Here is a 60948-nt window from a genome sequence, read left to right as displayed (position 1 = left end):
TTACTTTGGACAAACCGTTAAACATCTCTGGGCCCTTTCCCTTGTTACACACAACTGGACAAAGGACACCCTAAATGTGTTCATTAAGCAAAGCTTATAACACTGTGTCCCCTTCTGCTCAGAGGAAATCACACGAATTAATTCATGCAGATATTCAGTTCTCGTTTTCTAAATTTCCACATAGCACCTTCCTTACATTAGCCTAATTAACTTCCTGTAGACAAATGTTTCACTCGCTCAGTTGACAGTTGATTAGCAAGTTATTGGATTGGGCAAAACCACCTTTTAAAAACTAAGAAATATGAGGGCCTGGGTCTGAGACTCTAAACATGGCAGATTGAATGCTACCATTTTTAAGGCAAGCGACAGCTCTTTTCTCATCTGTAGGATAGGGAGAACACCTTATTGAGTAAACCTCTACAAACAGAAAGGACTTCCACCGAATGGAGAAATACCGTTGTGCTGACCCCAGAATGGAATATTAGCATCCTCGTCTTTTAGTTTTTAATAAAACTCCAATTAGGGGAGAAGCCGGCTCCTTTTCTTCGAGATGATCACGCAAACTCTAGATGTCTGGGTTTCCCGACCTATAAAGGGGATGGTTCATGTCGTTCACCCGTTTAAATTAAAGAAGAGACACTTCCACCTGCCGGGAGCCTTTCAAACCCTCCGCTTCTCAGGTCGCTAACGATCCTCGCTTTAGTTCTGGCTCCAGGCGCCGCCTGGCGGCTGTTGCCGGAAGTCGCCTCTGCGCTTCGGGGTCCTGGCCGCGGCCAAGCCTGCCCAAGGATTTGCCTAATTCTAGAGATCCTGCCTCCGCCCCTTCCCACCACCCGAGGAGGATTTTAAGACGACCATGAAGGGGCTGGAGTTAAGGCGAAGGGGACGTCCGGCGGCCTCTCTACTCCCTTTAGGATGGCGGAGTCAGGCGGTCCTCGGGCAGCTCGCGACCCGGAAGTGGCCGCCGGCGCGAGGCCCCCGTTGCCGAGCGCGGGCGCGAGGGGCGGAGCTTGGCGGAGCAGGGGAAGGGGTCGCCGCGGCTCCCGCTCTTCGAGTTGGCGGCTCCCTCGGGCGCTGCTAGGCGGACGTCGGGTCCGCAGGGCGGGTGGCCGCGGTCGCCCGGCGGCACGCTCAGCTGCGGTCAGGGGCGACATGAGTGCGGCGGGGCTGTTGGCTCCGGCCCCGGCCCCGGCCGGAGCGCCGCCGGCCGCGGAGTACTACCCTGAGGAGGACGAGGAGCTGGAGAGCGCCGAGGAGGACGAGCGCAGCTGCCGGGGCCGCGAGTCCGACGAAGGTGCGTCGTTGGCCCGCTGGGCAGCCGAGGCGGGGGTGGGACCGCTCTGGGAGAGGGTGGGGCTGCATGGGAGAGGGGCGGGGCGACCTCTGGGGTTTGGGGTCGGTGGAGGGGCAGCTGCGAGGAGCGCGGCTCCAGGAAGTAAGGAGAAGCCGTGGGTACGTTGTCCCCCACAGTTATGGGGAGAAGGGACTTAGCTGTTCTCAGAGCTGCAGGTCCCTTTAAGATCTTGCCTCGCTCCCCCCAACAGTCTGGTGGAACCTCAGGTGTTCACTGGGTGGAATGAGAAAGCCGTCCACTGAGTGCACTGAGTACTCCTTCTCTTTAGTTCCTGAGAGGCTCAGAGCAAATCCCAGTTTGGCTTCCTGGTTCCCAAGTTGCTCCCTCCCACCCCGGGGAAATGCTTCAGCCAGCCTTGCTTTGGGCAGTGCGGCGCAGGATTGAGGGTGCACGTTGGTTAAAAGAATGGGGCCTGGAATCAGCCGGATCAAATTCGGTCTAAATTTGGCTCACTTAACCCAGCCTTGTGACGTTAGACAAGTTAAGCTCCCGAGCCTCAGTTTCCCCAACTGTAATGGAGCCGTTGGTAGTACCTCCTTCCTAGGTAGGTCTAAGGAGTAAATGAGATGAGCATAAGTACTTGGCCTGGTACCCAGTAAATACTCAGTAGATGTTTTCACGTTGAGGAAACAGGTTTAGGAGATAGGGATTTGCTTAATGATGCCCAGGTGTTGTGTTTTCAGTTCGGTGCTCTTAATATTATGTTACTGCCTCGCAGAGCCTGGCTTTGCCGGCTGGGCTTTACAGTTTGGAAAGTGTGAGGGACGCTCTTTTTGAGGGATTGAGGAAGGAGCTGTCTGCAGGCCGAGAAAGGTGAAGAAACAGAAAAGGACGAGAGAAAAAAGAAGAGACGAAAGAGAGGCCAATATATGGATGGAATATTCTGGCCCCAAATAGGGCTGTGGAGCGGAAGCTGGACCAGCTGCCTGGAATGAGGAGTATGTTTCATTCATCCCGGTTCCTCGAGTGCCGGGTACTGTGACTGGCTGGCATATGACAGGAACTCAATGAAGGTTTCTTCCCTGAAGGAGAGAAGAAGGGTTTGTGGAGAATTGGGATCTGCAGCAGCCTTTAGAAAGACAGCTGCAAATGCAGACGTAAAGTTGAAAGGAACTGATTGCATTTGGTTAAACAACGTTTGAAAACAAGGTTTAACCAAAGATTTTCAATAGGAATCACTTGCGCTGCTTTTACTGCCCACAAGGGGGAGCGGTGAAGCCAAAGTTGATTTTTTCCCCTCAAGTAGGGCTGTTGAAATTATGTAGACACACTGGCCATTTGCCTATTCTGAGAATAGTGTTTAAAATGTTCTGAAACAGTTTCTGTTTGTTCTTCTTGTCTCCTGCCTTCTCCCTTCAGTTGTAACTTTGGAAATGTTTCGGTTATCAGAGTTCAGTTAGTTGGTTTGGCTTCTCCTTTGTATATATGTGATGTAAAATCTGTTAAGGGAGTCAAACTGGGCAGCTGCCAGGAGGGAATGTACATATCAGATTTTTTTTGAGTAGTGAGCAAGGCTTGGCTGCCTGTAGTTTTCCAGTCTTAACACCCACATCTCCTGTCCCTGAACTGCCAGCGTTGGTTCTGCAGAAGTAGCAGCCTTGACCATGACTGCCTCTGTCTGATACACACTGTTCTATGGCTGCACTTCAGAAAATGGCAAGCTGTTTGCATAAATCTGGCTGTGTGTAAGTTGGAAATGGAATTTTCTTTTCTAACGTAACCGTATGTCATATTTTTGGTTGATGGTTTCACACAGGCCGGCAGTGAGTAGAAGTTCAGTTTACAGAAGTAAGTGTCATTGTGTCAGATGATACCACCTCTGAATTATGATTTTAACAAGCTTTTCTTCCCCAATTTTACTTAGACACTGAGGATGCTAGTGAAACTGACCTGGCAAAGCATGACGAGGAAGACTATGTAGAAATGAAGGAACAGTGAGTAGGATTTTCATATTTCTTTTTTGGAATACAGAATTGACAAGGAAATCTTTATAGTGACCTTGCGTGCGTGGTTTTGACCTTAGTGCTTCCAAAGACCATGGATGTTTGTGCGATTACCCCTTTAGATTTGTCACATTTAATCAGTCTTCCTGTTACAAGAATCTTTTGAGGGTAGGCTAGTAAGAACCTCGAGGGAAAGGATGCCGGGGAATAAGCCCATATTATAGGAGAGAACTGTTTTCCATTTCTTCATTTTTTTTTTTTTAGATGTGAAAACCATTGTTCAGAGAGGGTAACTGGTGTCTCACAGCTGCTGGGTTCTCAGATGGGCTTGACCCCACCAACCACGACTGCCTGCTAGAAGGTGTGCTGGGTGTCAGAGAGCTCAGGGAGGCCAGGGCCGGAGAGCAGGGCTCCTGACTCCTGCTCCGGTGTCCTTGCTGCTTACCCCACATCCACACCCAAGCCTTCCCGTTGTCTTCAACAGAGTCGCAACGAAATATGCCCAGGGAAATTAAAACCATTCACTTTTATTGTAAACACAGATGCAGGACAGTATAAAATATATCCAGTAAGTGTTTATTGAATGTATTTTGAGGATCTTGATTTGATTTTTCAGATTCTTTGTCTTTAAACTAGAAGATCCACATTCCTTTCTTTATAGATATTTGCAAATGTTTTGTGACCATCCTCTGGATTCTGTCATCCTTTTCAAGCTTTGGAACCCAAAGGGATAATTCAGCTAAGTCTGATCAGTGCTGAATAAAGAAGGATTACTTTAATAATTCATGTGGTTTTTCTCACAGCCTCATCCCTGAAACTGCTTGCTTTTTATTTTACTTTTATTCTCTTCAGGCTTTTTACCCATTGACCTTAACCCATTTGAGATGTATTTTCACATACCTATTCTTTTACCCTGTATGTGATCTCAAAGAATCTGAATTTTTGTTTGTTTCCTTCTTCAATCTGTTAATATTTCATTTTGAAGACAGACTGAATTCAAAGGTGTTGTCTGGCACACTCACTGTGGTGGGAAATTTAACACACTGTGTTCCAAATACTTCTTGTGAGCAGTTTACACATCTGTTCCCTTTCCTGTACTTGATATGTTTAAGCATTTTTTTTTTTTTTTGCTGAGGAAGAGTCACCCTGAGCTAACATCTGTTGCCAATGTTCCTCTTTTTGCTTGAGGAAGATTTACCCTGACTAACGTCTGTGCTAGTCTTCCTCTTTTTGCTTGAAGAAGATTCACCCTGAGCTAACATCTATGCCAGTCTTCCTCTGTTTTGTATGTGGGTCACCACCACAGCATGGCTACCAACAAGTGGTGTAGGTCTGCACTGGCAAACTGAAGCCAGGCTGCCACAGTGGAGCTTGCTGAACTTAACCACTAGGCGACGGGGCTGGCCCCATGGTTAAGCATTCTTTTAAGACAATCTTTTAATTGAATGTGCCTCCTTAATATTTGATAGTATAGAAAATAATTTTTATTAAAATTGAATGCCTTGTGTAATTCAAAGTGAGCATAGAGAGCGCATCAGAATTCTCCCTAAAAGACCATCTGGGTAATTCTCAGATTCCACCTCCTCTTTCCTCAACCTGTAGATAGGTGGGGTGTATTTGAGGCCCTTACTTGAGCAATCCAAAGGCTATTGTGTCTGTTCTCTGTTGGATGGTGTTCTTGCACATTCCAAATCTTGTTTCTGTCACTGTGAGATTGGGGGTGTTTTTCAGGTAGAAGCAAAAATACTACTGAAATGTGATTTATGTGTGGAATCCACCGTTCAGACAGACTTGGCAGAGTGTATAATTGCCTATGATCCATTTCGTGTCGGGGGAAAAGAACAACATGCCAGATCCTTTGGCTTTGTGTGTGCTGTGTGTTCTTATCCAGCTGGGACTGCAAATAAATCCTGCATTTTAACTTTCACTGAATTATTGTCATTTCTCTGATCCTGAAAGAATAGTGCTTTTAAAACTGACATGAAGGTTTATTAACTTGGTGCTTACACAGCTATGCTATCTATATAAAAATCGTGCTGAAGGCGTAATCTTAGGGCTTTGGAACTTATAATCTAATTGTAGAGTTGATGTAAGAGCTGTGTTTAATGCCTTTCTACGTTTTCTTGTATATGTTACTTATGCTTCTAAATCTGGAAGGAAATGGCATCACACTTTCAATTTTTCTTTGTGTTCTTTGCCTAATTCTGTTTATTACTGTCACTTATTAAAATATGCGTATCTTCATATTTGTAGATTTCAGACTGATTCTCTAAAGGTCGAGTAACACAGGAGAATCTACAAAATTAGAATATGATTTGAAAACACAAAATTCTTGTCCATTTCTGATCCCTTTAGCTGCTCGTCCATTTTAAACCCGCCGGCGGACTTTGATTTTCTCACTCCATGAAGAACGTCAGTGACATTCCCATAACAACCCAGGTAGTTCCTGTGTGTGGGTTCTTTTGGAATTATTAAGGTTATTTCTTTGAGTGTGGCTTTCCCTTTTTTACAGGATGTATCAGGATAAACTGGCTTCTCTCAAGAGACAGTTGCAGCAACTTCAGGAAGGTTGGTGTGTGATTTAATTATTTCTAAAGACTTCTTCATGTTGCAAACCTTTGAAATCTGTGTATTTCACTTCTCTGTGGGAGTGTCTTAAAATTTGGTCTGGATGATTTTAGCTGTCCAGTACACATTTTGCTATCTTCTGTCAGTAAAGGGGCGATTTTCAAACTTTTTTGAAATCTCACTTAGGGCCTCTGTAGAGCATGAACTGAAGACTGCTGTGCCTAATGCTAGCCATTTTTAGGAGAGATGTTGTTACCAGAGAATAAATAAGATGGTACTGTTCTTTCCAAACTAAATGGTAGTGACCTGTGGGTTTTCTTCACTATCTTCTTTTTCGCTTAGGTAAACTAAAAGTGGATTGTGTCTTGTCACATGTTTCCCACTAAAGGTAGTTCAGCGTGGAGGTGAAGAGCATGGGCTCTCCAGTCCCATCACTGGTTTGAATCCCAACTTCACTACTTTCTAGAAATTGGACGTTGGGCACACCTCTTTCTCTTGCTTAATTTGTTTTCTCATCTTTGAAATGAAGAAAATGAAAGGTGAGGTTATGCATGAGGAGTGACTAGCACTGTCAGGCACACTATGAGAACTCAGGGACCGTTAGCTGCTGCCATTAGCTCTTGGGTTTCATTTTCTGGAGTCCCCTTCTCAGTGAAACTGCTTTTCCACTAGGTACTTTTATTGCTTGGACTAGCCCATCTTAATATTGATTTCTGCTTAATAGTGGAAAATGTTCCCATGAGTTGCCATCACATACCTTTGTTTGAGTTTTATTTTTTCTTTCCATGATAATGAAAGTGTTGCCAGAGGAAGAAATATATTCCACTCTAGCAAGTCTTTAAGGCATGCCTGGCAAGGCTGGGTGAGGGATTTTGAAAAAGATACCATTAATATATCCTATTAAAGCATTATGATCAAGAAATGCTTCTTCTAGTGGGACCTTCATAATTAGCTGCTTTGGGGAGGAGCAGTGAAATGAGTAGAGATTTGGTAAGAATCTGTAACTGAGCTGTTGAGTATTGTCACTAGCCATGTGCGGCTATTTAAATTTAATTAAATTAATAACTTAGGTCCTCAGTTGCACTAGCCGCATTTCACCTGCTCAATAGCCACATGGGACTAGTGGCTACCATATTAGACAGTGCAATGTAGAACGTTTCCACCGTTACAGAGAAAGTTCTGCTAGATGGCGTTCATCTGGACGTTACTGAAGGAGAAGGAGCTTTTTCCTGGAAAGGGAAGCCCGTTGACTCAAACTGTAGCAGCAAGGAGTCAGACTCCCTTGGGGATGCCTGCGCCTTTCTCCCCTTCACTTGCTGGAGAGTTTAGTCCACGTGGGGTGATGTCTGCTGAGTGCCTTGGTTGAGAACCAGAGTCCAGCTGGCTCTGTGTATGCCTTTCCTTGGTTTGTGTTTTACTGTCATGTTACTAAAACAGTCATTGGTGGTGCTAGGAAATAATTTTGGGAACCAAAATGTGGAGCAGATTGGTCTTCACAGTAACTTTTTATTTTGTAAATCTCAATATCAGGTACATTACAGGAATATCAGAAAAGGATGAAAAAACTAGATCAACAGTACAGAGAGAGAATACGAAATGCAGGTAAGCCTCTAGGTTAAATGGAAAAAAATCACCTTCACACTTTCCTCCTTTTGCTGATCATTGATGTAATGTGGCCATAAGAGCTGTTCTCCAAAATGTATCTCGGCTATCCCATTGCGGGGAAAGTTTTGGGGAAGAGAGCTGCAGTTATGTCAGACTAGTTCATGTGTTTTCCAGTGGCCAGTGAGGGGCCTGTAGTTGAGGTTATTAGTGGTGCCTCCTGGCAGTCGGGTTGTGCTCCCTGGTGCCCCAAGAGAGGTCTTGCACATCTTTATGATGTCTGCATGGCTGGCTTAGTGGGCCATCAGAGGAGGCGACGTGGAAAAGGATTGTAGGTTGTTTCACGCCTATTTTTTAAGTTTGCTTCTTCTGGTATTTTGTGCTCTGGGAGGAAAGGGTGTCCTCATGTTTTTTCCCTCAAATATTGTATTATAAGCACTTAAAGAATAAGAGGATGCTTTTGGTCTGTTGTACACAGTAAATGTATTCGTTCAGCAAAGATTTGTTGAGCATCTGCTACATGTAAACTCTGTGAGTGATATAAAGTGTGTAACACATTGTCCTTGACTTTAGGAAACTCACTGTTCCATTGACAAAAGATATCTAAATGTGTAAAATTAAGGAACATTGTGAGTTAAATAAAGAATCCTGCAGAAAGTAAGATGTCATGACAGTTGAAAGTGTATAAACACAGATTAAACACAGATTCCTGTGCTTACAGGAAATCTGTTGTGTTAAATTTTGAAGCTCTTCATCAGCCAGCATTTTGAGTGCCAGCGTGGTGCATGTTCCTGCTGTGGCAGAAGTAATGTTGGCTTTTAAAATGGGGTTGGAGGCTGCTGTCATCTTGCTTTCTGGTCCAGTGACTCCAACTTTCTGTCGATGCAACCCTTCCTTCTCTTCCCCACTGAGTAGATGTCCAGTTACTCCAGTAGATAGAAAAGGAGCTGAAAGGTGTGGCGGGCGCTAGGAAAATGGAGATACAGCCGTCAGCCTTCTGCCTTCTGCCCATCCACGTCCCGCCTGCCCCTGTGGTGACCCCCCACTCAGCTCTGAGTTCCTGAGGCATCTCCTTGGGACATCTGGGAAATCCTCACCCATCTTCCTGGAGTGTCCTTTTAGTAGGGAAAGGAGGTGGCGCCATGAAGGGTGCGGTCCTAGGGTTAGGTCTTCCTCCCATCACTTTAGGTCTCGTGCTTTTAAGCAAGTTACATGCTCTTGGAGCCTCAGTTTCCCCATCTGTAGAGGGGAATACTGATACCTCATGAAACTGGTTTAAGATGTAAGTAAGGAAAGAAAATTGATGTGAACCATTTTTCTTAAGCTAGAACTGCAGGTGAGTATTGACTTGCTTTTCTTTTTTTTTTTGGAAGATTAGCCCTGAGCTACCTACTGGCAGTCCTCCTCTTTTTGCTGAGGAACCCTGGCCCTGAGCCAGCATCCGTGCCCATCTTCCTCTGCTTTATATGTGGGACGCCTACTACAGCATGGTGTGCCAAACGGTGCCGTGTCTGCACCCGGGATCCGAACTGGCGAACCCTGGGCCACCGAGAAGCAGAACGTGCGCACTTAACCGCTGTGCCACGGGTCCAGTCCCTGACTTGTTTTTCTTAATTCCACTCTCAGCTCTGTTCTCCTGTGTTCATCCATAAACATTTCTCCCTCTCCCTGGTAAAAATGCAGATGCGGTCCTAAATCAGTCATGTCTTGAGCTTTAAAAAGCACATTCTGTGCAGAAATAGCTCACCTGCCTTAGTCGTGTCTGGTGTCTTGCTGCTTTAACAAAAACAACCTCCACCAACTCGAAGGGTTAGTTGTCGGTTTCACTTGTTGGTGCAGGTGTGATTTCTCAGAGTGGCGCAAACTTCAGATGTCCAGCCCATTCGTGCGTGGTACAAGTCTGAAGCAAGCATAAGAGTGAGCATGTTGGGCTAGTGTGCTTGGGCTCGTGTGCCCAGTTATTCCCAGTGCCAGAATGATCAGGGCTTCTGTGGGCTTAGAAAATAGAGTGGCTTGTCCCTTTTCTCAATTAATTTTCCCGTTGAACTGTTAATTGACACTTGGATTCTTAATCTGGAGTCCCTGACACTCTTAGAATTTTATGAAGTGTGTGTGAATGTGCATATGTGCTTTTTGATGGGGAATGGATCCATAGGATTTATCAGATTTGCAAAGGAGACCATGGTAAAATGTGAACAGTGAAGTTAGTGGTCCACCAACAATCTTTGTGGACTGTGTGCAGCAGCCCTGCTGTCACCTAGGAAAGATTAGAAACCACAGCCCGGTTTTGTTACAAGTACCGGGTTTGTAGAAGGGCCATAATCAAGTGGTGGAGGGAGCTGCTGGGTAAGCGGGTGCTCATCGCCTGGCGCATGGTGGGTGCCGAAGCATCTGTTGAGTACTGGAGGGTGGATGCTTTCAGGTGTCTGCATGGGGGTTGGTGAGTGAAGGGTCTTCCGGGAAGGCCTCATGGAGGAGGCTGCATTAGATCTGAAGTGCAGTGAGAGAGACCAGAGAGTGTTGCTGGTGGAGGCATGGGCACGAGGAGAAGCTTGGTGGCCTGAGAGGAAAGCCTAGGAGGGCTCGGGACCTCTGTCCCCTGAATTCTCAGGAGGTGTCCTTCCTTACCACACGGGCCTTCACTCAGTGCTTTAAAAACGTCAGTGTTGACTCTCCTTCTGGAGTAATTGCATTGTTTCTTCGTGACCCATCCTGCCCTGTAGGACCATTGGACAGTATGTACTGACTGAAAGAAGGGATAACTTTTGTTTTTATTTTGCCGAGGTAGTGCGGTTCCTGCTGATTGTTTTTGCCCTTGGGCAGAACTGCCAGAGACGATTCTGTTCAGGGCCAAATTTGAACTAGACACTAGAACTTCCTGCATCCTTCCCCTTCATGTATATCAACACTTTACTGATGAAAGCATTTGCTCTGTGTAACCGTGCTTTCAGAAAGCAATCACTACTTCTAAATGAGTCCTAACATCACTGTCTAGAAAGGTGACAGAGCCTAGCGAGTCTAATTGCACATTTTATCTCTTTCAGAACTCTTCCTGCAGCTGGAAGTAAGTACCATGGATCTTCTGGGTTTGCGGGCTCTTTCTGGGACTGGAGTCTTTCTCTCCCAATCCGGTGGCCCTTCCTCCTATCTCCACATAGATAGTTGGGAAGCCCCCAGCTGGAAGCCTTCGTCACTGTTCTCTTTGACCAAAGGACTTTTGGTCTCAATTCAGAACTTCTGTCTGTTCATTTGTTGGTTGGGCAGCCTCTGCTTGTTGCAGGGGATTAAGGGATACTCACCCCTCACTGCTTTCTTGTTGACTTTTGTCTCATGTTAAAGCCATTTGGGAGTATGTCTGAATTATAAAGCCCTAATAATTTCTTACATTGGTCCTTAAAGCAGCCCAGTCTCTGAATTGGCTCAGCCGTTCAGTTTGACAGCTAAAGCTCTCTGGGTCACTAGGAGAGATGGATTTAAAATTTTTCCTTTCATTCAAACGTCTAAGAGCTGGTTCTGTGTGAGGCACAGTGCTTTGGTAGAGAGATAAGGGCCTGAATCGTGAATGATGTACTGCTCCTGGGTGGCTGGTGTCGGGGTGTGTGTAGGGGGTCATGAGTTTAGCTGAGCTGTGCATGAGTGTGAGACAGTCATGGTTTATCAGAGCCACATTATTGGAAACCATTTTATTAGTGAAGTCAGTGCAATGTACATAGTCACAGGCTGAAGGATCACGTGCACAGCCATAGACACTGTAAGCCCCCTTGTTCTTCACTTAATGCACTGGTGAGATTTAGAAAATGGAAGCTTACACATTTCTTTAGTATAATTTCAATGTTTGAGTCCTTTGGGGTTCAGGCACCTAATAAATGGTCTTCTACTCTAGTTGATCTAGTTGTAAGTATCGAAAAATAAGGTAACTCATGCTATCTTGACTCAGTATTCTGTAATTAATTTTGAATATAGATATTTCATCTGGAATGTACTATCTTCCTTCTACATTGTGTCCTTAAAAGGGTTTATTTACTATCTTTGAGACATTTATGTTCTATTTTAACATACAAGCCATAAAATATAAGATGTGGAAGAAAGGAAATACCTGAATAGCAAGTGAAGCACGCTCATAGAAACGAGCGGAAGGGGTGTGGTTCGATTTTATGCCTTCCTTGGGAAACTTGTTCCCTGCCACCCTCTTTCTGCAGGTGTGTGTGTGAGTGCAGCTGTTTCTCATATTTCTAGTAAAGGTATTTTCTTTGCTCTTGAGTGTGGAGCCAGACCTCGAGTTGGAGCCCTGACTTCCAGGGCCAGGTACTCTAGCCTCTATTTCTCTTTCTCTCAGACTGAACAAGTGGAAAGAAATTACATTAAAGAAAAGAAGGCAGCAGTGAAAGAATTTGAAGACAAGAAGGTTGAGCTGAAAGAGAACCTGATTGCTGAGCTAGAAGAAAAGAAGAAAATGATTGAAAATGAAAAGCTCACAATGGAACTGACTGGAGGTATGTAAGCACCAGGAGCAGGATCCTGGGGGCCCTGGAGGGGCATTCCAGTTACTCCTGTCTCATCAGAGCAGAGCAAGCTGAAGGGATAGTGGGCTTTCATATGACAGGTCAGAGTTCTAGCTCCATCTTGCATTGGCTGTGTGACTTTAGTGAAGCTGCTAAACCGTTCTGAACCTGTTTCCCTGTCTGTAAAATGGGGCTGGTCGTACCCTGTTTCACAGGATTGTGGTTAGAAATATGAGTGCCTAGTGTAGTGCTCAAACAACAGGTATTCAATAAATGGTAGACCTTTAATGGTAACTGCAGCCTTTGGCTTATGCTGTAATTCCTGGGTCAGCTGCCATTCGTGTCTTGGTTTACATTCACAAATTACCCAGGTCCCTCTGTGGTGCTGGGAGTCCCTCTGCTTTGCTTTTTTTAGTCTGCCTTAATTACAGAAAAGACATTGTCTTCCTTTGACCTAGATGTGAGAACAAAGGCTTTTAGCCGTGTCATCTGCTCTGTTAGATCCTTTCTCCCAACCGTTACTGGGAACATTTCAGAAAGAGTGGATACAGTTTCAGCAGGGGTAGCTGAACTGAACTCTTCCTGTAAAGGTAGTAAAGTTACATTAGACTCAGAGCCAATCCCTCCCTTGGCCTTCTAGGATTTAGTAACGCGCATATGGGAACTCAGTGGGTTGTAGGGAGAAGCAGTATGGGCCGTCTGTTGCCATATGTAGACTGATGAATCCTAGAAGGATACAGGGCGGGAATTGGCTTGAACTAGCTATTTTGGTGCTTGGTAAAATTTCCATCAGCAAATACAGCAAGGAAAGTCAGTGGTGAGTTTGTCACTTGGCTGTGTAAGTGGCGTGCTTTCTGCACACCCCAAAATTTAACTTTTGTAATCGTATTCTGAAGGTGCTGGGGCTCTGGTGTGTCTGACTTAGCAGGCGTCCGTAGGAAACGCATTGTTTTCATGTAAGTCCTTGGGGTTGACTTTGAAACTGAAAGTAGCAGTTAAGAACTGTGTTTCTGGTGCTGTGAACCAATGTGGCTCTCCAGTTCACACACACTTCTGGCCCCGATCCCCATGATACACCAGTGAGAATGTGCTTATGTCTAAAGTGAGAGTCTGACTCTTGAAAAATCTCTCCTCTGTTAGCTTCCTCATTGAAAGACTTGGCAAAATGAGTTAATTCCTTGAAGGCCTCTGAAAGAGGCTAAGAAACGTTTTTTGGGTGAGAATGCATGCTAAGATAGCATCTTCGGACAGCACCATCTTCTTCTTGTTGAAATCCTTTTTTAATTAGACTGTGAGTGCTGTGGTACCTTGTCCGGTACCAGTCTGCCTGCCTGTTTTCTGAGCTGCACACCGTTTTCTTTGACAGTGGCTGTGGCTGGCATTGATGCCTCATCGCTCTCTGCTAGAGCCACCAGATGTTGAGGAGCCTTCATTAGGCTGGGGGAAATATTGTCAGTTGATGACTGCTCCCTTTCCATCTGCAGGGAAGTATAGCATCCCCTTACCTGTGGTTTGGCATCCTAGTTGTTGACAAGTGATAGACATTGTTTGGCCAGGCAGTTTTAACTGGGGCAGGAGGCATCCCTGGTGATTTGAGGCTGAGCGTGCCAGTGTAGAAAAGACAAATAAACGTGGGGAAGTCATTTGTAATGCAGTAAAATAGATTACAAAGTGCTTAGAGCTAGCCATGGGCATTAAAGGTACCGATGTCCTTCCTCAAGCCGTTTGGTACCCTTGGTATGGAAAGCGCTGCCAGGGTAATGATAGAGTGTGGGAAGAAAAGGCACTGGAGCTCGAAGGGTAATTAGCATTTCCACAGATGGCGCTGCTATGGTGCTGGATTTAAGGCCTGTTTTCATTCCTCTCTCTGAGTGACTTATTTCACCTTTGTGGATTGATGCCCAATGTCATGCTGCCTACCTCTGCCCAGAAAAGATATTTCTTAAACTCTCCTTTTCTGGTTCAATATGAAGATCTGTTGAAAACCAAGGTGGAATGAGAGGCTGATGAGCAGCTTAGAGCAAATAACCTATTGGAAACAGGTGTAACCAGTGATCTGCTCTGTCTGAACAGGACTGAAAGCATTTACAGACCTCCATGGGAATTAGTGGGTGTTCTCTCTACCCCCCTGACCTCTGGTGGAGAACTTAGGACAACTGGGTTTTGTAGGCAGAAAGATGTGGTACTGTCGCTGAAGAACCTAGGATAAGTGTAGGTCAGTGCTTCTCCAACTTGAATGTGTGTATGAGACTCTTGATAAAATGCAGATTCTGGTTTGTGGGTCTGGAGTGGAGACCAAGAGCCTGTATTTCTGACCACCTCCCAGAGGCTGCCGGTGCTGCCAGTCAGACCACACTTTGAGTAGTGAGGTTATAGGTAGAATTATCTGAGTGTCCTCTGGAGTTGAGGCCAAGCTTATAAGTAACTCAGTAATCAGTGAGAACTTAATGAGCTTTAAAATGTGGAGAGCTTTATCATTTTTAATTTGTTTGTCCTCTTCCTATCTTTCGGACAGCTGCCTTTTCTCCGTTCTTCCAACAGCCCACTAATTGCCACTTCATTTTCTTTTGTAAGTTCTTGCCTCAGTAGGGGTATCTTCCAACCCTCAGGCCCCTATGGAAGTTACTCATGACCTCAGTAAAGCCTGTGAGTTTCCATTAGAAGATACTAGATTCATAACTGGAGCCATGAGTCATTACACTATCAGAATAGAAGCTCTGTTTCCTGAGTACTTATACGTTGAGCCAGGTATTGTATAAAAATATTAAAGCTGCCTCTACAGGCTGACACTTGTAGATGAATCCTAGCCCTGTCATGAACTTAGTTCTGTGGTGGGGTTTTCTCATTTGGCCAGGAGATGATAGAACCTGCTGTGCAGAGTTGGTGTAAAGATCAGCTGAGATAACGTCTATAAGATGCTTTGAAGAGTGCCTGGCATGCAGAGTAACAGTTAGGGATTGAGAAGTTGTAACCTCATTCGGTTCCTGCAATTCCCTTTGACTTGGCTTGGCAAAGCAGGCTGAGAGGAACGGAGCTGTGTGCTCAGAGTGCCCCAGTGAGATTGTAGTTAAGCCCGAATTGATTCCAAGCGTGTTCTTTTAACTACCACGTTATACAGACTCTCTGCATATACAGTGGATTCATGTGGTTCTAAGTAGTTCACCAAATGAGGCTAATAGGTGAGGTCTATCCCCAAGGGCCTTGTGTTCTATTACAAGACTGACACAGCTTCCATGTCTTCCTCAACGTGAGGTGGTGTCGAGAGTTAGGGCTCCTAAATGAAGGTAAAGATTTGTAAGGCTCGTTTTTACTGATTATGAAACCTTTAAAATGTGTATGTGGTTGTCCTGATGTAGCAGTGGTTTCACACAATATGTAACATGTCAATGAGCAGGGAACTGTGTAAGTCAAGAATAGGAGGAGCAGTCCCGCACAAATATCTGGAGGGGGACAATGGAAGCCTTGACTTGGTTTTTGGTTGGAGCAGGCTTGTCCCCAATACTGCCATTGCAGGATCCAGGCTATGTAAGTGGTTGAGGGTGCAGAGGAGGGCTCCATCAAGTCACTCTTTAAATGCCGCGCATGCCTTATGGGCAGCTTGGGCCTAATGGAGATTTCTCCCTTCATGCCTGCTCTGGTTTGGCCACTGAAGACCTGAGGTGACCTCGATTCTTATATTGCCCTCCCTCCCACCTCCTACAGGCAGGCATTTATGGTTGCCACTGCAGCATTGGTTTGTGATGTTGAGGAGCCTGTCGCCCATTAGAGAGGGGCTCGGGGTGTGCTGGGGTTTGCTCCGGGCCTCTAGTCTAGCCCCGTATTGTACTGACCCTGGTTTGGGGGTAAGTGCCAATCTGCCACAATGTTTGTGGGGGCTTTTCTTTCTTCTACTTACATTCTTGTTCTTAAGGATGCTCCTTTGAGTCACTGCAACTGATGTTTTTCAATAGCTAAACAGGTATGAGTTTGTCTTAATGGTTAAAGTATCTTAAAATGAAGCTTGTATTGCACTTGCACACTGGAGGCCGGTGAGCTGTTGGAGTGAAAGTCTAGGGCTAGAGAAGTGCAGAACAAAAGGCCAGCCAGTAAATGGTAATTGTGTGTTAATTGCGGGTAATTAATATTATCAGGAATGTCGCTCTGTGCGGTGCTGTAATGACTGCCTAGCACTCGTTAGGCCTGCGCCCCCATTTCATAGCCGGCATACCCAGTGCTACCGGGAGAGTGCCTATATTGGTCAGGTTTGGCCCTTCACGCTCGCCTTCTGGTGAGCGCAGCAATAGGGTTTACACTATTAAGGGTCCTCTGTACGAGATGGTTCACAGAGGAGTTGTGTATCTAGTCTCGCGGCCTCTTCTGTGCTTTTTGTCATGTGTACTCCCCTGCCTCTGATTTAATTGTTTGCTGTTCAGTTAGATTCTGCAAATAGTATCCCCACTGAAGCGAACCTGTGAAGAGTCCTCTGGATCAGAGAGGCTTTCTGATTTAAGCCATTTGGAGAGGTTTTGTTCCTGGCGCACCATGTCTGAGGGGAAGACTGATTTCCTGTTCAAGTGCCTTCTCCAGGATTGCCACTGCCAAGGTCTGAGTTTCAGTTCCAGAAGTTTGATTTTTGTCAGTGCACCCAGATTGAGCCCCTTACTGGCCAAATTCACAGAATACTAATGTTAGAAACTCAGAGTGCCAGCCTGTCGAGCTGCCAGTGAGAAATGGAACTTCCAGGAAGACTCAGACCCGGGTGGTCAGGATATCCCATCCCTCTGTGAAGAATCTGCCTTAGAAGCCAAGCTGGCAAACCTGGGATTGGGGCAAAGTGAGTGAAGTAGATAATCTTACTGTGTAGTTTTGGGTGTGATGCTTACTTGTCCATCTTCCCCTCGAGTCACATCCTCCACCGGGACCACCGGCCAGCACTGCTCTCTCTCTCCTGGATGGTGTTGGGGACATGCTAACAAACTTTGGAGGCTTCCTCAGAGCCCCTTCCTTCTGCTGAAGCAGTCTTTTGGATAAAATGACTAGATTATTGCTGTGGCTAGGCTAATAAAATGCGTTGATTTTCACCATTTCCTAGGAAGAATTCGATTATATTTTCTGAGTGTGAATGATGCAGTTAGGATTTTCCAAGTGTATTGGCCGTGATTAGACCGGGTTGTTCCCAGATCCTCTCAGCTCTACCTGTACTTGGCTTGCTTCCATCATGTTTCTCACCGCCCGCCCACCCCCCCAGACTTGGCAGCCACTCGGCCATTGTCTTTGGTGGACAGAACATTCCATAATGTTCACATGCTAGATGCTTTTTCTCTGGTGCCCTTTCTATGTGAAGGGCTGGTGAGCTCCCTTCACACTTTGTTTTCCAAATTAGATCTGAATGTTGCAAACCCTCACAGTTGATATCACTTGTAACTTCTGTTTCAGCTGTTTGCACCTTGACTTTTAAAAAGATCCTCGTATAGTCTCTTCCTGGTGAATAATAAGAACTGGCATTGATTGAGCTCCTGTTATGCCAGGCACTGTGTTGAGGGCTTTGCATGTGTCATCTCACGTGATCCTCCCAACAGCCTGCGAGGGAAGTATTACTGATACTTCCGTTTTATGGGTGAGGAAGCTTGAGACCTGGGCTATTTACGTAGCCTGCCTTAGGTCACACAGCTGCGGCAGGGGTTCAGAGCCTCCGGCCAGTGAGTAACTGGAGGAGGGTGGCATCTCAGCCCAGGGTAAGAGATTTCTTTTTAGAGAGAAGGCTCCCCGCCTTTTCCCAGGGGTGGGTATGTGTTTGCCCCCCTTCCTTCTGCCCCCCCCCCCCCCCCCCCCCCCCCCCCCCCGCTTCCAGGTGCACCTTTATGAATATTCATTAGGTCTATGGTTCTTACTGCTTTCGGAGGGGGAAAATCAGTATTGCCCATTTCTCTTCTTCAGAGCAACATGCAGGAATGTCTTTTGCCTTTGTATGCATGTTTATTACATACTCTCAGATCCCGCACATTTCCATAGTGGAAGGGCCACATATGAGTTCCATAAGGCTGTGCCGTCTGCTCTGCTGCTAGTGTGCATGGTCATGAATTGACAGGCCTGACCCCATCTAGTCATTCTGCAGGAAACTCTCTGAAGCCCCTACTGTGTGCCAGAACTATACTGGTTGCTGGGGTGGAGACAGATTCCATCTTGGGGTGGAATTCTAGCGTCTGCTGGGGGAGATGTCCCATACGGGGTGGCGCTTGGCAGTAGAGGTTTGTACAAGTGCTCTGGGTAGTTGGAAGATGGCAGGACTGTCTGTGGAAGCTGTCACAGAAGGGGGACTGTTGAGCTGACTCTTAAAGGATGTTGTGTACGGAGTTTGCCGGGATGAAGAGAGGAGGGTAGGCAGAGAAGACAGCGTGCAAAGGCTTGAAGGCATAAACATCAGTGCCTTAGGGTAACAGACCAGCAAAAAGCTCACACACAGGATACATGTTAAGGAGAAGTGAGGAAGACCTGAAATGAGACTTGGCCTTTATTCTCTAGAGATGGTGAGTCATTGAAATATTTAATGAGTGATATGCAAAATGATGTGATTTGTGTCTTTGGAAGATCACTTTGAGGGAGGTGAGGAGATGATGAGGGGGTGGAATTGAGAGGTAGTTAAAAGGCGGAACTGCCATTATCTCGTGGCTTTGATGCCTGAGGAAGGAAGACACATCACAGATGACAGATTTGGTTCTGGTGGGAAGGATGGATAGATGTGATGCCCCTGAGATGCAGGAGCAGAGGCAGCCTTGGGAGCTGAAACAAGGAGAAGAAACGAGTTCACTTGGAACCTGGAGAGTGTATGGTGTCGTGGGGAAAGTTTGCCGTTCAGAAGGGTGGGTGCAGCTGGAATTGGTGGTCGGAGATTCATTGGGATACAGGCCTGAGAAGTGACTGGACCTCAGAGATCACCAGCATTTAAGGAGCAGGCTGGCGAAAAGGACCCCAGGGAGGCAAATAAGGACAAGAGGAGAGATTTGTGTGGCAGTGGCTGGGGGAGGAGAGATTTTTAAGGCAAGGGCAGTCAGCAACAGTGTCAGACTGCAGAGAGACGTCAAGAAGAATGAAAAGAGGCCTTTATTATATCATTCTTGATAGTCAAGTAGCTACAGAAGGTTATAAACTAAAGACTCTGAGGTTGCAAATGAAGAGCTCATATAAAAATGTTGGCACTGAGGCCACAATGGCCCTGAAAGGAGCCTTTTATACCACTGGGCTTCAGTTCACCCACCCTCTGTGGGAACAGCAGGAATTAGTCAACTGAGATGATCCGAGTGTTTCTTCCAGTCCCAAGAGTCTAGCACTCTGTGGCCTCTTGTTTTGAAGGGAGAGGACGAAAATCCCCAGGTTTTAGGTGCCAGAGAGATGCCTGCAGCAGCTACGGTGGTAGACTGCAGGGCTGGGCTGCACTTCTGAGGGGGACGTGCACTTGGGTCAGCCGGTCTGAATCTCCAAGCACAGACTGTCTCTCTGAAGTTTGGTGAGGGCGTCTGGCTTGGGCCATGTGTGGACCAAACGTCCCCAGTAAAACGGTTCTGATTGGGTGGCTGCGGGGTGGATATTCTTACACTAGAGAAGATCTTACTGACTTTAGGTGGGAGTTGGATAGATTTACCCATTCCATTCTTGCCACAGATTCTATGGAAGTGAAACCCATCATGACCAGAAAGTTGCGGAGGCGACCAAATGATCCCGTCCCCATCCCAGACAAGAGGAGAAAACCTGCTCCTGATATCCGTTTGTGTCAAGCCTTAATCACTTTTTTCTTAAGACTACTGGAATCCTTTGCTTATCCATTCGATAGAATATGTATGGCCATTGTCCTACAGACATTGTTATATTTTATTGGAAAGCGTATGTGAGGTATTTATCCGTGAGATAGAGGATGACCATTTCATTATGGCTGCTGTGTTTAGTGGGAGGGATTTACAGAGAACGGTTATTTGGAAAGGTACTTTGTGTTCTAAGTTCAACCTGGTTTTAATATTCACTTGGAGATTTAAGGGCAACTGAAAATTTCATGTGCCTTAATTTTTCCCCTGTAACATGAGGACAGTAACATGTGCCTTTGTGTCTCAGTTATCTGTATCCCTAATGGTGTTAAAGCAAATTTCAATCAAATGTAAAAAAGCCCTTTTGTCATAAAAATGGGAATGGGAAGAGGGGACATGAGGATGGCTTGTTTCTCTCCTCTTGAGGAGATAATGAATAGCTCTTTGCACAAAATGGTTCAGTTATTTGTCTACCACCAGGAAAGGGCACCAGGAAACTTCAGGTCCCTTCATGTTCACAATTGAGGATTTCAGTTACTAGGGAGAAGTTAGCCCACGTGTGTGTGAAAGCCTTCAGATCTCTGGAACAAGAGCACTTCATAAATTCGGAGTGAAGTTCTGTTACTGTGTCCTGCGCTCCCGCTGTTATCGTTACCTAATGAATCTCATTCCACCTTCTCATCACAGAAGTTTGTAAGATGGGGGATGTGAATTCTTTTATATTCCTGGGCACCACGACATTTAGTAGGGGAATCAAAAACTTCCAAGAGGCAGGCTATTGTAAAAACATCATCTAACATAGTCACACTTTGTAAATTCTAAAATACTATTACCATTTTGTTGATTTCTGTTTGCTTGGGAGCCGTGCTTTTCAGACACGTTCCTTTAACTCTCAGCACCCCAGCTAAACTATTTGTTAACAGACGAACAGATCATGGAGGATCTGAGAACGTTAAATAAGGTACAGTTTGATTTTCTGATTTATTTCAAAGCTTAGGCTTGCTACGGTTTTCTGCTTTACTTTGTTCACATGTTGTTAAATCATTTTGATACATTTGACATCTTAAGTTGCATCTGAAATGATTTTCTCTAAGATTTTTTGTTGTTCTTCCTACAGCTTAAGTCGCCCAAGAGACCAGGTAAGTGCATGATGTTATGGGCATTTGTGCAATCTTTATATCACGTTGTTGGAAAAGCCTGCGCATACCTGACACGGAATTGTTGCAGTTTTTAAGAATAAAATGTTCATGGTTTGTCTAAGGTAGCCATCATGAAAACTGAGGGGAACCTTAAGTACACCCTCCCCTGATTTTTTTTTTAACCCAGCTATGTTAAAGTTATTTTTTGCCTTTTCCTTAGGATTTATTGTAAAAGAGACATTTGATTGATTGGCTGGTAAAGGTTTCCTTCTGTGTAGGCATCAAGCATAAGATTTAAGTACACATCCCTTTCTGAAAATGAAACTAGAAGGATTTTTCAGTATCACTTGCTTTGGGGAGTTAAGTACTAGGCACTGCTGTTCCGGTGGCTTTTTGTGGCCTGGCTCTGAAAAGGACTTGCAGGCGGCTCCCAGTCCCAGCTTATAGAAGAGCCCAGCCAAGTGCCCACGGTGGTTCTTTCCAGAGCAGCACTTGAGAGTCAGTGCTCTGCTAGGTTGCAAAATAGAGTTTTGAACTGGCAAAACATTTTGTTTTAAGCACTGTGATTACTCACACATCCCTCTGCTCACCAAGTCTTGTGGAAGAAAATAAGATTCTTCTTTCTCTAAATAATTTACTCTTGAGAGCCTCTGTGGTCCACAGAGAGGTCCTCAGTTTCTGAAGGCATGATGGGGAAGGGGGTTGTGTGAATGAGTGTGTGAATTTAGATCATCTGAACCCACCATAGTTATTAGCACTGTATTAGCTTGACTCCATACATATCCGATGGCCTGTTCTACCTAGTAGTAAATATTTCTAGAAATGACTTCAGTTTTATAAATTTAAAGAGATTTTCCCAGTTCTTGCTCTTTTGGGCTGCTCATAATCCCTGGAGTTTTAGTCCTACTCTAAGTGACGGTGGGCAAATTCCTTGGCCTGCCTGAGCCTTAGATTTCTCTGCTGTTCAGTAAGGTTAATCTTTTCTTTGCCTACCACACAGGGTTGCTCGAGGATCAAGTTAGATGAAATATACAAGAATATTGTTAAATTCTTATTTATTAAAACTGTAAGAACTTGATGATCCTGGTTATTCCACCTTTAATAGCATTTCAGTTAAAGCATATTAGCTGGTAGACTCATGTTTGTTAAGTGCTCAGTCATTGAAACATCTCTGGTTCCTCCAGCATCCCCGTCCTCCCCTGAACACTTGCCTGCCACACCTGCGGAGTCTCCAGCCCAGAGATTTGAAGCTCGGATAGAAGATGGCAAACTGTACTATGATAAAAGATGGTATGTTATGGAAAACACAGATTACTCATAAGACTCGCAAAAGAACCACTTGGAAAGAGGGCTGGGGCTGTCTGTGGTTGTTAGTTCAGAGCGTGGCTGCTGCTTAACTTATATAGTACTGAGAGTGGAGTGATACTTAAAAGTGTATCAAGAGTCATTTGAGTGGTACTACTTGTTAGATCTCTGAAGGCAGTGTTTCCCAAAAACATGTTCTTCTGGTGGTGGCCCACCTTCTCTCTCTATGCTGCTGTCACCATACTAGAATTTGCAGGCTCACATCTTGTGTGGATCCCCTTGTAGACTGGGGAGAGGGTTTATGTCCTTCTCTGCCTCCTCTTTTTTTTTTGGCGAGGAAGATTTGCCCTGAGCTAACATCTGTGCCAATCTTCCTCTTTTTTCTTAAGGAAGATTGTCATTGAGCTAACATCTGTGCCAGTCTTCCTCTATTTTATGTGGGATGCCGCCTCAGCATGCCTTGATGAATGGTGCTAGGTCCATGCCCAGGATCCAAACCTGTGAACCCCAGGCTGCTGAAGCAGAGCACATGAACTTAACCACTACGCCACCAGGCTGGCCCCTCTGCCTCCTCTTAACTCTTCCCTGTGTGCTAAAATTAATGGGTGTTCTGTGGAAAAAAGGATTTTGTGGTCAACTGAGTTTGGGGGATGATCATGTTAATTAAGATGAATGGTTTCTTCCCTGAAGCACTCTTTGGGTCGTCTGGTTTGCTAATATGCACCATGAATTTCTAAGATGTTATTAGGTGTTCTTTATTTGACTGAGGTAACCTTTTTGCGTCCATCATCCCGCTGCACAAGTGTTCCAGGAAACATTTTGGGGGAATTGTATCCTAAAAATTAGTATTTAGATTGAAGATGGTTTGAAACTGTCAGACTACCAGCATTTTCATTGGGAAGGAAATGGCTAAACAATATGAAAGAAGCTTAAAAGCTTATACATTTATTCATTCAGCAGACATTTACTGTGTGCTCTGTATTAGGCATTCTGCTAGGTATTAAGTCACTCCAGATCCTGCCACCTTCTCAGAGCTCTTTTAATTCTGATATATCCCTTTTATTCATTGTCCATATGCAGGCGGTATCTTTCTCACTTTAAGTCATGGTAGACACATATTTGTGTTCTGCCTTTCCACCTGGAGAATGTTTTTCTGGGTTATTATAGGCTCTCTGTAATTATCATTTATAAAGGCTATGTAATGATCTTTTGAATTGCAATATATTTATTTAACCCAAAATTCCAAAATTAGATCAATGGCTATTTTGAATTTTTTGAGCTTTCTTAAAGGGAAAATACCCAACGTTGTGTTCGTTGGTTACCTTATAATAGTATACTTCTGAAGTTGGCAAAAATGTTTGGACATCTAGTCATTGCCTGAAATAAGTCAGTTCCACCTATTAGATTGTGTTGAGTCAACTACCTCGTAGACGATGAATCCTTGCTCTGTGAGCCTGATCTTAGTGACTTCTGCCCCTCTCATTTGCCTATTTGGCATTCTTCAAAAAGGCCAGTTATATCTGATTTAACATTACTTATCAGAACTCATCACCACTAGATGGCAGGCCCTAACAGCTCAACACACTGAGGGGCAAAATAAGATGAAAAATGTTTCTAATAATGAAAACCAAATAACCTTTAAAGATCAAGCCAACACATAAGAACCGTCTTCAAAAATGATGAGATTTATCACTAATATTTTTACGGATCTATGAGTCTAAAGCCATGTGATATTTCAAATGATGTTTGTTTTGTAATTGCTTTGCTTCAGATCTTCCTCTTTCTAAGGCTTAATCCTTAGATTTTGTGAGACGTGTCTTCAGGGTGAAAAAGCAGTAAAATGAAATTCTTGTTTTTCTAAGGAAAGGATCCACAGTGGCGTTTCATAATGTAAACAGAGTGGTCAGGTTTGATGTGTTAGACCTATTAAGTGTTTTGAAGGAATTTCACTGTCTTTCTCACAATGGTGGCAGAAATTTTAAAAATAAAGCCTCCGGGAGCTTTTTACTTTTTCGATGAATTTAAAGTAGCTTATTCTCTTGTTAACTTTGGGACTCGTTTTCTTCTGGATTCTGTGCGTTTTTCTTCTTTGGCCTTGGTGGTCAGAGTTCAGGACACATTTGTTGAAAGGTAGGTCCTCCCTTCCCTGTGTGTTGGAAGGTGTTCCTGGGCAGTCCTGGTCGACCCTTTCTCTGTGCAGAGCCAGCCTCTCCCGTTGTACCAGGCTCTTGAGGTTTGGCTTTTGTGTCCTTGGCAGTTTGAGGGCTTTCGTTTTTCCTTCTTTTTCAGCGGTCACGGCCTGAGAGGTCATCCAATAGCTTTATGCTCTTTCCAGTTGTGTGGAGTATTTTGGTGAAACAGTATTTCTGGCAAAACAGATTTCATTGAGTTTTAAATAACTTCAGGGAAAGGAGTGTGATTTGGGCTTCCCATCTTGGCATGAACGCTTATCAAGCTACATTTCATTTTGAAAGATAAGCATCTTCCCTTTGCCTTGGTTTTATACTGCTTTAAGGCATTTTATATCCAGCTGTAAGTTTTCCTCACATTTTGATTTGGACTAATGACCTTTCTTAGAAAGTACCATGAGAGTGGCTGATATTTTAAAATAATTCACTAACTCATGATGCCGGCGGACTGGTTTTTCTCTTCTCACTTTAAATCTGGGGCTGTTACTGTGAATCAGAAATGAAGTCACCGAGTTGCTCAGTTGGATTTAACCCTCCAACCTTCAGTTGACACAAAAGGCTGTTAACTCAAAGCAGTGAATATTTAAACAACTAGAATTGGGACTCATTGAGATTCCAAAGCGGTAACGTGACATTATTTTGGAGGGAGGAACGAAAGGTTAATATCAGGATTCCCAGTAGGATACAAAATTAATAAATTCTACTCCCTTCTCACCCCACTTTTGGACCCACCTTATAAAGAAATTACTTTCTTCCTTAATAGTGGTGGTGATTCTAGTTCATTGGGTTTAGTAGTAGAGGCAAAGCTTTAAGAGCTCAATTGTAGGGATTCCCAGGTCAGAATTTCCATTACTAATAAAGTAAATTTGACACTTGGGGCTTGTTCTCTAAGGCTTTTTAAAGTATTTTTTCAGCAGAGATGAGTTGCAGCTTGTAAAATGAGTTAATTGGCAAAAAAGTGATAATGTACATTTTTTCTATTGATGTTGCTCTCTCTCTCTTTTTTTTTTTTGCTGAGGAAGACTAACCCTGAGCTGACATCCACTGCCAGTCTTCCTCTTTTTTTTTTCTTTTTGAGGAAGATTAGCCCTGAGCTAACATCTGCTGCCAATCCTCCTCTTTTTGCTGAGGAAGACTGGTCCTGAGCTAACATCTGTGCCCATCTTCCTCTACTTTATATGTGGGATGCCTACCAGAGCATGGCTTGCCAAGCAATGACATGTCCACATCCGGGATCCAAACCAGCGAACCCTGGGCTGCCAAAGCAGAACGTGTGCACTTAACTGCTGTGCCACCAGGCCAGCCCCCTGGTCTTCCTCTTTTTGTATGTGAACTGCCACCATAGCATGCCCACTGACAAATGAGTGGTGTAGGTCTGCACCCAGCAACTGAACCTGGGCCACTGAAGCAGAGTGTGCTGAACTTAACCACTAGCCCACTGGGACTGGCCCTGTTGATGTTTTTTAACATTTTTTTTATGTCTAAGTGTATTTTGAATTTTCCCCCTTTATTTTTCTTAGTTGTTAGAAATTGGAAAGTAAATTTGTATGTTAAGATTGTTATATGCTTTTTGGTTTTGTCTTGAAAATGCCCCCAATGTGAGCTCATTAATTTTTGAGGCTTATTTTTTTTCAGAGAATTCAGATAATTTAATAGATTTGATATCCAGGGTCATGGTTCCCCAAGACTTGTGTGGTGCATGAGAAGCCCCTGGACGTCTCAGAGGCTCTGCTTCAGGAGGACCTGGGAATCAGTTGGCTTGGGTGGGCTGCTTTGGGAAACATGCTGCCAGCCCTCCCTTGGAGCAGATGGTGACCAGTGGTGGATGTTCAAGTCACCACCGTTTGGTGATCCCAGAGCAGGTAGATTTGGGAGGAGGCCAGATGCTCAGGTCTCAGACCACTTCTCAGGAGTGATGACCAGATTGCATTGTCACTCCTGATGTTTACTTTAAAGCCGGTCAGGTATGTTGGGGTTTGGGCTCTGAGCACATTTGAAGGAAAATGCAACATCCATGAGAATTGTGTGAGTAGTCTCCAGAGGTAACTGCTGTCTTTAGCAGACACTAAGACGGTAATTTGTGACATTGTTTTCTTTCCACTCCATCTTTGTTATTTAGGTATTTTCTAGTACCATGACTTATAAGAAAATATTTACTTTTTATTATAACTAATACCTGTTTATTCTGGAAAAAAGAAAGCTATGCAATAAGAGGAATACTGTTCTTAATTTACATTTTATATTTTTATAAAATTTTAATGTACATTTGTTAATATATAAATTTACCCAGTTTTTCCTATTTGTATGATATACATGTAATGTGTTTTATTACAAGCACAGGAACATAATGGACATAGTTGTTTTCCTCCACTTAGCAGTATATTGAGCATGTTTCCACACAAGTAATGTACTTCTGTGCCATACCTATGACCTTTCTTTATTAAAGCATTCAGAAAGTAGTATCAGAGTGACTTGAGGCTAGTTGCCATGTTGTTTTGTGTGTTTATCTCTTTAATGACTTCCAATCCCCGTAGAATAACTGAATGTTCTCTCTCTCTCTCTTTTTATTCTAACCATTACTCAAGGCATTACTGTTTACATAGGTGAGCTGGCTTAGATGTGGGAGGGAAACTCAAGTTAGAGTTTTGCTGTGAATTCACTCAGCCTTTCCTTATTATGCCTTGTACAATTCAGACCTTGTAAAACTGCATATTTAGTGTAATGAAGGTCCCCTGACCCAGTGTGGCAACTCATCCTTGACCAAAGGCAACTTTAAAACTGGATCTAAACCAATCTCATTCTTCTAATTGCATTATGATTCTATTTCTCTTAACAGTGTTTTCAGGAAGTAAATTGACTTGGAAACCTGAGTCTTCAGTTCCTAAGTAGCAGGTTAAAGAGTGCTGGGAACTTAGATTGAAAAAAGCTCATTGTGGGAGTGAAGTACATCTTTTACTACATCTTTTACTGTGATATCTTGGCAGTAGATTATTTCATTATACCAGCAAAACAGAGTCTACCTTCTTCCCCCACAGAAATAATGAAAAGATGCAGTGCTTTGCTTGGGATGGGTTTTGGTGGAATTCACATGAGTTAGTGAGTGTGTTTAGCCAGATGTCTGCAGCCAGAATGAACCAAAGGTTATGTTCTGACTGAACTAGGGCTGGTCCAGGCCAGGGCTGCCAGCAGCAGCTCAGCTGATGTTTCAACTCTTGTCATCCAGCAGCTGCTCCTTCATCCTGTGGCAGCTGTTGTTCCATTTTGGGTTTGGCCCTGGCTTCCTCACTTTCATCCTTGGCCTTGTCCCTGAACTCGTAGAGGTTGAAGGTGGGCCTGCACTACAGGCTAAGAGAGTAGATACAGGAGCTGAAAGGGGAGTGTCTGCCTTGTCTACTCCGTTAAAAGCCCCTCTCCTGACTGGCCAGGCCAAATTAGATACCCTTTGGTGCATGTCATGACACTCAGAACTTCACCCAATTAGCTCTTGCTAGGTGTGATCATTTAATATTCTTCATTGCCGCTGTGTTTGAAGCTCTGCAGGGTCCTTGTGGCTTTGTTCACTGCCTACCTCTAACCTGTAGCATAGTCAGTGGTACATAGTAAGTGTTTAATGAGTATTTGTTGGATGAGTGACCACAGTGAGAGCTGAATTTGGCCTTCCTTGTTAATGACTTATTTGGCCAGATAGAAAAATAAAGAACAGAACAATTATTTACGTCCATCTATTGGTTTTGTCCACCCAACTTGCTTCACTGTTTTGGGGTAGGGGCAAAAAGTGGGAACAGAGGTTTTACTTGAAAAGCTTTAACTTACTTTTTGAACTGGCTCACTTAGTCCAAAAAAAGGTAAACTTACAGAGCTAGTTTCCCAGCTCTTTCCTCGGCCCCCTTTTTCCCCTCTGAGGAGGGACCAAGGAATGTAAGTTTTATGTCTGGAAGAATATTAGGAGGTCATCTAATCTAATCAAGGATGGAAGCCTTTAAATTAAACCTGAAATCCAGACTCTTCCTCAAATATAGTTAAGACTTTTAATTATATTTTTTGTTGTTTTTACTCCCTCCCTTCCCTTTTTTTTTAAGTTTGTGCTGTTAACAATACTTTATTGTATCCTTAAAATTTGTTGAGACGGTAGATCCTATGTTGTGTTCTTACTACAAAAAAAACCCCCGGAACCAATAATTATAATAAAGAGAGTGGAGGAAAATTCGGGTTGAGATGGATATGTTTATGGCCTGATAGTGGTGATGGTTTCCTGGGTGTCTGCTTATCCCCAGACTCATTGAGTTGTGTATGTTAAATATGTACAGCATTTTACGTGTCAATCATGCCTTGCTAAAGTGATTTAAAAATAAACAAATTCGTGTCCTGTTTTGGGCAGGTACCACAAGAGCCAAGCCATCTATCTGGAGTCAAAGGACAACCAGAAACTGAGCTGTGTCATCAGCTCTGTGGGGGCCAATGAGGTAGGTACTGGACTCCCTCCCCTTTAAGCAAGTACAATGTGACGAACCTGCAGTGCAAGTGCCACCGTGAAAGTACAGTGGAATCGTGTAAAATTTGGGTCAGGTTCTGAAGTCAGCACTTTCAGGCAGAAACTGCACATGGGCAAAATCACCCTTGATCATCCCTTTCTTTGCTTGACTGTGATATATGCGAATTTGTGTGTTCCTTGTGGTATTTGTGAACTCCCTGTATGGTCCTTGAGTTGGGAACCACTAGCTAGACGACAGGAAAGAACAAAAGGCGAGTTTGTGACACCTGCATTCAAATCCTGCTGCTACTCAGAATGGAACTTGCCTGTGGAACACACTCCATCTTTGTTTTGTTATGTCTCTACCACTTTCATGTGTACTGAGATATGTTTCATGCTGTGAGGATTTAAGGAGGCACCTGGCACAGGGTCTGGCACACAGTAAGTGCTCAATAAGTGGATCCTGCCCTGATCTGACCCCCACACTACTATTTGTCTGCCATCTTTCCAATCTGACATGTCCTGTTGTGCCTCTGAACAGCGAGCTACCAGGCTTCTGCCCGTAGGTATTGGTCTTCTCCAGTCTCTCCTGTCAGATGGGAACTGGTTCTAAAGTCAGCTCAGAGGGTTCTGCTGAAGGGTGATGTGACTCGCACTTCAGTAGGAGGATGTCTGCAGTGTGTAACTTATTAGTAGTTAAGAAAAAGTTTAAAACTTTAATAGCTGGATTGGCTTGATCTTTTATCAGTCCACAAATGTCTGCAAAGAAGTTGATTTTTATGTGTCTACCCTCTGTAACTTATTCATGCCGGTGCACAGTAAATCTAATGAAACTGGATTATGAAATAACTTAAGCCTCTTCTATTGTCCCAGCTTCCTGAATTGAAAATGCCCTCAAATGTGACTAGTTTGCAAAATGATTGTTTATTTAGAAGTTAGGGAGAGCCTTCCAGATAAATGACTGTCATTCCTCTCTGGGCTCAGGATCTGTGTGTCACCTCAAGCTAAGTCAAAACCAGGAGAGGGGATCCAACAGACCTGTTGTTCCTCAGCAAGAGGCACCACGATTTCACGACAGAGCTTTTGTGCCTGACCGTGTGGGCTGCTTGACGCAGCGTGTGTAGCCTCCTCGTCCTTCAGCCTACCTCAGAACAGTGCACTCTTCTCTGTGACACCTCAAGATGTTTCAGGAAAATAGAAATGCAAGTCAGATTTTTTTCTCTGTCGAAGATTGTCACCCTTTGACATAATAGAGTCAACGAGGTCTGACAAGGAAACGGTGACACTGAGACACGTCTCCTGGAGGGGAGAAGCCTCAGTGCGTTGGAGGCATGCAGCTCTGGTCATGGAAAAACACTTCTCACTTCCTGGAAGTATTCCAGCTTGTTTTCAGGTCAAATCCTGAGTGACCCTGGAGCTTGGCCTTTGCGTAACTTGACTCTAGGCAGATTTGGTGGGTGGATCTGAGTGTTTAGGTGACTCCCCAGTTCAGCCCTCCTTGGGGTCACTTTTCAGTTTAAAATGATTCTGCAAGGTCCTTTAGAGACTCAGCTTCATCTGAGGTCTTTAACTTTATTTTTAAACCAGTGTATTTGATTTTAAAGTCTCTTTATTACTAAATAATTACATTAAAGAAATTGAGATAAAACTGAAAATAACCTTTTTTTTGGTGAGGAAGATTGTCCCTGAGCTAACATCTGTGCCAGTCTTCCTCTATTTTGTATGTGGAACACTGCTACAGCATGGCTTGATGATGTGTAGGTCCACACTCAGCATCTGAACCTGTGAACCCTTGACCACTGAAGTGGAGCGCATGAACTTAACCACTACGCCATGGGGCTGGTGCTGAGAATAAGCTTTTTTAAAACTTACTCTTTTTTAAAACTGCATGGGGGAGGGAGGAGATATATCTGTAAAATTGTACTTATATGGGTGAGATGCGGATCTTTAAAAGAATTATGCTTTGGGCTCCATCAAATTGCATGTTAATTAAACAGATGAGAGAATGGGTGAGAGTCAGGGGCGGGTTTAGTGGAGAAGAGCAAGGGGCTTTGATGTCAGGTGCCAAGATTCACGTCAGACACGGAACTCAGCCTTGTTTTTCTATAAAATGGGGGAGATGATAGAGCTTACTTCATAGGGTTGTTCTCAGGATGAAAAAGCTCAGCTTGATTAGCACAGTGTCTGGCACACAGGAACCCCTCACTCAGGTGCGTCAGGTGACTGAGGAGGCAACTCTCCTTCCCATCCCTGACTGCAGCGATGCCAGTTACTGAGTGTACTTGTCACCTCTGGCAGCCTCCCTGCCACAGGAGTTCATTCTCAATTCTAGGGAAGAATGCATCTGCCCTGCAGAATGTCATACATCTGATCCCATCTGTGGGAGAATGACACGGTCAGGAGCGAAGGACTGTCTTAGGCTAATTTAGCCTTCTCATGATCCTAATTGGGCCTTTGCTCACTCATGGGCATTTTTTCCCCTCCTTTTCCTGTCATGGCCATTAGCCTTCGTTGCCGGGAAACCAGAGTATTGAAAGGCTATAATATGGAAGTCCCCTGGGGCAAGGGAAGTATTTCCAAAGTTGATTGAAAGTTTAAGTTCATGAATATATGTATCTTGACTGTTGATAACGCTGCAATCAAACCAAATCAGAAAGAGTCCTTAAGATCAAGGCAAAAATGGAACCCATGATTTCCATTTTCTTAATCAAAGGCGTAAGAGGATTGGCTGGGAGAAACCAGTTCAAGGGCTGATGACTGCCCTCTTCAGTAAAGGCGAGCCTTGGGAGGGCTGGAGGGCAGGAGGTGCCCATGAAGCCCTCACAGGTGGACAGGAAGAGGTTGCCAGTTTTGTGCCTACATCTGATTCACGCACATATTTCGATGCTCTGGAAGATTTGCTCCTCAGTATTACCCTCTCTCATCTTGTTCCCTTTCCTTCCTCACAGATCTGGGTGAGGAAGACAAGCGACAGCACCAAGATGAGGATTTACTTGGGCCAGCTTCAGCGCGGGCTCTTTGTCATCCGCCGGAGGTCAGCGGCTTGACTTTCTACAGTGTTCTTCCCTTGACCCTATTTCTGGAGTGGTTTTTGGTTTGGTTTGGTTTGGTTTTCTTCTTAATAGAGTTTTTAACTTGGAAATTGCTCCTTGGCCTTGGAAAATGGAGAACACTGTTGTGGATTCTGCACGGCACTTTTGTGGCCAGCCACTTCCATCTTTGTGTCATTCTTTCCGGCCTCGACTTCTTCCAGCCATCAGTCCCCATGAGACTGTTTTACTTTTGGGAGTGTTGAGAGTTTGATTTACTTATGTCTTTAGTTTTTGCTTATACTTTGTCCTTTTTTTAAGCCTCCTTTGAGTTTGAAGGGACATCTCTCTTTATTAATCATCTTTCGGTCTTTCTGCCATGAAGAGGAGCAGGAAGGGATCCACTCTGCGGTGCGTTTTCATGCTTTCAGTCTGATTAGTGGACCACGTACCTACTTCACTTGTTGAACCCAATTCACTATTTGCCCAGAAGCTTGGGGCAGAGGTCCTAGTAGAAGGAGATTAGTTCTCCTGGCTCTCAGCCTTCTTGGAGAAATAAATGCCTGGTGTAACATCTGGCGTATGCCATCTACTCCACAGGCTGAACGACAGAAAAATATGCCTGGGAGCCTACGTGCACTGAAGTAAATCGGGCTTGGGGGAGGGGGCCTTTCATATTCATAATGTGCTGAAGGTACCATATTTTAAATGTTATTTAATGCAGGTGGTTTATTCAAACACATTTGTTCTAGCTCAAGCTGGAACAAGAAGTGGTCATTTCAGAAGTTTTCATTTGTAGTTCATTTCTCTCCCCTGCTCCCAGGTAGATGGAGTGGGACCTGCCACAGGCTGATGATTGGGTTATCTCTTGTAGGTGGGGAGGTGGGATTGATAGTGCAATAATCGGTGATCTGTAGACTCTCACTCATAACTCAAAGTGCCCTCTTGTCGCTGATGCCAGTATTGCACACTGGCTGTTCCAAGCTCGTGGAACCCTGTTGTTGGCACTCCCAGCCTCCCAGGAGATCTCCCCGGAGATCTGGCCTAGGTTGAAGACAAAGAAAGCTCTGCTGTGGCTCCACTAAGCCAGCGCTCTTCCTAGTGAATCCTGATGAAACAGCCTTCCTGCACTCCCTGCTCCCTCTCCCTCATTCCCATAGTTGGACTAATGATTCGTTGGGTGATGGGGTTTTCTATGTTCTGGTTGCCACCTTAAGATGTTTAAAGAACTTGCGGTTTGAGTAAGTGTTAGCCTCTGTGGGAACTCAGTAGACCTTAGACTCCCCAGGAAATCTTAATTCCCCTGGTCTCAAGTGATTCTCTCCATGTTGTCCCTTGACGTACACACCCCAAAGCAACCTGGGGGTCTGTGATGACAAGTAAATCAGCTTCTCGTAAGTCCTGGCTTTCATCAGAGACCAAACCTTACTCACTCGGAGTAAAGATTTGTACAGCTATGTTTTTGTGTTAATTTATAACCCATTTTTTTCCTCTCATTTTTTTTCTGGTGTTGGAGTCTTATTTAGAAAACAGGATAAATGATGCTCATTTATTAAAAGTTGCCTGGGTGTTCTGTGTTTTTTCTGCCCCCCACCCCCCGGTCCTCCTTGTTATGATGTTTACTATAGTGAACCAAGTCCACAGTAAACAGGGGCTTCACCTTTTGTTTCTTCTTGGTGGCCTTTGCTGTAAGGGAGGACCTCTCCTGAATTGTCACCAGTGTGTGTAACATCCCAGATTGTCAGGTAGCTATTGGTTATTATCTAGTGCTCTGTGATAGAAATTTATTTAGATATATTAAGTGTGTGTTGTTATCAAAGGTGTTTTTTTTTTTTTTTAAATGATCATCTTATTTGTCTTCCTAACAGTACACACCAAAGTTTGTTTTTTAGGAAAGGATTGTATTGATGACCATTGGGGGTTCAGCATCGAAGCAGCAGCAAGTTGCCTTTTTTCCTCGCCTTGTCTGGTGGCATCTCTGTGCTTTTGTGAAATCACCATTTGAAGACCAGGGTGTGGGTGCTTTGCCCTTTGCTCTTCTGTAAATTTGAGTGTTTCAGGCCATGCTTCACGCAATCTCAGCCCCATCACTGCCTTCTGCTCCTCAATATCCTCCCAACCCTTAATCATGATCTAGTGAGGATGGGGGGAAATGTGAAGTAGACTTGAGACACAGCACAGTAAATTATATTCCTAATCTCGGAAGATTTAATATGTTAGTCACCCTAGGGATGAAAAGTCCGCAGCCCCTGTGCTGACCAGCCCCTGTGCTGCCCAGGGGTGGAAGAGCTCCCTTGTTAGGAGGTGGAGGTACTTTTGTGGTGGGCAGAAGCGAACTAGAGGGGAAAAACAGACTTTGAAATTCCTAGAATAAGAAGGGGCTGGCTTTTAGCCCAGGTGGCCACACTTATTCCAAAAGGTCTTTGTCTCTCACTAGACCCCGGAGAACCAGATGAATTCCCAAATTCAGACTATTTCCTACAAGTGATACTTGGAAAAAAGTTGGTCCGAACACTTCTGATCAAAAACCTGTATGTGTGTTACTCTGATTAAGAACCTTTACATTTGTTGTTCTAATCAGGAACTTCTCCGTGTGTTTTGTTCGAGGCGTCTGCCTCAGTATTATACACAGTGTTTGCTATGGATATGTCCCCATATTTATTTTACCTCTGCTTGGGGGTTTTTATGTGCCCTCCACCCAGACTCCCTCTCTCCTAAGCCAGTGTCCTCTTGGACAATTTCCAGATTTCTGTAGCCATACCAAAGCCAGGATGTTTTCATTCATTTGCATACCAGTATTTATGGATGTCTAACTACCTAACTTAATTTTTTAAAAAAATACTTGTAAGTGGGGCCAGTGTAAGATCCCAGAGGCTGATCTGCAAATAAAGCGGCTTACAATGTGTGCAAGACCCTGTGTTCAGGATTTGGTGACTTTTCTAAGAGAAATATTGGGGGTGGGGTGGGATTGGTTGCATTTTTTTACCTAACTCGAGGGGGAAAATCCTATTTTTTACAATATTTTTGGTTTTGTTTTTCTATTAACATTTCCTTTTAGCCTCGAATCTTTGCTAAATTTCCTCCTGACTTAAAAATCTTGTTTCTAATCTGGGAATTTGAAATCTTGGTATTAATGTTATACCAATTTTTCCAAAGAGTTCAAACCACTTTAATACCAGAACATGGTAAAAAAATTTGCAGCCATTTCAAGCATCTGGTGGGCTTTTTATATGACATCATTATCTGGTACCGATAAATGTTCTGAGAGGTGAATGTAAGATGTAAAAAGTATAGGTTTTGTTTTTAATAACAATAAACTTTCAAAGAGAAAACCAGCATGTGGTCTGTGTTATATGCATTGACTTGATAAATGATTGAAATTTGAGATTTTCCCTCCAGCGACTGTGGGAGAAGGAAGTTGGGGAAGAGGGAGGGATATACCAGATATTTGCTCCTTATGATGAGTCAGATGTGGAACGACGTGGCGAAGGCTGACTCTGAGTTTTACAAAGAGCAGTCTAGGTGTGCTGACCCTTAACTGTAGTGTACTCTCTCCTTGTTGGAGATGATAAAAGCAGTCTAATTAAAAAGTGAGAAATAAAATTGACCTGCGATAGGAAAAACCTTAAGGTAGACTCACTCGTGTGATTGAGGAAGATGTTGTTGCGTTGGTACTCTAGAGCAGTACTTCCCAATCTTATCCAAAAGTGATAGTATTTCTACAGCTCCCTGGAGGGTAGAGCGATGCGCAGCTGCTTGCTGCCACAGGTGACTGATGGGGCGTGCTTATAACGCAGTTGTGGCATACCCGTTGGGAAGGGCTGCTTTATTACAGCTTTGGATAACGGAGAGGGTGGTCACTACTTTTACATTTTTTTATTGTAACGAAGCTTTCATACAGAAAAGCGCACAGATCTTAATTGTAGAAGTTTTGAGTTTTCTCAAAGTGAACGCATTCATGTAACCAGCATCTAGATCAAGAAATAGCATTCCCAGCACCCACAAGCCCCTAGGCTTCCTTCCAATTTTTACTGCTCGCTGGGGTAACTGCTAGCCTGACTAGTTTTCTCTGTTTTAATCGCCTCAGCCTTCAAGCTCTTGAGCTGCTGGGTTTTTCTGTAGTTGTTCTGGAAGAGCCAAGTCCCTGCTGTAGGCTAGGGGCTAGCTTTCTGTGAGAGCTGGTAGCAAAGCGTGTGGTCAAAGCGGGAGGCGAAAAGGCAGATTCAGGTCGACCCTCTCACCCTCGTTTGTTACCAAGGCAGATGGGGCTTGCCCGTCATGTGACTGTCTGCCTTTTCTTCAGGACTTTGTAGATGGCAGGCGCTATACTAAACTTCATGGGAGGCATTTTTTCACGTGATCCTCCTAATAGCCTGTGAGAGAGTACTAATACTCCCAAACCTAAGGCTGGCTTGTTAATATAAGCAAACCAAGACTTAATTTTCCTATGAAACCCAGAGCTCAGCGCTGTGCCTAGTCGTCGTAAGTGCTCTGTAAATGTTAGTTGTCAAATAATGTTAGTGTAAAATGGCATGTAAAGAAAGGCAAACTGGTTGATAGTAATGATTAATAACAACACCTCCAGTTCGAGGTACTGTGCTTTTGACTTGCATTATCTCATTTAAGTCTCATAACACCTTGGAGAAAATACACTGTTGTTATCACCAGTTTTCAGAGAAGGAGACAGAAGATGGTCTGGTACCTCTCCAAGGTCACACACTAAGTGGCAGAGTCCAGATCTTTCAGATTCTAAGGCAGGTCTACCACCTGCTACCCTTTGGGTCCTTTCTGGACCCCCTTTGTTAAAATTGCTTTCAACATTTCCGCCTCTCTCCTTAAGCACTTCCCTGGGAGTTGTTTTTATCTGCTCTCGCCTCTTAGACACACATGCTCACAGTGCAAACTTTAGAGGTAAAAACACTGTTACTTGCTAGGACCCTTTCCCCTGCTGGATAACTCTGGGCTCCTCCCTTGGCAGTGCGTTGAGAGTCACAGTTAATAACCAAGAGGTTGCTTTCCTTTGAAACGGCATGAGCATAACAGTTCTAAGAAGGAAGGAACCATTTAGAATGTAAAGAGTAATTGGTCTTGATGGAGCCGACTTTATCTAATAAGCAACGTGAGAGCCTTTGGAGGAAAACACATCGCTAGGTTTCTCCAGATCATTTCTTCCTGCCTGCCTTTCTTATTGGACTGTGAGGTAAGGAGGAGGGGTCGGAGCCACTGAACTGGTTTCTGAACATGTAGATGGAGAGCTGGACATCCTGCATCTTGCTGCTCTCTGGATCTTGGTGGGCCTTTTTGTGTCATGTCCTACTGTGGAGTCACTGAACGGAGGAACACACCAGTTCCATGTCACCTGTTTCAGACTGCCTGATCAGCTCCAGCCAGCAACCTGCATAACAACCAAACCTGGGGTTTTTGCAGCCTTTGGGCAGGGGCAGGAATAGAGCCAATTTCTGGTCTTTTTCACTAGTGTTAGACCCGAAGCCCCATCTTTGATAAAGCTAAGCACCTTTCCTGCTTTTAAAAAGAAAGCCTTAGATGGAATGAATTAGAAACATGGGCACGAGCTCACTCTCTTTGGACATAATAGCATGGTGAGAAGTATATTAGCTTTAGGAACTTTAATGTTTACCAGAATAGATATTTTTGTGAATAACTATGATTATTAAGACAAGAAGAGATATATGTTTAGGAGGATCCCTAGGGGAGTGAGGGAGATAAGATACAGCATAGGTACCTAGAAGCTTAATCCTTTTACCCATTTTCTCTAATCTGTGTTTGCTCAATTCCCTGGAAGATGCAGATCTATAAAATAGCAAAATTCACTTTACTGATATGGGAAGACCAATAATCAGAATCTTAAAGACTCTCTCCTCTTTCTTGGAAGTTGGAGACTTGGCAGTGTGCTCTGGTTTTCTGCAGGCTGATGCTCAAATCTGTAGGCATCTCTCTATTTTGCCAAGGATGTGGATGGGCAACGGGTGAAAGTAGGCGATGTTCCAGAGCCAGCTGGGAAAGTGATGCTGGTCAGGAACAAACAGGTTATAAAGTCCCAGGTTGGCAAGTCCCTGCAGATAAGAGTCACTTTTATGTTACCATCGACTCCTTGAGTGTTTGAATGTTTACTGAGATGCAATGTGACAAAGCAAAAGCTTCGGAGCAAGTATGCGAATCCGGCTCTTGCTGCCTAACTATCTCTGTGACCTTGGGCAACTTAATCTCTCTGAACCTCAGTTCCCTCGTCTGTTAAATAAGAATATCCACCTCAGAGGGTGGTTTTGAGGATTCTGATGACATTAACGCGTGTAATTAACACACGTGCTAAGCATTTTACACATACTACCTCATTGAATCCTTGTGATAACCCTATGAGGTAGGTACTATTATAAGCCTCATTTTGTAGTTGAGGAAATTGAGAAACAGATTAAGTAACTTGCCCAAGGTCACCCAACTTGTAAATGGTGGGCCAGGGTTCTGAGCCCAGTCTCTGCAGAGTCCCTGCTCTTGTTCACCATGCTGTACTGGGAGGCATACGTAGCACAATACTGGATACAGGGAGTGCCCAGTCTATGGGGACTGTCCGTCCATTGGCATTGCCACTGCTGTCTGTCTGCTCGCAGTGCTTGGATGTTCGTCTGAATGCCAAATCCTGAGAGACCAGAACGATTTCAGGAAGCTAGTTTGGCACCAACCAACTTTGAAGATAAAGCTGCTGGCTTTAGAGATTATGCTACGCATCAGCTCCTACAAATGGGTTGTGAATGCCCAGTGTGCTGGGTTAAGAAGGATTCTGAGGTCCAGGTTCTGGAGAATTGGCCTAATCAATCGCTATTGCCTGCCATGGGCAAGGTTTCCCATTTATTTGCCATTGCTGATTTAGCTTCATCCCTTCATTTAAAAGACAAAAACCACTGAGGCCCAGAGGTGTTAAATGACTTGCCCAAGGTCACGTGGCTAGCTACAGGCAGTAGAGATGATGGGGGTCCTGGGTTTATAATCATGGCTGGTCATTCATTAACCTTGGGACCTTAATGTGTGTGCTTCAGTGTTGGGGTACGCTCATCCCAGTGTGCCTGGGACTTTTCCAGTTTTAGCACTGAAAGTCTTACATCCCAAGAACCCTCAAGACCCAGGCAAGCCAAGTTTGTCACCCTACATAGTTTCCTCCTCTGTAAAATGGGGATGAAAATTGCCCCTTTTCCATGGGTTGCTTTGAGGATTAATTGATTCATTAGGGGTAAAGCACTTAGTATTTGGGATGTAGTGAATCCTGAGTACATGTTATTTGTCTATTCTTGTTCTTGTTTTCATTATTATTGGAACAAAGGGTCCCCACCACAGAATGGGTTCCCAGAGACTTCCACTCTCATCCCAAGCACGACAGGGAACCTTGCCATGATCATCTGGTCACCTTTAGCCAATTGTTTGGTATGTTTTTCTACTTGAAATAGTAAATAATCATGAGCTTGAGGATTTTGGTAGTCATTGCATTCAACCCAAATGACGTTTACTCTGCCTCTATTACATGTTAGGTAGTGTTCTAGGCTCTTTTGGGGGAGTCAAAGACAAATAAAAGCGTTGTTCCTTCCATCTGGGACAGCGGGATGGGCACCCAGGGTTGTCAGTAATTCTAGTTCAGTGTAACAGGAGCTACACCTGAGACGTAGAGAAGGCGGGACTGGAACGTGGACAACAGTGAAAATAACAGCAGCTGACATTGATTGAGCAGGCGGTTCTTCGCTTCACGTGCATCCTCTCATTAAATATTTGTTGTAACCCTACGAGTTTGTTATTACGTATCTGCATTTTACAGACTGTGAAACTGAGGTTTAGAGAGGTTAAGAAACTGGGCTCGAGTTCACCCAACTTGATTCCAAAAGCAGGTCTTGCCGACCCAAAGTCTACATTCTTATTAATCACGAATGCTGTCAGTGTTTCTGAAAGAAGAGACAATGTGAGCTTGACCTGAAAGCTAGGTGGGCCTTGAGGAGCATCTGTGGCTAGGAATAGGCATTCCACACAGAGGAAATGTCTTGAGTGAAGCACGGTTGGGGGTGGGGTGGGGGGGCATGTTTAAAAAGTCAAATGAGAGTGTGCAATAATAATTCGGGATGAACGAGCTTTGAACTTTTAAATCAGTTTGCTCCCCAGGCCAGTATCTTTTGTCCTTCCACACCTGGGGCTCACCTTCCTTGCCTGTCTGTGTCTCTCCTTTCTTCTCCCTTTGCCTGGCCCATCCCATTCCCTCCTCCACCCCCTTTTATATCGCCAGTGCAGTGGCTCGTGGCAGTCCTGCAATGATGCTTTCCAATTTCACACTTACATGCTCCTGAAAGTATTCGTCAACTAACTCGTATGTAAAACCAATAAAGGGCGACAGTGCACATTCCTGTTAGACAGTAATTCTGTTTGACTCCCTTTCTTCTGCTTTGATCTCTCTGCTTCCCGCAAACATGGTGCTTTGGCCTTACCAGAAGTGGAAGCTTTCAGGAATCCAAACGTGGTGGGCTCAGTAAGCATGTGAGTAATGGGAATGAAAAAGGACTCATGTTTATTGTGCACTTACTATGGGCCTGGGTGAGTGCTAAGTACTTTTCATACATTATGTTATTTAATACACTCAACAACCAAGTGATGTATGTCTTAATGATTCCCATTTTACAGATGAGGAAATTGAGGCTCGGAGGAGGAAAGAGTCTTTACTTCTGTACCACATTCATACATTTCCTTTTCCCTTTGGCTTCCCCCATCCTAACGTAGATTGCTGAAGTATAAAGGATGCTTAGTTGTCATCTGAGCCAACTCTCTCCACTTTTCATGTCTGGAAACACACACCAACAAGGGAAGGGACTTGCCTAAGGTCACACAGCTGATTAATGGTAGAGCAGGAGCTAGAATCCAGGTCTTGGAACTCTCAATCCAATGACTGAGAAAAATTCCAGTCTTGAGGCCAAAGAGCATGGATTTAAGAATTGAGTTTGAATTTCAGCTCTGCCGCTTACAAGCTATGTGACCTCAGGCAAGTCACATAACTTCTCTGGGCTCCAGTTTCCTCATCTAGAAAGTGGGGATAGTAATAATAGCCACCTCAGAAGGTTTTTTAAAAAAAATTTAAATGGAAGATTTTTCTAAAAAATTATTTTCTTGAGGTCTTATTGGTTTATAACATTGTGTTATTTCAGGGGTACATTATTAGATATCAGTGTCTGTATAGACTGCATCGTGCTCACCACAAATAGTCTGTCGTGAGGATTAAATGAGGTTATGCCAGAAAGCAGCCGGCACATTGACCCTCGCTCGTGCTTGAAATAAGCCTTAGGTCACTGTAGTGCTTTAGAAAATGTACCCCTCATTGCCGACTGCCTGTGTAAGGGGGCCATTGTTATTTGAGGAGTTCTCTGCTGCAACTGCTCAGGTACCGTCCTGCCTTGAGGCTAAGCCAACAGCAACCTTCCCAGGGTACCCCTGCCCAAGGGCAGGCCAACAGAAGCCACTAGCCGCAAACCTTGAACTTCAAGACAAGCAGAGGTCCAGGTAGCTGTTCTCCACCTTATTAACGCTTCAGTAGAAAAGAGTGAATTGCTGCCCCCCTGGCTGTGTTGAGAACCCCCTGGACTGTGAGCTGGGGGAGAACAGGGACTGGATTCAGACCCCCCACCCCCGGCCCCGTTTCAAATCCCCAGGGACTGGTATACTGCAGGCACACATTAAATGTTTATTGAATGAATGAATGCTTGGTTATTACCTCATCATTTGTCACTGCAGCATATTAATGTCTTTCTAAGATCAAAGGAATACATGTGCAGTTTAAAAGTCAAAGGATTCCACAAAGTTGGCCACAAAATATGGTAGTTCCCTATTTTCTCCCTCATTTCCCCTCCCGGGAGTGACCATTTCACCTTTCAGCTGATTATTTTTGTATTTAACTTCTATTTCTATCTACTTATTACTAATGCTAGGTATTTCAGTTCTAGGCATTCTCTATTAAATTCTCACTGTGAAAGTCATCCTTCACTCCCCCGATATGCTTATTTCATAATTTTGATTAGGTCAGTATTCAGTATTTACATTATTATGGCTATGTAAACGCTAGCCACAGCTGAGCTATGTTGTGAAACATGATTGCCTTTTCTTTCTCTGACAGCGTTCCCCCCAGGAGTTAATAATTGTCTTGTATTTTTTCTCCTTTTTGTTGTTTGCTTGGTTTTCTGTGTACTTGTTATGAATTTGACCTCTAAGCCTTCACCAGGAGTCTGAATTGCCCCTAAGCATTGCACCTGAATTGCCCCTGAATTGCCCCTGAATTGCACCAGGCATTCCATCAATTTCATCACCCTGAAAAAGCTTTCTCCTTGGGGACCTTTGGGACCTCTGGACTGGTTTGCTCCACACCTCTCCCTTTGGAGTCTCCCTTCACCACCGTACTGGAGCTCCCCTTTACCACTCTTTGGGTTTGGATTTCCCATTTCTTGTTTCTTTTGTCTTCCTGTTTCTCTACTTTACTCCTCCCATTTTGGTAAAACATGTCTTGCAGTAACTTACCAAACATGATTAAAAAACACTTTCAGGGGCTGGCCCCATGGCTGAGTGGTTAAGTTCACGCGCTCTGCTTTGGCGGCCCAGGGTTTTGCCGACTCGGATCCTGGGTGCGGCCATGGCACCACTCATCAAGCCATGCTGAGGTGGCATCCCACATGGTACAACCAGAAGGACATACAACTGTATACTGGGGGGATTTGGGGAGAAGAGGGAAAACGAAAAGAAGATTGGCAGCAGATGTTAGCTCAGGTGCCAATCTTAAAAAAAAACACTTTCACTCTGTTCTCTGGTTTGGTTAGTAGAACTACATTTTTAATTCCTGGAATTTAGGGCCATACCTTTTCAGAATTGAAAAGGCCCACTAAATGCTTAGCACTTAACTGTATTTCCAGCAGCCCCTGCCCTTCCTTCACCTCATTTCTAGAGGTTCCTTGTGCCACTAATTCTTTATTCTCAGGTTTCTCAATTGCCAATTTTAAGATTCAGTTTTGTTTTTTTTATTTACTTTCCAGTTTCTAAAATTTGGTTGTTTCCTCTCCAATGTTTTCCATTCTGGTGGGTTTAATTCTAGCTTGGAAGTCCTTTTCCTTCAAGATTTTGAAAGCATTGTTTATCGTCTTCTAGCTTCCAATGTTGCCCATGGGAAGTCTGAAGCCATTCTGATTATTGATTCTTTGATCTGAATTCCGCCCCCCAGCTTTATTGAGATATAATTGACATATAACATTGTGTAAGTTTAAAGTGTACAACGTGATTTGATATATGTATATATTAGGAAGTGATTACCACAGTAAGGTTAGTTACATATCCACCACCTCAATAGATACCACTTTTTTTGTGTGTGGTAAGAACTTTTTTTTTTTTTGAGGAAGATTAGTCCTGAGCTAACTAGTGCCAATCCTCTTTTTGCTGAGGAAGCCTGGCCCTGAGCTAACATCGTGCCCATCTTCCTCCACTTTATATGTGGGACGCCTACCACAGCATGGCATGCCAAGCGGTGCCATGTCCGCACCCGGGATCCGAACCAGCGAACCCCGGGCCAGCGAGAAGCGGAACGTGCGAACTTAACCCCTGCGCCAATGGGCTGGCCCCTGGTGAGAACTTTTAAGATCTACAGTCTGAGCAACTTCCAAGTATACGATACGGTATTGTTAGCTATAGTCACCATGCTGTACATTACAGCCCCCAAATTTATTTATCTTATAACTGAAAGTTTGTACCCCTTGACCACATTCACCCATTCCCCCAAACCCCCACCCCCTGCCTCTGGCAACCACCAATCTACTCTCTCTTTCTGTGAGTTCCTTTTTTTTGAAGATTCTACATACAAGTGACGTCATATAGTATTTGTCTTTCTTTATCTGACTTACTTCACTTAGCTTAATGCCCTCAAGGTTCATCCATATTGTTGCACATGGTAGGATTTTCTTCTTTTTGTTTGGCTGAATAATAATCCATTATATATAAACCACATTTTCTTTATCCATTCATCCGTCTACTGACACTTAGGTTTTTTCCATGTCTTGGCTGTTGTGAATAATGCTGCGATGAACATGGGGGTGCAGATATCTCTTTGAGATGTTGATTTCATCTCTTTTGAATATACACCCAGAAGTAGAGTTGCTGGGTCATGTGGTAGTTCTCTTTGTAATTTTTTGAGGGGCCTTTGTACTGTTTTCCATAGTGGCTGCACCAATTTATGTTTCATGAACAGTGCACAAGGGTCCCCTTTGCTGCATATCCCCTCCAGCATTTATCGCTTGTCTTTTTGATAATAACCATTCTAACAGGTGTGAGGTGGTATCTCATTGTGGTTTTGATTTTCGTTTCCCTTGTGATTAGTGCTGTTGAGCATCTTTTCATGTACCTGTTGGCTGTTTGTGTGTCTTCTTTGATGATCTGACTTTTTAACATCTCTGGAAGCTCATAGGATCCTTGGCATTTTGAAAGGTCCTGATGATAGGCCTTAGTGTGGGCCCACTGTGCCAAGCAGGTAGTGGGCTTATTTAATTCTGGAAAGCTGTGTCCTTAAATTCTGAGAAGTAGAATATACATATACGTAAATATGCATGCATACACATTTCATGGATGTGGTAGCTAGCCTCCAAGATGGCCCCAATGATCCTTGCCTTCTGATAGTCATGCTGTTATATGGTCCACTCTCATTATTGGGCCAGAGTCACTCTCTGTGACCGGTAGCGTACAGCAGAAGTGATAGAAATTCACTTCTGAGATTGGAATATAAAAGACACCGTAACTTCTGTTTGGTCATGCTTTCTCTTTCTCTTGGATTATTTGCTTTGGGGGAAGCCAGCTAGCTACCATGTGAAGCAGCCCTATAGGGAGGCCCACATGGCAGGCAACTGAGGCTTCTGCCAATAGCCATTGAGTGAGAGTCACTTTGGAAGAAATCCTCCAGCCCCAGTCTAGCCTTCAGATGAGACTTCAGCCCCTGCTGACAGCTCGACTGCAACCTTGCGGGAGACCCTGAACCAGAACTACACAACTAAGCTGCTCCCAGATGCCTGACCCTCAGAAACTGCGTAAGTGAATAAATAGTGTTATAAGCTGCTGAGTAATTGGGGTAATTTGTTATGCAGCAATAGATAACTAATATAATGGATGATTTCCTCCCCTCTCTCTCCTCTGTTCTTGCATTCAGGGATCCCTGTTACTTGGATAGAAGACTTCCACCCACAGTCTTCCCGTTTTCTTTCCTATTTTCTATCTCTTTGTCTTTTTACTTTCTGTTCTGGCAGATTTCCTTAACTTTATTTTGTGACCTTTTTATTGAGTTTTATTTTCGCTCTTTCATTAAAAAAAATTCTGAGCTATTTTTTGTTTGTTTTCTGATTTTTCATCTCCTCTTTTGAAAACGTAGTACACAGTTAATCCAGAGACCTTTTGTTTTATCTTCTCTAGAGAAGAAATCTCCAGTCTTTTGCCAGGTTGGGATCTTGGCAATCTTGCTGTATGAAGTAGGGAAGCAGATCTGGGGAACTGACAGCTTCTTAAACTGAATTTCACCCAGTACTGTCTTCACCTTCATTTCTAGGGGTACCTTCATTTCTTCTTAGGTGCTGCTCATCCATGATTCTCAGCTTTCTCCACTGTTGGCTTAAGACTCTTGTGTTTTTTTCATCTATATTCAGCTTCTACAATTTGGTTTTTTTCTTACCTATGCTCTCCATTCTGGTGGGTTTAAGTCCTAAAACAAAATATAACAAAGCAAAACACCTCTATCATTGTTTTAGTGGGATTTCATGGAAAAGAGAAAAACAGATCTGTGTATTTACCCAACTCTCTTTACGTCAACCCTTCATGCTTTGCCTGCCTCCCCACCCACCTCCCCGGGACCTTTTGTGACTCATTCATCCTCTTGCTCATCAAGACAATGAAGGGGACATTGGCTATCTCACAGTCACTGTGGTTCTGAGGTCACAGTCTATGAATAACTTCAGTGGGAACATTAGTAGGTCATTTCCAAATTATCAGTACATCCTTATTGCAAAGCTGCTGGTTTGTGCCTAAAGACACATTAGTCAGTGGCCTTTAACTGCAGACTTTGACTTCGGAGCTGAGTGTCCAGATTTAAGAGGAGGAATTTGCATACACGCACCTTGAAGGTCCAAATGCGTGTACGTAACACAATGCCTCTGGGCTTATATGCATATATGTGCACGTACACATACACACGTCTCAAAAATGAGCCTTCTTGCCAAACAAAACCCACCTTTGGACTGTAGGTGAATTGAGAAGCATGAAAAATGTTTGGCCTAAAGTATGTTTGAATATTCATGACATCTCCAAAGCAAAGCTGTTGGGAAGACTAAGCCACCTGGAACACAGCTGTGATAGTACGATGAGGCATCTTGAAAATTCAGTGTCTCTTGCAGGGCTGGGAAGAATATTCAGGGGTGACCTAGCGCAGCCCCCTGCTGCCCACTGTAAAAAAACTATTTTGAATATGTCATGTCCATTATTAGCAAGATCAGATTAATATTTAGAAAGTGTAGTACAGCTTGCAGATACTTATGTTTGTGGTTATCCAACATATTTGGGGTAAAAAATTCCATTTATTACCTATCTTTCCTCATGTGACACGGTTTTAGAGATGGCAGTGTGTGGCACACTCCTCACTACTTTTTCCCTGGACCCATGGTAGACGTTACTAATCAGCCATGGCCCTCCTTCTCTCTAGGCCCAGATGTGAGGTCTCAGAATCCTTTTCCACACAGTGCTCCTTGCAGCCAGTAGCAATTGATTGAGGGTGGGGTGGGGTGGTGGGCACACCAAACGAAACATATAAGCCATTTCTGATTGGGTCTTTGTCACCAATCTCAGGTGAACATGCTTCAATTCACATGACTTTACATGGTCCATCCAGAATAGACCAGGATAGAATTTCGGCTTTTGTGGCCTAAAATCTCTTTAGCAATTTTGTTTTTTTTTTTTTTTTTGATATCTCACCTCCCATGATTGTCTGAGTTTTGATTTAAATTCCAAGGGTTTAAGTTCTGGTCCAGTTGTTTTCTTGAACTGAATAGCATACTTTATCCTATTGCACGTTATCGTCTTTTTATTCTAAACCAGGGGCCAGCAAACCGTGACCCATAGGCCAAATTTAGCCCATTGTCCATCTTTGTAAATAAAGTTTTATTGGACCACAGCCACACCCATCAGATTATGCACTACTGTCCATGATTGCGTTTGCACTAAAAGGGCAGAATGGAAGTAGTTGCAACAGATAGACTGGCCCACAAAGGTGAAAATATTCACTATCTCACCGTCTAAAGATAGTTTCCTGACCCAGTTCTAAATGAATATTCAAGCCTCTTTTGGATCTCAACTAGTATCCACTATTTTCTCTGTGGTATATTTAACTATTCTACTAACCAACTTCATTATACTTTCATCCAGCCCACATTTCTCCTTTATACTCAGAGGCCCTCCTGAGCAATAGTAAGTGCCCTGTTGCCATTCCAGTAAGCTGTGACCTCTTCATTAAACCTTGTTGTCTGTTTCTGCTATATTTTCCTGAGTTACCGGTTTAGTAATCTGTCAAGTAATTAGAATAATGGGCATTATATATATTATATGTAGTACATATATATTCGTGTGTATATGTGTGTGGTGTAGTGTATTATCTCAGATCCTCATAACAAACATGCAGGTTAGATATTGTTCCCCCATTTTACAGATGAAGAAACTGAGGCCAAGAGAATGTTACACAGATAGTAAGCTGTTTGTTGGGACAGTTCTAAGTTGTTATGACTCGGAAACCTTTATCCCACACTGCTGTGATACACAAGCATGATATGAGGCTGAGGGACGTTCATTCAGCAGTTTCTGCAGTTATATTTGCAGAGCGCGCACCTTACACCAGCTACTGTGTTCAATCCATGATATATTTTTTTATAGTGAATTCCTTTCCAAGTGCTCAGAAGCTGTCTAATTGTCTAATTTTTTTTAAATTTATTGTACTTAGTAGCAGATTTTGGGGTTGCATTCTCAACTCTTCCAAAAAAATTGAAATCTAAGCTATTTTGTCCCTCAATTTCCCCATCTGTGAATTGAGAAAGAAAATACCTGTTTTTACATTTTCTAAGCTTAGGTGATTTCAAACAAGAGAGTTTGCATTGAACAGAGATTGCAATGTGGAAGTCTGTGGGTAGGATGCAATCCAGGTATCCTCTTTGGCTCACACAGTGAATTGTAAGAAATTGATTTAATTAAAAATTTAAAACTGAGAGATTTTTGAGCTTCTCCTGAGTAATTAGATAACTTTGCAGGACTGAGTTTGTTGTCCTACCTGGACACAATGGCTGGAGCTGAGTAGGAGCTTCTCCCTTCAGAGAACACATGCTCTCCTGGTGATCAGTCCCCATCATGTCTGTTGTCTCCCCAACACTGAAGTCATCTCACTTACAAAATGTCCCATTTTAGTTGTTTTCTTTGCTCTCTGATCTTTGTAGACTGTTGAATTTGCAGCTTCCACATTCAAGCTGGTGAGATTTCAGCTAGGTATAAGAAAGAACATCATCTGTGAGATGAAATGTGCTTTACAACCATTTGAACTAAATTGATAGAAAACTTTAACTCCCTGAATATGTATTTTAAGGGAACTTATCTTTAAATCAGAACAAGACATTTAAAATAAGAATAAGTGAAAGAAAAGTTTTTTTAATACACACACATATGTAATTATATATTGTGATGTTCACCTACTTATTGAGGGCAAAATGTTACCTCTCTGAATTTATGGGGGAATTGTAATTATGTTCAAATCCCAGCCAGACTCACTGAGAAGCCCTTGGTACCTTGGACAGCACCATCCTAATTCTTTGGCATGAGTTTGGTCTTTTGGAGGGGAAGTTGTGTTTAGCATACTCTCTTAAATTCCAGCTAACTCTGGGCTCTTATTTTTTAAGTGGATGTCACTCCTATAAAGGGGAACAGTAAGTAAGAGAATGAGTAACTCTACCAAAATGTCGATTCTTCTGGACATTTTAATTATTTCCTTTATGTACTTTCTGGGTTTATTTACTGCTTATTTTAAAGGACTGAATAGTGGCAGGAAGTTATTTCTTCCTCCTGAAAGCTACAAAACATTTGCCCTTTTCTTTCTGCACTGCTGTTTCCATAGTGCCTGGTACATAGTGAGTGGTCAGTAATGCTCATAGAATGATGCTTGCCCCTCCTCTGGTGACATTTCCAGTTGCTCATCTCGGTCACAACAAGCATGGTGCGAATGGGAAAGAGGCAGAGCATTTGATCCCTTTCTGGAAAGTGTGTTTTGTTTGGGCTTGCTGAAATAGGGTGCATTACCTCCCCTGCCAGCTTTCTTCACAAGTGAACAGAGTGAAATAAGAGAATTGGATCTAGCATCCTCCCTCACTCCCAGTACACACACGCACACTGCAATTCAAAGTGTACTCCCCACAAAATACACAGCACATATCATCAGCACCAAAGTCATTCCTTGAGTCTAGGTCCTTGCTTAAACTTCCTGTTTCCACCCCATTCTTTGGCAGCTAACTGAACAGCAGTTAGAGCTTGTGGAGCCAAGCAGAAATCTCCTTCCCCATCCACACTACTCCGTGATAATATCATTTCCCCTTCAACTCTGAGCACTTACGCTCTGTACTACTCACTTGGCAGGTAATCATGCACATCTCCTGTTCTGTTATTTAAATCTGGTATTTAACCTTTCTCGTGTTGGTTTCTTTCTCTCTCTGCTGGATCATATGCCAATTGAGTGTGCGGAAAGGTAGACGTTAGCATGGTTCCCTGTACATAGTAAGCCTGTTTCTTAGTTTACTCCAGAAGCATGCCTTGAGACAGGATTTGGGTCCAGTTAGTTTATTTGGGAGGTGACCCCATGCAACTCGGTGAGGGAGTAGGAAAGTGAGACCAGCAAAGCAAGAAAGACAGAAAAGGGTGTCAGAGAGAGTGGGTTACCACTGTGGGCAGCTGGGCTCAATCCTGCTGGGGACCCTCTAAGATAATATGGGATAATAGAAAAATAATGCAAGCCACATGTGTAGTTTTAATTTTTTTCATAGCCACTTTAAAAAAGTAAAGAGAAACAGGTAAAATTAACTTTAATATTTCATTAAACCCAATATATCCAAAATATCACTTCAGTATATGATCAATATAAAATTTACTTGTTGGCTGATTGAAAATCTCTAGATTCCTGCCATGGCAGCCTTTTCACCTTAGTTTTGGTGTTGGCATTAAGGACTGCCATACGTGGTTGTACACGTTGAGCACTGCATAACTCTAGAGGGCACCAGTCACCTAGGCTTCCATAGACTGCAGTATGCATGGTGCTCCTAAAGTTGTGCAGTGCCCAACCTGCACAACTCCTCATGTGAGGGCTGTCAGCCCCTTACCTCTTGATTATTACTGTGCTCATCACTTTGGGGAAAGAATAAAGGATTGTTCAAGCAGACATATTCACCTGGGCTTAGCTACAATATTCTGTCTTTTAAACATTTGGAGCACCTGGCCCCGTTTCCTTTCAAGCCAGCATCATGAGTAATCAGCAGAACCAGCACCTCAAGGGCCCTGCAATCACTCTGAAAGAGTCAGCTTCACACCCGCTGCTAATTTTAGTATGCAATCTGCAGAGGGTACCAATGAGGCTTTTTGCCAAGCACCGTTACAGACATGGCTTGAAGTGGCTCACCCAGGCTAGGGCTGCGAGATGGGAAGGAGCAATATCTGTGGCCCGAGCTTCCTTCCCATTGGTGGGGTTCCCCACTCCCCCTTGCCCAGACCCCTCTTTCTACACTGGCTTCCTCACCGCAGTCACCCACAAGGTGTCTGGCTGCCAGAGTGATTGAACTCTGGATGCCTGAGGCCAGTCACTCGGTCACAGAGGGGCTCCCAGTTCATTTCACTCTTTCCTTTGTTCCTTTGTGGTCAGCGGCAAGCCATGTAAGTAGAATCAAATTGGGCTGATTGGTAGCATCTAGAAAAAAATATTCAAAGCAGTTTGCAGGAAGGAAGTCATGAAATTAACTGGATACAGAATTGGAAAGGAACTCAGAAATCAAGCACTCCAGCCATTTTCTGTTACAGATGACGCATAGGAGAATCTGAGAGGTTGAGGAGCTCACTCAGGGTCACACAGTGGGCTAGTGGCAGAGGATTAGCTTCCTTGTGGAAGAGACTGTGTCTTATTTACCTCCCCAATGCATTGTGTCTGGCACATGGTTAGCATTCAACAAAAGTTTGTGGAATTAAATGATGCATTTTTATAATACCCAGATCACCTAGAGGCCGAAATATATACTTTTGTGTGTGTGTGTGAGCTAATATCTGTTGCCAATCTTCCTCATTTTTTTTCTTTTTTGCTTGAGGAAGATTGGCCCTGAGCTAACATCTGTACCAGACTTCCTCTACTTTGTATGTGGGATGCCTCCACAGCATGGGTCATGAGTGGAGTAGGTCCGCACCCAGGATCCGAACCCACGAACCCCGGGCCACTGAACTGGAGCACGTGGAACTTTAACCACTCAGCCACGGAGCTGGCCCCTACTTTTTTTTTTTGTATCTATCTAGTTTGCATTTGTTGATTTGCAAATCCCAACATCCATTATCCTTCCTGCTTATAGTACATCCCTAACCCACACTGGAGGAGCCATGTGATCCAAGTGTGGCCAGTCAGAGCGTTTTATTCCTCTAACCACAGTGATTTGTTCAACGATCGACATGTGATCCAAGCCAGACCACTCATAGCCAATGAGAACTCAGTTCTGGGACTTTTTTTGGCTATGCTCTCCCAACAGAGGAGAGCGAGCCTAAGAATAGAAGCCAGTCCAGAGGAAAGCAGCACTGAGAGCTGGAGACAGTAATGCTAAGTTTTGGTGATGGCATTTGACCACCAATATTCATGTGTATCTGAAGCCAGTGTCTATCCCTGGATTTTTCAATTCTGTGAGCTGATAATCCCTTCTTTTTAAAAAACCAGTTAGGTTTTTATCATTTGCGTCTGCAACCAAATGACAAGTAAACTAGCTCTGAAGCACCAATGAAACAACCAACAGATTAGTTAGCATCTTCAACATCTCCTATTGTTTGGATGTTCACCCTTCCGTGAGATCAGGGAAAGTGGTCCCTCTCCAGTCTTAAGGGATAAACTTTGATTAGCCTAATTGAGCTAGTGATTTTATTCTCTTTGCCAGTGACCACTTTAGCCCTGAGCAGGTGATGCAGCCCTCATGAATGAGACTCAGAGGGAATTTGCTGCTGGCATTCTGGGATAGGTTTTCCTCTTGGGTACAAAAAGGTAAACCTTTTCCTGCCTCTGTACATGGCATGTGAGGATGTGATGACAGGATCTGCAGCAATCTGGTTGAGGCCATGAGGAGACAAGTCTGAAGATAGGAGCAAACATGCCAAGGGTGACAAAGCAGAGATGGAAAAAGCCTGTGTCGTTGATGGTGTCATTGAACTACTAAACTTCATTATTTCTAGACTTTTAAAAACTTGAGATATCATTTTTTTTTTAAAGATTTTATTTTTTCCTTTTTCTCCCCAAAGCCCCCTGGGTTCATAGTTGTATATTCTTCATTGTGGGTCCTTCTAATTGTGGCATGTGGGATGCTGCCTCAGCGTGGCTTGATGAGCAGTGCCATGTCCACGCCCAGGATTCGAACCAACAAAACACTGGGCCGCCTGCAGCAGAGCGCGGGAACTTAACCACTCAGCCACGGGGCCAGCCCCGGGATGTCATTATTTTTTAAACCACTTTTCATTTGGCATTCTGTTACTTGTATCCAAAAGCATCTTGATTAAAATAACTGTTTTTAAAATATATTTTTAAGTAGAAAAGAGAAGTGAGAACTTTGAAAGAAATATTACAGGGAAGACCAATATGTAAAATAATGAAATGAGGAGTTGCTTTAGTGGAAGTGGGAATGGGGTGCTGAAACCTTGTTCACTTGGACCCCAATATCTTCCCTATAGCAGGCCCCAAGTTTCCTCTGGAATCCTGTGGCTCTACAGAACCTAGTGTGAAGACTGGCCTAGAGGCTAGCTTTTTAACTAGAACAAGGTTTCTTCTCCTTGTCACTACGGATATTTTGGGCTATAATTCTGTGTTGTGAGGAGTGTCCTGTGCATGTAGGACGTTTAGTGGTATCCCTGGGCTCTACCCGCTAGATGCCAGGAGCACCCTGTCCCCAGTCATGACAACTAAAAATGTTTCCAGACATTGTCAAGTTTTCCTTAGGTGGGCAAAATTGTCCCTAGTTGAGAACCACTAGACTAGAGTTATTTACTTCTCAAGTATGTTAGAACAATAAGTTTGCTATATTGTTGGGACAGTCTTGAGATGTCATTAAAAACAGATGAGTTACAGAGCCAGTGCTGAGGGTCTAATGATTAAATTTCGGTGCTCTCACTGCTGCAGCAGCCTGGGTTCATCTCCCCAGAGCCACACCACCTGTCTGTCAGTAGCCATGCTGTGGCGGTGGCTCACAAAGAAGAACTAGAAGGACTTAAACTGGGATATACAACTATGCACTCGGGAGCTTTGGGGAGATTAAAAAAAGAGGAAGTTTGGCAACACATGTTAGCTCAGGGCAAATCTTTCCCTGCAAAAAACAAAAATAGGGGCCGGCCCCATGGCCGAGTGGTTAAGTTCACACACTCTGCTTCGGCAGCCCAGGGTTTCGCCGGTTCGGATCCTGGGCGCGGACATGGCACCGCTTGTCAGGCCACGCTGAGGTGGCGTCCCACATAGCACCACCAGAGGTACTCACAACTAGAATACACAACTATGTACTGGGGGGGTTTTGGGGAGAAAAAGCAGAAAAAAAAAGAAGAAGAAGATTGGGAACAGTTGTTAGCTCAGGTGCCAATCTTTAAGAAAAAAACAAAAACAGAACAAAGAAACAAAAAGCAAAAACAAAAACAAAAGAAACAAAAAAAACCCAAATGAATTACAGAAAATAACACGAGATGGAGATGTGGAGAAATTGGAACTCTTGTACATTGCTGCTGGGAGTGTAAAATGGTGCAGCCTCCTTGGAAAAGAATTTGGTGTTTCTTTAAAAAGTTAAACATAGAATTACCATATGATCCGGCAATTCCATTCCTGGGTATATACTGCAAAGAAGTGAGAGCAGGGACTCAAACGGATATTTGTACACTAATGTTCAGAGCAGCATTATTCACAGTTACCAGAAGGTGGGAGCAACCCAAGTGTCTATTGACAGATCAATGAATAAGCAAAATGTAGTCTCTACGTACAATGGAATATTATTCAGCTGTAAAAAGGAGTGAAGTTCTCATACATGCTACAGTATGGATGACGCTTGAAAACATTATGCTAAGTGAAATAAGCCACACAAAAGGACAAATATTATATGATTTCGTTTATATGAAATATCTAGAATAGGAAAATTCATCGAGACAGAAAGTAGAGTAAAGGTTACCAGGGGCTAGGAGAGAAGAGAATGGGGAGTTAATCCCTAGTGTGTACAGAGTTTTGATTTAGGGTGATGAAAAATTTTGGAGCTAGATAGTGGTGATAGTTGCACAACATTGTGAATGTAATTAATGCCATTGAATTGTATGCTTAAATCTGGTTAAAATAGCAAATTTTATATATATTTTTACCACAATAAAAAAAAATAAACAAAAAACCCCAAATGAGTTAAAGTTTTAAACTTTTGCCAAGCCCTGTAGTGTTTTGTTGCAATGCACTACCAAGGTGCTGTGGCATGTGATAGAACGTTTGAGGGGAAGGAGTAGGTGGGATCTGGGGACTCTGTCTTCTGGCCATTAAGGTTAGAGTCTGCAGAGTTCTAAGACATGCATGTTACAGTTATAGGTTCTGTTGAGTATTTGCCATGTACCAAGCGCTGTGCTAAGGTCTTTATACAAGTCACCTCATACAAGGTGGGTGCTTATACTGGCCCATTATATATATAAGTAAACTGAGGCTCAGAGAAGGAAGTAGAGCCAGTATTCAGACAAACCCATGTAGTCAGGTTCCATATGGGTCCCATGCTGTTAACCATTGGACTCTGTTTTTTGCTGAGGTTTGGAATTAAAATGCTTACCTTTGGATTAAAAACCCTATTTTGAGTATTTACTTAGTGAAACAGTAATAAAGGGGAAATGAAGCTGTTAGTGGCTCCCAAGCAACTCTCTGGTCTTTCTGACTACACAGTTAAAAAAAAAAATCACATTCCACAGAAGATGTGTTTTCCTCTGAACAATGTCAATGAGAGCAGAGGAGCGTTTTTCCCAGGAGGAAGGCTGAAGCACGTGGGCATGTCAGTGGGCCAGGGTGCTCCTGAGATGTGGATTTGCATTTTCCTGCTGGGGCTTAGATGGCTATATACAAATTTTCTTGTCTATCTTTCTGCCTTATTGGGGTGTGGATTATGGCACTTGATGGTTTAATCGGTGTAATCTCTAGACAAAACGTGTCTCCACTTGGCTGCCAGGAAAATGTTGATTTATTCTGCTTCTGGATCTAGAGAGGTAAATGAAGTGATTGAAAATGCAGTGTGTGTGTGTGTGTGTGTCAGTGTATGCATGTGTGTGTTGGTACACAAGGATCTGTGTAAAGAGAAGCAAACAAGCCTTAAATCTAGGGATTTTAAGTAGAAGTTTCTTGAGTCTCCTTTAAGGGTTTAAGGGATTGCAACTCCCCTCCTCCAAATTATGTGCAAAACTTTGTGTCCGTGGTATGATTATCTTTTTGGAGGGTGCACAATATAGTGTTCATCAGAATCTCAAAGGGGTTTCAGAGAATGTCAGTCTGTAATTTTGTGAGGCCTATTACCTGGCACGTCTTTCTCTTTGAAGAGCCACAATCATCTTGGGTATGAGAGGTCCTTGACATTTAAGAAACACCTTTATTTAGGTAAGGGGCTGAGTGCAGAGAGCAGCAATGGGAATTGTTATTATTTTGAGCTTGTTAAGTTTGAAGCTTGAAAAAACCCAGCCAGATTGAAATAAACTTTGGCAAAATGAGCCTGAGCATGCGAATCTCCTCCTTCAACCATCCCCTCTCCTTCCGGTTCCTTCCGCTCCTTCTGTTCTGCTGTTCCAGCCCCTGCCCAATTATGTGCTACAGGCCTGGAACCAAGATGGGGAATGTGTAGACCAAATACTTTCAATTTATTCAACTTGTGTCTGGCACATAGTAGGAATTCAAAAAAGGCTAGCTTAAAAAAAGCGTACCCATCCAGATCTCTGTGAAATGGTCATTTGTTCCAGACATAGAACAAGGAGAGACTCCCGTTCTTCTCTTATAACCTAAGTAGAACCCATAGACAAGCTCAGATTTTACACATTCATGGCAAATGGGAAGCCATCTGAATGTGATTTTTGTAACTTGAAAACAAACAAGTATGATTAGCTGAGTTTTCACCACATGCCATGCTCTGTATATGACCCTTAATGTCCTTTATCTCCATCAGTCATCACAGCAATTGGGGAGGTTGGTACTCTCAAACCCATGTTAGAGCTGAGGAAACAGGTTTACAGAGATGAACCAATTTGCCCAAGGTCAAACAGCAAGCATCAAGAGTGAGGATTTGAAAGCCTGTTGCTTCCATGATGCGATGCCATTCATATGAACCTTGCATTTTCTGTTTTGATTAGGAAAGTCTTCCTGTGTGAGAAGCACCATGAAGTGAATGTTAACAAATGGTATGATATATTCAGTGGATGTGTCTGTCTGTAATTCACTTGGGACTGAGCAATCCTCAAACTACTGTGTATACAGAGCACCCAGGAATCTCATTAAAATGCAGATTCTGATTCAGCAGGTGAGTGAAGCCTGGAGTGGAGCCCGAGATCCACATTTCTAACCAGCTCCCAGCCGATGCTGCTGCTGTTGATCTGTGGATATTTTGAGTAGCCAGGGGATACAGTGTTAAGTTTATAAAGGACTTGCTCATTTATGATCTCATTTGCTCCTCACCCAAACCCTGTGTGATATCCATTATTATTTCTACCTTCAAGATGGGGAAACTGAGGGTCTGATTAGAAATAGCTACCATTTTCAAGTGTCAGGCATTTCTAGGGACACAATAGCAAACAAGACAGATATGGTTCTTATTTAAAGAAATTGACAATCCAGGAAGGAAGACTCTGAATAATTAAATTTGAAAAGCTGTGAGTGCCTCAATGAATTTTGGTAAAATGGATGAATGGCTTGGGCTCTTGGTGTTGTGGTTCATCATAGGAGGAAGAGAAACAGGCTTGGGGCAGGAGAAGATGAGGTACTCAGTCTTGGACATTGTGGTGACATCCTAGTGGAGCCGTCTAGTAGGCAGGTCTGGGTCTGGAGTTTAGGAGAGTGATTCAGGCTGAGGAGAATTGAGAGTTTGAGAACCATCAGTGCAAAAGTGGTAGTTGAAGTTACACAAGATTAGATTCAGGATACAGAAGATTGTGAAGCTGCCTAAGAGAGTTTAAAGTGTGAAGAGACTAGAATAGGCTCCTAGTGTGGGAACCTGCCTGGCCAATTATGGGTTGGCAGAGGAAGAGGAGCCCATGAAAAAAACCAAGAAATATTTGCCAGGGAGGTTGGAGGAAAGCCACAGAAGCCGAGGGAAAAGAGAGCCTCAAGGAAGGAGTGGTTCATCACTGATAATCCGATAAGCTGGTATCACGTGCCTCCTAATGCCACACATCGAAGAGGACACAACATCTCTTCTGCGATACTGCTGCCCAAAAATGCATATCCAGAATCTAATCATGAGAAAACATCAGACAAACCCAAATTAAGGGACATTCTGCAAAACAAATGGACTGTACTTTTCAAAAAATATTTGCGTCTTGAAAGACTAACAAATTGCTCCAGGTAAAAGGAGACTAAAGACACATGACAACTAGACGCACTATATGGTTATAGATTTGATCTTAGATCAGAAAAAAATTGCTATCAAAGACATTCTAGGAACAATTTACAACATTTTAAAGTGGGCTATCTATTAGATGAGTTGCTATAGACTGAATGTTTCTGTCCTGCCCAAATTCACATGTCACATCCTAGCCCCCAATATGATGGCATTGGAGGTGGGGCCTTTGGGAAGTGATTAGGTAATCAAGGTGGAGCCCTCATGAATGCGATTAGTACTCCTATAAAAGAGACCCCAGAGACCTCCCTTGCCCTCTTCCGTCGTGTGAGGACATAGCAATAAGATGGTCGTCTGTGAACCAGAAAGTGGCTCCTCACCAGACTGAATTTGCCAGCACCTTGATCTTGGACTCCCCAGCCTCCAGAACTGTGAGGGGTAAATTTCTGTTGTTTATAAGCCACTCAGTCTATGGTATTCTGTTACAGCAGCCCAAACGGACTAAGACAATAGTATTGCATCAATGTTATTTTTCCAGAATTTAATAACTCTGCTGTGGTTCTGAAGTATTTAGGAGTGAAGGGTTGTGATATCTGCAACTTACTCTCCATGGTGCAGGAAAAAAAGACAAATACGTAAGGCAAAAAAAAATTAATTGGGAATCTGGGTGAAGGAGACATTGGTAGTTACTGTACTATTCTTATAACTTTTCTTCACGCTCGAAAAATTTCAAAGTAAAATATTTAAAAAGAGAAAGGAGTGATATACACACTATCAAATTCTGTGGAGAAGTCAGGAAAAATAAAGGTCCAAAGTGTCCATTTGATTTAGCAATGTGGATTAAGCCTGGAATTCATGGCACTTAAATTCTAGAAGGAAACCCGTAAGTGAATATATAATTACAAATTGGAGTAGGGGGTGGAAAAAAAAGAACAGGGTGGATGTAAGAGAAAAACATGGATGTAATTAGTGCTTTGGTCAAACCAGTTCTAGTGGAGTAGAGGAGGCAAAACCCAGACTGCGATGGAGTGAACAAGGGAGGCGAGGATGTGGAAACTGGGAGAGAAGACGCCGTCTTTAAGAAGCTTGAGTAAAGAGCAGGGAGCCAAAAGGAACAGCTGCTAGAGGGAGAGGTGGGATCCGGATGGAAAAGGCGAGACAGGGAAGGTTGGGAAGAGGTTACATTTGCACAGGGTGTGAAATGATGGTCAGGGGTTTCCAGGAAGGTGGAACATGCATGTTCTATACAGGGGAGCAAGGATGGGCGTTGAGAAAGTTGCTGTGTCTAGAGCATGGCATGTGTGCAGGTGGGTGGTGGAAACGGCAGCTGAGAAAGCAGGTAGGGGCTAGATTTAGAAGAACCTTGGTTTCCAGGCTGAATACCTTGACCTTTGCCTGAAGAGGTTAAACCTCTTGTCTGGTGTCTCAGCCAGAAGATAGCTTCCAAAACTCCTCTACACAGAGGAAAATGTGTTTTATTAAGTGTTCCCAGGTACTCACGCCAGAAGCCAATGTACCGTTCTTGCCACTGCCCCTCCTTCAGTCCCCACACCCAAAGGGCCGTGAAGCCTGTCAGTTCCACCTTGTAAATATGTGTCTGTTCACAGTTCTCCACCTCTACTGCCACCATCCTGGTCAAACACCATCATCGTTCTCCTAGCTGATCCCCTGGCTGCAACCCCTTCTCCGCTCACCAGATGACGTGATATTTAACAATGCAAATAGACCCCTATCACCCCATCTCCTCCACCTTCTCCAAAATTATTCAACGACTTCCTTTTGTAATTCAGGAGAAAATGTCAAGATCTTTAACGTGGCCAGTCAGGTTCTACATGTTCAGGCTTCTGCCTCTCTCTCCAGTCTTACTTTCTCCCATCCTTCCTCTTCTCTGCTCAGCTCCAAACGCATTCATCTTTTGGGTTTTCGATTCTTTGATGGGGCAAAGCTCTTTTCTGACTCTGGGTCTTTGCTCTTTCTTGCTCTTTCCTCTGCCTGGACCTCTCTCTTCCCCACCCAGATCCTTTACCTCGTAAACCCCTGTATTAGTTTGCTAGGGCTGCCATAACAAAGTACCACAGACTGGGGGGTTTAAACGACAGAAATTAATTTTCTTACAGTTCTGGAGGCTAGAAGTCTGAGATCAACCTGTCAGCAGGTTGGTTTCTTCTAAGGTCTCTCTCCTGGGCTTGTGATGGCCTCCTTCTCCCCGCATTCTTACATGGTCTTCCCCCCGTGTGTGTGTCTGTATCTAAATTTCCTCTTCTTCTAAGACACTAGTCATATTGGATCAAGGCCCACCCTAATGACCTCATTTTAACTTAGTGACCTCTTTAAAGACCCTGTCTCCAAATACAGTCACATTCTAAGGTCCTAGAGGTTAGGGCTTCAACATATGAATTTTGGGGGGACATAATTCAGCCCATAACTACTCTTCTCAGTGTTTAGATTGCAGCTTAAATGTCCCTTCCTCAGGGACATTACTCCGTCCAATCCAAGTTAGATTTCTTGTTATTCTTGTATATAGCACTCTGGGTTTTTTTTCCTCTCCAATACCTATTTAATTTTGTAACTGCATATTCATGTATGGGTCTCCACCTAGAATTTAAGTGCCATGAATTCAAGGACCATATCTTTTCTGGTCACTGCTATATCCCCAGCATCTAGCACAGTCCCTGGCCCACAGTAAGCAGTCAATGCAAATTCGTTGAATGAATGAACGTAAAGTCCAGAGACTACACAGAATCTAGCAACTTTGCATCTAGTTAAACTGAGACCAAACCCTTGAAAGGAAAGATGATTCTTACCTGTGTTTAAAGATCTGCAGAATGAGTGATTTCACACTAACCTTTAGTACCCCCACTGCAGCCTTTTGGCATGAAATGTGCAAACTGTGACCGGAAATTGATTCACGCTCAGAGATAGGCAGCTGAGGAAAACAGATTTGTAAAATTATTGCTGATGTGTGCTGTGACATAGCCCAGTGTGACACCACAGGCCAGTGTATGACCAAAACTAACGATATTGGGCTTTTTGCTTAAAAAATAGGAACATTCAACCTTAAGTAGGGACTCAGAACAAATGGGATTCTTGTTCAATTGTTTTAGATGTTGGGATTTAGACTTGATTTGAATTGGTTTTCTAGGTGGATCCATTTTCAAAATTTAATATTTGGTAAGGTTTAGGGCATC

At 43.6% G+C, this 60948-nt stretch overlaps 1 protein-coding gene across 1 annotated transcript; it reads left to right on the top strand.

Moving 5' to 3' along the window:
- The first annotated feature begins 512 nt into the window (after positions 1-512).
- Positions 513-35212, top strand: SUDS3 (SDS3 homolog, SIN3A corepressor complex component). The gene is made up of 12 exons (XM_001914901.6): positions 513-1294; positions 3219-3288; positions 5810-5865; positions 7396-7467; positions 10512-10531; positions 11804-11960; positions 19608-19703; positions 20644-20705; positions 20862-20883; positions 22068-22173; positions 28756-28840; positions 31797-35212. The coding sequence occupies exons 1-12, from the start codon at positions 916-918 to the stop codon at positions 31893-31895; spliced, it is 1224 nt and encodes a 407-aa protein (XP_001914936.4). The 5' UTR covers positions 513-915; the 3' UTR covers positions 31896-35212.
- The last annotated feature ends 25736 nt before the right edge of the window (positions 35213-60948 follow it).

Source organism: Equus caballus, chromosome 8 (genome assembly GCF_041296265.1).
Source record: "Equus caballus isolate H_3958 breed thoroughbred chromosome 8, TB-T2T, whole genome shotgun sequence".
Classification (NCBI taxonomy): Eukaryota; Metazoa; Chordata; class Mammalia; order Perissodactyla; family Equidae; genus Equus; species Equus caballus.
This window is presented reverse-complemented; position numbering and strand designations above follow the sequence as displayed.

Coding starts and splice junctions, on each gene's coding strand:
- SUDS3 (XM_001914901.6), top strand. CDS start 916: ATGGCGGAGTCAGGCGGTCCTCGGGCAGCTCGCGACCCGGAAGTGGCC. Junction 3,289..5,809: donor TATGTAGAAATGAAGGAACA/GTGAGTAGGATT, acceptor CCTTTTTTACAG/GATGTATCAGGATAAACTGG. Junction 5,866..7,395: donor GTTGCAGCAACTTCAGGAAG/GTTGGTGTGTGA, acceptor TCTCAATATCAG/GTACATTACAGGAATATCAG.